This window comes from Lissotriton helveticus, chromosome 2_1, assembly GCF_964261635.1.
Source record: "Lissotriton helveticus chromosome 2_1, aLisHel1.1, whole genome shotgun sequence".
In the NCBI taxonomy this organism is placed as follows: domain Eukaryota; kingdom Metazoa; phylum Chordata; class Amphibia; order Caudata; family Salamandridae; genus Lissotriton; species Lissotriton helveticus.
Genome location: NC_136059.1, coordinates 1,471,166,532 through 1,471,238,620, shown reverse-complemented (window position 1 = coordinate 1,471,238,620; position 72,089 = coordinate 1,471,166,532).

The window sequence follows — 72,089 nt, the reverse complement described above, 5'->3', positions numbered from 1 at the left end:
TTTTATATTGCTTTGCCGAACACACATACACAACAGTTGATGCGGTTCACATGAAGAGAGAGCTGGTGTATGCTGATGTCATTCCTTCAAATCTAAGACACTAAAGTATGGGCACGCCCTAAACCAACACAAAGAGACCTTCTTAGCAAATAATATAATATGTGTATTAGGGAGGGTGAGATATAAGCAGCCGCGGGCCGTGGAGGGAGTTACGGTGAGGCAGGGAGGCGGGGAGGGGGAGAAGCAGGGTGGAGCCCTCTCTACCTTGCCCCTCCCCCTCCCCGCCTCCCTGCCCCACCGTAACTCCCTCCACGGCCCGCGGCTGCTTATAAGTGTTGCTAACTCTTATTCATTTACAGCATGTTAACATACTGTCACCATTCGCTTTTTATGTACTAGTAACTATGCTGGTAATTTTGCTACTGATAATATGTGTACTTGTATTCTCCACCCTGCTTCTCCCCCTCCCCGCCTCCCTGCCTCACCGTAACTCCCTCCACGGCCCGCGGCTGCTTATAAGTGTTGCTAACTCTTATTCATTTACAGCATGTTAACATACTATCACCATTCGCTTTTTATGTACTAGTAACTATGCTGGTAATTTTGCTACTGATAATATGTGTACTTGTATTATCTAAGATACTACGCCTGAGAAGACGGCATTAGTAAATAAACATTTCAAATACACATGTGTTCTTCTTAACTCCATGTTCTGGTTTCTAAGAAATATATAACGACCGACTGTTCATGAGTTCCACGTATCCTGAGGTACTATAAGTTCATATTCTGGATTGTCTAAACATTGAGAGTTTGTTATATCCAATGTGACACTGTACCTAGCTTGCTAAGGAGTTTTTGATTACTAACGTGAGTTTTGGGACACCCTAATTCGCCGAGGTTCCAATCCTCTGTCCACAGTTCTGTGTGAGAACAGAAACCCTGCGACAGGGGCACCCCCGACCCTTGCTGGAGCTTCATCACACTTGCGATACAACTCCAGCAATGCGCCACCTTTACGGCACAGATACATCACGCATCTGTGCTGTTTTTGCCCCATGATGCGCCGCATTGTAAATGCAGCACACCATAGGTGACGGAACAGCGGCACAGAATGACTAACACATCCCTGGTGATGCGCCAGTCATCATAAATGTATCCCTATGCTTCTTATCTTGTTAGAGATGAACCGCCATATGTATCATCAAAGTTTTTTGCATTTCCTAAATAGCGAACTTTAAGGAATAAATAGCGATTCTTTACCATTCCTAGTTTGCGATTAGCTATTTGCTAATTACAAATTACCCATTCATTTCCTTCATTTCCATAGGGCGGTTGGACTCACTTTTAGCTCGAACGGCTGAATGGATTTCCACGAAACTTGGCAAAATTGTAGGGACTGGTAGCCCGATGTGCCTTTGCTATGTCTCAAGATATATGCTCCAGTGGTTTTTACGAAAATTAACTTTGAAAAATATATATTGGGCTACATTGGCCTATATATATGTTGGAGCCCAAATGTAGCCCAATGTAGCCCAATGAAGCCCAATGTAGCCCAATGTAGCCCAAAGATGGCCGCCAGACACACAAAAAAACAAATGTAGCCCAAATATCAGCCAGATGTAGCCCAACTATAGCCCAGTGACAGAATGACCAATCAGCTTCGCAAACCTCCGTTACGCGAAGCGGAGCGCTGTTACAGATATATATCTTTTTTTGAACGTTAATTTCTCAAAATCCACTGGAGCACATATATTGAGACCTAGCAAAGACACATCGGGCTACCAGTCCCTAATATTTTGCCAAGTTTCGTGCAAATCCATTCAGCCGTTCGATTATTATTATTATTTTTTTTTTTTTGCCCCGCGGGGCCCTTTTAAAACCTCCACATCAAACCTAGGGGGTCAGCGAGGATCTACTATGCCCCCTTATAGTTATTTCCCCCTTTGTTTTGACCTCCTCTTGTCTCTCGATCCTACCGAGAGACAAGATGGCGGCCGCTACGGACTTTTTGGAATGTTGACAGACGCCGGAGAACCAATCAGCTTCGCTTCACAAAGCTCCGTTGCGCGTAAAGTACGCGTCCTGGACGCTGCCAGGTCCGCTGTTACAGAAATATATCTTTTTTTAAACGTTAATTTCTCAAAATCCACTGGAGCACATATATTGAGACCTACAAAAGGCACATCGGGCTACCAGTCCCTACAATTTTGCCAAGTTTCGTGCAAATCCATTCAGCCGTTCGGGCTAAAAGTGAGGCCAACCGCCCTATGGAAAACTCAATGTTAAAAACACGTTTTGGGACCCCCCTTTTTTCTCGGCCCCCCCTTGACGAACCCCCCCCCAAATTTTCAGGGGCTGCTCAGAAACAAAATGTGCCATTTTCCTGAAAATTTCAGCCAATTCCGTCCACAAACGCCAAAGTTATTAGACATAGAATTTTCAAAAATCCCATAGAGAAAAAATCCTAACTATATATACCTACTGGCGACCGCCAGTAGGTAATATATAAAAATATATATATATATATATATATTCACTGAAAAAACCATAGGTTATAGACCATATATAGTTAGGAATTAGCATTTACAAAACCTTGAAAATTCACTGAAAAAACCATAGGTTATAGACCATATATAGTTAGGAATTAGCATTTACAAAACCTTATTTTACTCACACAAAACCATTGAAATTCCATATATAGTTAGTTGCACTAACTATATATCGCGCACCCGCAATCCACTGCTGATGATGTCACATATTACATCATTCATGACATGGTCAGTGACATCACTTATGACATCACTGATGACATCTCAAATGACATCACTGATGACATCACTGATGACATCTCAAATGACATCACTGATGACATCACTGATGACATCTCAAATGACATCACTGATGACATCACTGATGACAACATCCAGTAACTGTATTTTTCTGTAAAGTTAAAATATGTCTTACATATTTAAGAATGAGTGGATGTATAAGTGTCTGGATGAAGGATTTAGTAGGTGCATGACTGACTGTATGAGTGATTGATTAAATGTGTCTCACTGAGTGCATGGGTTAGTGACTAAACTGTGTTAATTTGTGCATCATTATGTCTGTTGTTCTGAAAACTGCTGCATGTGTTCTTCAGTAGCTATATGAGTAACTATATGGGTTATTGATTGGTTGCCCAAGTATTTGTATGGGAGACTGATTGTGTGTGTGGGTGGCTGGCTGGCTGGGAGGTGTATGACTCTGTGCATAGATGTGTGAGCAGTTGATTCACTAGATGTATGGGTTCAAATGTGCATGTGGAAACAGCTGTATGGGCGGTTGACTGTGTGCATCAGTGTATTGGTGAGTGAATAGATATCTCAGTGCTACATGTCAAAGTAAGTACATATGTAAAACACAGTACTTGTGAGACTTGACATATATAAGTAACTGTGCATAAGAGCCAGTGAATGTGTGAGTGGCTGTATGCATCATTGTGAACTTGTATCTAGGATTGTATAAGAGAGTAAATATGTTTTAGTATATGTTTGAATAAGTAAGGTGTGTATAACTGTATAGTTGAAAAAATGGAGGTGTGATTGATTGTTTGCATGACTGACTAGGTGTGTTGTAACTTCATGGATGAGTAACAATCTGTGAGTCTGTGTTTACACTGAGTGTATCTAAGGTTATATTAGAGTCTGAAGAGGTTCATCGTATTATCACATGAATGATGTCATCAGTGATGTGATCAGTAATGTCAAATGAGATGTCATCAGTGATGTCATCAGTGATGTCATTTGAGATGTCATCAGTGATGTCATCAGTGATGTCATTTGAGATGTCATCAGTGATGTCATCAGTGATGTCATTTGAGATGTCATCAGTGATGTCATAACTGATGTCACTGACCATGTCATGAATGATGTAATATGTGACATCATCAGCAGTGGATTGCGGGTGCGCGATATATAGTTAGTGCAACTAACTATATATGGAATTTCAATGGTTTTGTGTGAGTAAAATAAGGTTTTGTAAATGCTAATTCCTAACTATATATGGTCTATAACCTATGGTTTTTTCAGTGAATTTTCAAGGTTTTGTAAATGCTAATTCCTAACTATATATGGTCTATAACCTATGGTTTTTTCAGTGAATTTTCAAGGTTTTGTAAATGCTAATTCCTAACTATATATGGTCTATAACCTATTGTTTTTTCAGTGAATTTCAATGGTTTTTTAATAGCAAATATCATAGGCTGTCGAATGTCAGGTACATAGTAAGAAAAAACATTTTTGTGTTCATGCACACTGATCTGCTTTGAATGCTGCCCCCCCCCTCATTTCTATTAGGAGTACTCTCTCTTTGCAGATAGTGAAAGGTAGTTAACGCAGCCCTTTGCCCCCGTTGTAATACGTCGTGCCTGCTTCTCTCTCCATTTGATTGATTGTTATCCAAGCATTTACTGTTTTAGAATTGGTTCTCTTTGGTTCATTCTCTATTTACAAACAAACACAGAGTCGCAATACTCTGTTTAGTCTTTGCAGATAACGAAAAATCGTGTAAAAAAACAAAAGGAATCGAGCAAAATCAGTAGGCCACTAATGGGATCTCTTTTTGACCTCGCTAAAATAGAAACATTAGGAACAACCCCTCATGACAAATACGAAACTAGTGAGATGAACTGAACTCCACACCATGATGGCTGCAATACAGCTCGGCTCCGCCACCCACCCCGCTCAAAATAACGATAAACTCTATACAAATATTACAAATATATACTACACACCAGCAAAGTAACAGGGTAAAACATTTTATTAAACAACTATTTACATAACTATTTTTTACTTTTTGTTGCCCGATCCGGCTAGCTCAATCGATTGAGCATGAAACTCATGCACTCTGATGGTTCAAAGTTTTGAGGAGTGCTTGTAACACTGTCTGAAGCCTATTTGCACTTGCTTCAGCTTCACTATTCTCAAAGTAAAGTGGGGGCTGCTTGAGGACGTGACTGCATTTGAAAACAATGTGATGCGGTGCCACCCTGAACCGCTTGACGGAGGCCCCCGAGGGACGGTGTGATGGCGCGGACTCGGAGGGGGCGCTTGGCTCCGGCCCCCTCCCCAAGTCGTGTTCTCCTGGTGTGGCCTGAGATTGCCCCCGACATAAGTGGCCGGCTCCCGGGATCAAGCGGAACTTTTTGCCTTTTGGTAACTCTTCCATTCTTGACCTTGTCCCACAATCCGTTTCACCTAAAGACACGCTGTAGTGGGGCGCCCCTTTACCGTTTCAGTTGCCATTCCGCCCGCTTTTGCTACACTGTGCCTCTTCCGCTATTCAGCTTTTTAGCGCCCGCTCTTTCGACTACAGCGTCTCGCTCACCATGTAGTTGAGTTACTCCCGCTCTTGCGGTGCAGCGATAGGCGGCTGCCACAGGACTCTCAAAATGGTGGCCGGCTCTTCAGATTTGGGCGTGGTCCACTAAAATTGCCCTGCGACACCTTGGAACTCGGACGCTTGTCTGCTAGAGATTGGGCTCCATTCTCGAAAGCGTCCCCTCAGCCTTGAAGATTCTACAAAACTCTTGGGGGCCCCCGACTCCCGCAGGCTTCTGGTGGGGAGCGGCTAGCATTATTGCTCATGGATTGGCCACGACGGAGCTACGAAATGGTGGTGCTCTCATGCTAACGCCAGCTTCAGTCTGAAACATCCAGAAACACTGTAGACTACCAATTCGATCAGTTCCGGTAGCGCCCCAACGTGACCCGGTAGAGAAGAACTAGCCCTCCCCTCTTTGACTGATGGTTCTTGTTGCCTGTCCCTTCTGTTGTCATTTAACAGAACTATTTAGCCTGCTGAAAGGGGTTGTGTTCCGACCGCTGGTTGGTGGAGACATTTTGACTATATTCTGGACCTGCGTTGTCGCGTAATGCGTCATATGACGCGCCGCGTTAGCGCATCCGGAAGTGATCTGGGGCGCGACGCGCAGCGCGTAACGTAAGCATAACAGGTCATGTGACTTATTAATAAAACTTTTCATTGGTTCATTTTACTTTTCTTATTCTAATGATGAAAGGCTTGGTCATATGACCTAAAGATTACGCTTTTTATTACTTCCGAACATTATTTTTTCTTAAATATATGTTATAATGTTCCAGGCTAATGTACTTTCCCGGAAAATTTACAACTGTCCTGCAAGTAAAATATATTCTTTTTTCGAGAAAAAGGGCGTTTCTTCGTCCCATGACGGAGCCGTTGAGCAAAAGAGGGTCGACCTGCTGTCTTAGTCGCCGATACGCCTGAATATGAGATTCTTATCGATCACTTTATGTTGCAGGAGTAGAAAACACAACAGCCCTTGACCATTTATCTTTACTGCGTTCCTGCGTATTATACCTTTTACCCTTCATGTAATTGGTCTGCTTTATTTCACTTGCCTTTTACTGATTCTAAAACAGTGACTATTATTAAAAACTTTACCAATGTATATACTACTACCATGTTTTCTTTTAAAAACCTTTATTGTCAAAATGTCATTATACAAATACGAGCCTATAACCACGTGGGCCGGCCACGGAGCAAACTGTAATCGTATATGATGAGTAGACATTTACACTGTAGAGGAACGTAACGGGCGGGCCATTAGGTTACAAGAACTAAGGTGTGTAACAGTTGCGGAATCGGTAGACGTACATTTTATAATTAAAATACGACAGGGCCAGTTACAATAAAATTATCTAGATATACATTTGCGGGCAAGTACCATGGGTGACGTTAATTCGAACTTTCAATAGTACAGTAATCAATAACACATCAGAACTTAATATCAATAGGGATGTCGAAATATTCAATCTATTCTCGTCCCCGCCAGCCATGTGCTTCAAAACTACATACGTATCTCGTGATATCAAGGTTGTGCAACCAGTACACAACAAGGAGTTACGAGTCCCATTTATTCCGGCGCCATTTTGGGCGAGGACGGGCAGGTCCACGATATAGTCAAAATGTCTCTACCAACCATCGACTATGATGATGTTCATATGCTGTATTTATTAGAGTAACACTCATCTGTCCATATGAAATTAATTTGCCACAATCTAAACATGTCATTTTAATCTTTCCAAAGTTCTTCTAAATATTTGGGACCGTGTCCCTTGCCTCTGATGCTGTCAGTGCCACTTCTTTGATGAATGTACTGGCAGGTCGGGGGTTCTCCTCCAAATCTCTCTTTTATGCAGCACTATAATTAATCGGTTCCACCTCTCCATATGACGATGCATGGTATAGTTACCATAACTATATTTTTTTTCGGTTCCTCTGGAGAGTACATCGTGGCAGATGAAGCGTGTAACGTACTGGGCATTTACCTTTTTTTGCGTGTAGAGGAAAGGAAAAAAAAATTTGAGCGTCCGAGTTCTAAGGTGTCCCAGGGCCATTTTAGTGGACCAGGCCCAAATCCAAAGAACAGGCCGCCATTTTGAGAGTCCTGTTGCAGCCGCCTGTCGCTGTAGCATCAAGAGCGGCCGAAACTCAGCTAAATGGCAACTGAAACGGTAAAGGGGCGCCCCACTACAGCAGACGAGCCTCCACCTAGGAAGGCCCGTTCACGCCGCCTCCCCCCCCCCCCTTCGGGCACCCCACGCCGTTATTCGGAGCAGTATTGTAGGATGGCCACACCAGTGCGGCAACTTGCTAGACACCACCTCGGTGGTAACCGAATCTCAGCGCCTTGTGGTGTCTTCTATTCAGAAAATATTGTTGCGCTGCCTTTGGCCCCATTCGCACATCGGTCCGCTACTGACGCCACCTCACAGGCCAACGGGGCGCCCCACGCCTACTTTCAGCATTGTAGGATGGCCACACCAGTACGGCAACTTGCTAGACACCACCTCGGTGCCATCCGGATCTTGGCATCTCAGCGCCTTGTGGTGTCTTCTATTCAGAAAATATTGTTGCGCTGCCTTTGGCCCCATTCGCACATCGGTCCGCTACTGACGCCATCTCACAGGCTAATGGGGCGCCCCACGCCGACTTTCAGCATTGTAGGATGGCCACACCAGTGCGGCAACTTGCTAGACACCATCTCGGTGCCATCCGGATCTTGGCATCTCAGCGCCTAGTGGTGTCTTCTATTCGGAAAATATTGTTGCGCTGCCTTTGGCCCCATTCGCACATCGGTCCGCTACTGACGCCATCTCACAGGCCAACGGGGCGCCCCACGCCGACTTTCAGCATTGTAGGATGGCCACACCAGTGCGGCAACTTGCTAGACACCACCTCGGTGCCATCCGGATCTTGGCATCTCAGCGCCTTGTGGTGTCTTCTATTCAGAAAATATTGTTGCGCTGCCTTTGGCCCCATTCGCACATCGGTCCGCTACTGACGCCATCTCACAGGCCAACGGGGCGCCCCACGCCGACTTTCAGCATTGTAGGATGGCCACACCAGTGCGGCAACTTGCTAGACACCACCTCGGTGCCATCCGGATCTTGGCATCTCAGCGCCTTGTGGTGTCTTCTAATCAGAAAATATTGTTGCGCTGCCTTTGGCCCCATTCGCACATCGGTCCGCTACTGCCGCCATCTCACAGGCCAACGGGGCTCCCCACGCCGACTTTTACCATTGTAGGATGGCCACACCAGTGCGGCAACTTGCTGGACACCACCTCGGTGCCATCCGGATCTTGGCGCGTTGTGCTGCCTTTGGACTATTCGCACATCGGTCCGCTACTGACGCCGCCTCACGTGCCAACGTATTTTCTCCGCATTTTATACCCTATGCCGCATAACAGGTCATGTGACTTGTTTATAAAACTTTTCATTGGGTCATTTTACTTTTGGTTTCCTAATGATGGAAGGCTTGATCATATGACCTAAAAATAACACTTTTCATTGGATGAAAACTTTTTTTTTTTTCCCAAACGATGAAAGCCCCACCTTGTTTCTGGATGTTTCAGACTGAAGCTGGCGTCAGCATGAAAGCACCACCATCTCGTGGCTCCGTCGTGGTCATTCCACGAGCAATCATGGCAGCCGCTCCCCACCAGAAGCCTGCAGTAGTCGGGGGCCCCCAAAACTTTTGTAGAATCCTCAAGGCGGAGGGGACGCTTTCGAGAATGGGGTCCAAGACCTAGCAGACAAGCGTCCGATTTCCAAGGTGTCCCAGGGCCATTTCAGTGGACCAGGCACAAAAAGGAAAGAGCCTGCCGCCATTTTGAGAGTCCTGTGACAGCCGCCTATCGCTGCACCGCAAGAGTGGGCGCAACTCAGCTGAATTGCGGCTTTTGACACAGTGGACCAAAAGCGGACGGAATGGCAACTGAAACGGTAAAGGGGCGCCCCACTACAGCAGACGAGACTCCACCTGGAGAAGCCCGTTCACGCCGCCTCCCCCCCCCCCGGGGCGCCCCACGCCGTTATTTGGAGGGCGGCAACTTACTGGACATCACCTTGGTGCCATCGTTCTGCTGCCTTGGAACTATTCGCACAACAGACCGCTACTGATGACCCACCCCCCGCGACGCCTCATGCCGGATACCGAAATCAGTGCGGCACCCAGGCAACATCACCTGGGTGCCGTCCAGAAATCTGGACGTTGTGCTGCGTTGGGACTATTCGCACAACCGACCGCTACTTCCTTCTTTTTCCCTAAAAATTTTTAAATGTTTTTACTGTTTTTGTTTTGTTGTATATATTTATAAGTTATTAAAGTTTTATAATCCTACTACTTTGTTGGAGTGCTATATATTTTTAATGTGACACATAATTGTAAAAACTTTGATGTACAAAGAGTCATCCCTGGAATCTTCCGCTTCAGGCTCGGTCCCCTCCCCAATCACAATACAGGATGGTTTTCAGATAGTAGGAACGTGTGTGCTGTGACGGATCTCATCGGGTGTGGGCCTTGATCTACTATAACTCCTTTAAAGAGGGGTGATTCTTAACAGCTGGGGCCATAAACTACATCTGCAGGGCTAGCTGATAGCCTAGGACCGGCCTGGACAATCGGACACAGAGGAAAAGGAGTGTCAGAGGGTGCGGTAGTGAATAGGGCGAAAGGGAGGTGTCGGGCGGGCACAGGGTGTGATTCTCAGGGAAGAGCAGCGCAGATGGGGGGAGGTTTATTGCCCATGTATAAGACAGAGAGCGGGGGTGACCAGTGCCTGGGGGAGATGCTTGCGAGGGTGGGGAGCCATGCTAAGGATCGACAGCGTGCAGAGAGTGGGTCTGGTCAAGGCATCTAAAATGGCTGCCGTGCACGACAAAAGTGTGGCATTTGAAAAAAGGCAAGATGGCGCAGACAATGTTTTTCAACACTTCCTGATTTCCTTCGAATCGAACGTTAACAGACGTTGGGGCATATTACCAAAGTTAAGCGATATTTATCCCTAACGATGCTTAGCAACAAATTTTTTACCGCTAAGCATCGTCAGAAATTATCGCAGATAAACCTTGCTATTATCAAGGTTTATCGCAAATGCGATAAAAAACGGCCGCAATGCATTAATATCGCTGAAAAGTCAGCGATATTCATGCATTACCGAGCTAATGCTCTTAGCCATGTTATCCACCTCCCATTGGATAACATGGCTAAGAACTGCTCAGGGCAGGTGTTACTTTTTGGAGATATTCGCCCTTAGCGCGAATATCTCCAAAAGTTGGTAATAGGAGATAGCGATGTTAGCGACTGTTTCCAGTCGCTAACATCTTGGCATGCCCACTTTGCATATCATTAGTGATAAATATCACTGACATGCAAAGTGGAGCCCAAGATGGTCGCTATCTCCTACTAGCGGTCGCTAACTGGTGTTAGCAACAGCTAGGTAATACAGAGATAATTTTATCTCCGCTTTCTTGGCTTTTAAAGCCAAAAAAGCGGAGATAAACCCCCTTGATAATATGCCCCGTTATCTCTCCCACACTACCGGTCCCCCTGGGCTTAAACGCCGAGATGGTAGGGACTGCATCCCGTGGAGATAGGCCGAGACGTCACTCAGCAGAAAAACAAGTCTATAAACATACAATAAGTTAAAAGTCAATCATTCTTCTTTCCTTGTAGTACGCTCCCCAGTCCGCTTCCCGTTACGCTAACCGGGCGCACCCCACCAAAAAAACGTTTTTTTTTGGGGTTTTTTTGCCCCTCCAAAAAGAACCAATTTTTGCACTCTATACTATAACTCTTTTTTTATACAACAATCACTTCGCTACAACCTCATAAATTAAAAATAAAAATGAATAATGTCTCAAAGAGGTCAGGGAGGATCTACTATGCCCCCTTATGGTCATTTGCCCCTTCGCTTTGTCCTCCTCTTGTCTCTAGATCCTACTGAGAGACAAGATGGCAGCCGCTACGGACTGTTTGGGATGTTTACAGACGCCGGAGAACCAATCAGCTTCGCAAAGCTCCGTAACGCGAAAAGTACGCGAAGCGGAGCGCTGTTACAGATATATATCTTTTTTTGAACGTTAATTTCTCAAAATCCACTGGAGCACATATATTGAGACCTAGCAAAGGCACATCGGGCTACCAGTCCCTACAATTTTGCCAAGTTTCGTGCAAATCCATTCAGCCGTTCGATTATTATTATTATTTTTTGTTTTTGCCCCGTGGGGCCCTTTTAAAACCTCCACATCAAACCTAGGGGGTCAGGGAGGATCTACTATGCCCCTTTATGGTCATTTGCCCCTTCGCTTTGGCCTCCTCTTGTCTCTCGATCCTACCGAGAGACAAGATGGCGGCCGCTACGGACTGTTTGGAACGTTTACAGACGCCGGAGAACCAATCAGCTTCGCTTCACAAAGCTCCGTAACGCGAAAAGTACGCGAACTGGAGCGCTGCCTGGTCCGCTGTTACAGATATATATCTTTTTTTGAACGTTAATTTCTCAAAATCCACTGGAGCACATATATTGAGACCTAGCAAAGGCACATCGGGCTACCAGTCCCTACAATTTTGCCAAGTTTCGTGCAAATCCATTCAGCCGTTCGGGCTAAAAGTGAGGCCAACCGCCCTATGGAAAACTCAATGTTAAAAACACGTTTTTGGACCCCCCTTTTTTCTCGCCCCCCCCTTGACGAAACCCCCCCAAATTTTCAGGGGCTGCTCAGAAACAAAATGTTCCATTTTCCTGAAAATTTCAGCCAATTCCGTCCACAAACGCCAAAGTTACTAGACATAGAATTTTCAAAAATCCCATAGAGAAAAAATCCTAACTATATATACCTACTGGCGACCGCCAGTAGGTAATATATATATATATATATATATGTACATACATAAATGTGTCACCTACTGGCGGTCGCCAGTAGGTAGTTATAGTTAGTACCTATTTTCCATAGAAAATCCGCACAATTCTATCGTGCGGATTGTACTTCTTTTGCTACTAATGTCCCTAGTGTTCTGTTGTCTCAGTTTGCTTTCCCCCCTGTCTTGTAGAGGATCCTGGGTAAATATAACAGCTTCTGTACAGCCAGTACCTTTCAACCCTACGCCCAAACTCCTTACTGCCTGTTACCATAGTAACAGTTCATGGAACACTAAACTGAGCACACAGGTCACAAGTTCACCACACAATGTTGCTAATCCAAACAACAAGTGTGCTGGACTTTTAATTTTTTTCAATAGGAACCGTTAATCACAGCTACAGACTCTGGTAAAGAGCTGGTAAAGAGTTACCCTCTGTATTATACTTCTAGTTATAAACATCATTTCTATTTTTTATTTTTAAAACTTCTCTAAGCAGATGATTATCACACTAAATAATAGTGAAATGTTGTCGGAAAAAGAAGACGTATACACCACTCATTTTTGTTTAACTCATTATTATTAAAACAGAAATAAATAAATAGAAACATAACTTTAACATAACAGTATAATAAACAAAATGTGAGATGGACTCAAGTAGTAGCAGTGTAGGTATCCTGCAAAACAAAAATGAAACATATGTTCTTAAAATTAGATCGATATGATTGAATGAGGTGAAAGATTACATCGTTACGAAAGGCAAGATTGTTTTTTCTCACATGCACACTCAGGGTATTGCACCCCACCCCTCCCACAGAATCACCACTTGGCAATATTGCTTATTTGCACGTGTGCAGTGTGCCTGACACATCCGACCCATCTCATAGGCCCGCCTTGAAGAGGTATCTGTAGGGAAGTGCCTGCTGGGTCAGATCTACAGATGGTCCAGCAGGTCTTTAAAATAATTCAGAGATGTGACAGATTTAGGTGAGATATCTTGTCATTATGCTGGACAATATTGTTTATTTGCAGCGTGTTTAATTGGATGCATTGTGTATCTAGGCCGCTCTGCTTACCTTTTGCAAACACTGCTTTTAGCAGAGCTCACAACTTAAATTCTGCATTGGTTCTGTACTGCAGACTGTATTAAATTCAGCCTTGTTTTGTTTATCTGCAGAGTGGACAGCAGTACGTACCCTGCGATGATGGGTGGTGGGGGGAGGCAGAGTAATTTGAGTAATGTCTTTTGCCGATTGAAATTTGCATCCATTCGATTTAAAAGTGATAGTATGCCTCATTGCTGACATAAAACTTTTCACTTTTCTTTGTGATGATTTATGGTGCACTGAGTTAGTAGTATCTTTGGCGCTGAGCTTGTAAGTACCCTGCGATCATGCGTGGTCCAGGGGGGCCGCATTCGGACCCATTTCTTTTGTCTTTTTGAATTCTCCCTGAAAACAACCATGTGGCAATGAATTATGGTGAACGGACTTAGTTGTACCTTTGGCACTGAGCCTGTACGTAACCTGTGATGATGCGTGGTCCGGGCTGGCCGCAATGGGAGCAATGTTTTTTGCCTAGTGATGTCTGCCTTAATAACGCCATGGGGAGATGACTTATGGTGCAGTGAGTTAGTGGTACCTAAAGAACTCAGCGTGTGCGCATCCCTGCGATGATTTGTGGTTTGGGTTGGTCGCACTGGTACAATGTCTCTTTCTTACTGGAATGCGTCATGTGCAATTGCCATTCCACCTGAATAGTGAGCCATCACAATGTAGATCGAAGGCAGTAGACTGTACAGACATTGAGGAATGTTTTTTGTTGCATCCTTTAACAAAATCTGAGGACATAGAGTACAATTGTCTTTTCCTTAAATACATCAAGGCTAAATTTCACACAGTCTGTAGTGTAGATCCAAGGCTGAATTCAAATTGTGAACCCTGCTGTCCTCACTGTAGAGCGAAGGCAGTAGTCTGCACAGAGCTCAACAAAATATTTTTGTCACTTATTTTAACAAAATCTGAACACATACAGTACAATTGTCTCTGCATTAAAAAAATCAAGGCTGCATTCCCTACTTTCCGTAGTGTAGATGCAAAGCGGAATTCAAGTTGTGAACCCTGCTGTCCGTAGTGTAGAACGAAGGCAGTAGTCGACACAAACATCGAGGAATGCTTTTTGTAACATCCTTTAACAAAATCTGAACACATACAGTACAATTGTCTCTGCATTAAATAAATCAAGGCTGAATTTCCTACTGTCCATACTGTAGATTAAAAGCTGAATTCAAGTTGTGTATCCTGCTGTCCGCAGTGTAGATAGAAGGCAGTAGTTGACACAAACATCGAGGAATGCTTTTTGTCACATCCTTCAACAAAAACTGAAGACATAAAGTACAATTGTCTCTGCCTTATATAAACCAAGGTTCAATTCAATGCTGTCCGTAGAGTAGATCCAAGGCTGAATTCAAGTTGTGAACCCTGCTGTCCGCAGTGTAGATTGAAGGCAGTAGTTGACACAGACATACGTCTGCGGTGCTCTGGTGCTGAGTTCGCAAGGCCTGTATCGAGGAGGCACGTGGTCATGGCAGCAGCCACGTGGCAGGGTGAGGACCTTCGCTGTGGCAGAGTCTTTAATCTTTGCACAAGTGAACCACGCCCAAGGTGTAGCTTAATTATTTATAATCTTATGCTGGAGTTGCATACGTTGGACCAGCCCACTCCGCTTCTGCTTCAAGGGGGGGGACAACACAGCTACATGACCGAGTTATATTCCCCAGTGTCTAAGGTAATATGGTTTCGTCCACTCTGCAGTACACTACACGTATCAATAGTATATCTACACATGGAAACATTTTTGGTTTGTATAGTGAGTTGTGTATAGCATATCACCGGTAGTATTAGCATTGTGTACATTATTGTTGATGTGCGAGTTCCCTCCCTTACACATAGTTGCTTGTCACATCTCTGAACATTGAGCTAGTGTGCTGTTTAGGGGATGTATTATTTTAGGAAGGTCCATTGTCCTGTTTTGCGCTGCCTCTGAGGTAGTAGAGGGGGAGGAGTCAGGAGGGGTAGTTGTAGTGGTGGTGGTGCTTGATGTTGTGATTGTGTTGGGTGTTGGAAGTGCATAATTAGTACCTCTATCACATATTCGTCTTTTAATTTGGGTGTGAGTTGGATGTAATTCACACAGTACATAGTCAACGTCCTTACTCTAGTTAAATGTTGATATTAATTTGTTAGTGGTAAATGGAACTATTGTCTGTATTTTTTAGGTAGCATTGTAGATTTGGTTTGTTGTTGAAAGTCTGGGTATGTGGTGTTTTTTGGGGGGGTTTCTACGGGAACGCCTAGTTTGTATATTATTAACATTAGTTGTGGATCTGCTTTGTAGTAATTTTCTTGGAGGAAGGAATACATTGAAAAGTGGTAATATTTTCAGTTTTTACTAGGTTGAAAACGGATGATAAGTTAAAAAGATAGGTTTCAGGCATGTCATAGTTAGGAATCATCATTTAAAAAACCTTAGAAATTCACTGAAAAAACTATAGGTTTCAGGGGTGTTATAGTTAGCTGGACATTTCACTCATACAAAACCATTGAAATTCCCCTGTTATAGTTAGTTGTACTAACTGTAACTCTCACGCCCGCAATACACTAGTGATGATATCACATATTACATAATTCATTGCATGGTCAGTGACATCACTATATATTTATCCAAATACAATCCATTTTAACGCGCATTCAGGCCAAAGATGAAGGAGATGGTTCAAGAAATACAGGGATTTATTTGTGCCATAAATCTTCCGTCTGAATAAATCCCGTTGTTTGTTGAACCGTCTCTTTCATCCTTTCATCCTTGGCCTGAGTGCGTGTTAAAGTGGATGAAAGGTCATCAGCCATCAGCCAAGAATGGCAATTTCCCTCCTCCTCTGGATGATGGCTGCCTTCAGAGGGGAATCTGGTCTCTGGGTAAACGCTCAGAAGAATGCTGTCTTCCCACTTGCGGCACTGGAAAATATTGCCAGAGAAACCCTCTCGGATGTGGGTGCTCCCTGGTGAACAAATGCCTTTTGCTACTTGGTGATCCAGGTGGCTGACATCCCAGAGCTACAGAATGATCTTAATATGGGGAGGGTGAGGAAGGGACTAGAGACTTCAATAGCATTTTGAAACACCTTGCCACTCGCTATCATGGGGCTGGTGGCTATCACTAAAATTATGCTGCTTCCTCTGTGCCTACATGTGTTGCCGAACACTTTATGCAACATTTCCCAAGTCACATTTGCTACTCTTAACTGCCTCCTGGTTTCCCTAGTTAGGGTGGGAGTAAGGAGCCGGCTAAAAATCATTGTCCTGCAACTGGACCTGGATTGGGGTGGACTGGGGCGCTGGAACTCCACCTTTATTACCTAACGGGACACCTACAATATGCGGCCTTCAAGTGTGATAAGGGAATGAACTGGGACAAATGACTATTGGGCAGTCTGATCAATTGTCTCGAACTCCCAATGAGAGTTTTGGGCAATGTAGGGGACTCCATGGACTGTCCGACAGATGGTGGCATCCTGGAACACATCGGTGTAGGGTTTCTTCTGGCGTCAGCCCTACATTAGACAGCTGTCTCTCTAGGTGATAGACTAGTTCCGGCAGATTCACACGGTAAAGAACATCACCTGCTGGACAGAGAAAGGAGGCTGAATGCTACGGGATCTCTACCAGGGTGATTCCTTTATCTCTTTTGTAGAGGCTGGCGACTACTTCAGACTTGACGCAGGGCAGTTCTTACAGTATGCAAAGATATCCTGCATGATCTGGGACCTATGGCCTGTGTTTCCCACAGAGCCACAGGAGCCACAGGTATTGAGCCCCATACTATACATGGAATATAGCAGGGGTCTGATCTGATGGCTGTACACGGCCCTTAAATCGGACTGGCATATGTATCCAATACGTGTGCACCATTTATGGGTCTTGGACCTTGATAGCCCTCTGACCAACTGAGAATGGGATAGAGCATGTACACCAGTGAGGGAAGTAGTGAGCAATGCTCTGTTTAAACTCACTCAATTCCACTACCTATACTGCACGTATCTCGCACCCCAGAGACTACTTTTAATCTTCCCTGTGCGTAGTGATGGATGCACGTGGCATGCTGGCAGCCCAGCAGTGTTCTTCTACATGCCATGGGTCTGCCTGCCACTGGGAGAATTTTGGAGTCTGGTCCTTGAGGAGCTCCGGGGGGCAATTGACTTGCAGCTGGAAGCCTCTTCCAGATACTACTTATTTTGTCTCATCCCAACCCCACAAGCTTAGGCGAAGTTTTTCGCATGCTTCATGGCCAAGAGACTAGAGCTGGCCAGGTGCCAAATAAACATCTATTGGATGGTGGCCACGCCACCCCTAGTGGGCAAATGGCAGGGCTACTTGAGAGAATGGGCCTTGGTGGAGGTGATTTGCCTGTGCCTGGTCAGAACTGATAAGAATGCATAAACAGACCTTGAGTAGTGGAGGGAGATGGCCAACCAGTTGACAGCAATGGAGCCAGTTGATGTCCCGTGACAGTTTATGCTGTTTTCCCTAGTGCAGCAACTTGCAAATTGCTGAAGACACCTGTTGAGGAAGGGAGGAGCCTGAGAGAGAAAGTGCTGGGGATGGATGTGTGCCACAGACGGGGATCCAGTGTGGATGCTAGCCTCACTCCTTGTCTGGACCGGAGGTGGGGGCCCCTGAGGCTGTGATGTTCAGGGAATGTGTACATTGCCCCATCTGAGCCTCCAACCCCTTGTTGTTGTAGCTACAGCGTGTTCCAGCACCCCATTGCACTAACCAGACTCCCTTTTTATTGCAAGAGAAATTGTTCTTATAGCATACTGTTGTTTATTGTTTCACTGCAATCCTCAATGTTTGTTTTCATCTGACTGGCAAACAGTGCCCTCCTCAACATGTGGATTGTTGGAGACACTTAATTGACTTTTGTATTTTACTATAGATGTATTTGTTAAATACACTGGCCCCCTTCCTCTTCACAGGTTGCCATAATATGAGTACTGTGACCATTGTATAATATCAGATGCCTGTCATGATATACGTAAAAATCAGGGGTCCCACAAGAAGAAAGAGGGAGGATAAACATTTGAAAAATATGGAGTTTTCAGAAGGCCTCCAAAATAATTCCCAAGGAGCAGTGGTAACAGTCCAAGTCTAAACCTAAAAAGAAGGGGTTCCATTATAAACAGACTGGGAGGTTTGTACCCAAATGTACAGAGTGCTACAAGTATGAGCACTCCAAGGAATGTGAGATGGTGGCAAAACCCAATATTACTACAGATACTTCTGAGTAATGGCCAACCGGTCATGGCTACTGGCTGAGGGACACAGTTGCCATCATGACTACTGTGAAGTGTCAGCTGGTGTTCTCGGAACAGGTCTTCCCTAGCACATTCCACAAAGTCATAGACTGACAATTGTGGAAGTCATCTTCCAGTGGCTCTGGTTCCCTTTGAGTGGAGGTGGGGGTCTCAGGTTCTCTAAATGAATCTGTGAGGCATGCTATGCCTGTAGATTTTCTGTTTTGCAATGTACTGGAGCACACTACCTGGAGGGAGGTAGAGCTCAGGTCACACTTGGAGATGTTGGGATTGCTTGAATAGGTATGTATGACCACGGGGCTGACTGGGAAAGGAGTTAAGAGCATCTGCAGACTGGAACAATGGCCCAGACAGCTGTCAAGAAGGAGCGTTGCAAGGGGCATGGAAATCCAGTCCCTGAAGATCCCACAAAATGAGGTGTAGGCCCCTGAGCCATTTAGGGAGGACATTGGCACCCTGGAAGACCTGTCTGAGCTTGCTGGTTGGCAAGGTGAGGGGGGGCACCAGGGAGGAGTTCTACAAGGCGCAGAAGGAGTGCTCCACTCTGGAGGGCTTGAGGCAACAAGCTGAGGCCCAGGCAGCAGGTGACACCTATGGAGGTCAGCTGGACTATTGGGAGAATTTCTTCCTGTGCATCAACTCTAAGGTTCCTAGATCTAGAACAGCCTGTGTGGTCCCCTAGCATTACAGGACCTTTCTACTGGGTTTGGCTCATGACATACCCCAGGCAGGAAATCTGTGGTAAGACTAGACCTTTGACAGGCTTGATGCTCACTTCTATTGGTCCCGGAAGAAGGTGGTCTCAGATGCATTCAACAGGTCCTGTTCCACCTGCCAGTCTATTGGAAAGTCAGGGGAAAAGCTCAGTACTCCCCTAACCTCATTACCTGTCATTGGCACCCTTTGAAAGTGTACACACCACATGGTTGGACCCTTGGACCCATGACAGCTTTAGTCAATAGGTTAATCCTGGTGTTGTTGGTGAAGACACTGGCAACGCAGATGCCATCCCTCTCAGGTTGGTGACTACACCTTCGGTGGCCAAGCCCCGGATAGGGTTTTTTATCCTAATGGAGTTCCCTAAAGAGGTGGTGTCTGACAGAGGCACTAATGTCATGTCAGGGTACATGAAGTCCATGTAGGATGGGATAACCTATAAGTTCTCTACGCTCTATCAGCCCCAAACCAATAGTCTTGTGGAGAGATTCAACAAGGCTTTGAACGGCCTGACAATGGGCCTACCTGACCCCATGAGGTGGTAGTGGGACGTCCTCCTATTACGCCTTCCACTGTGGCCATCCTATTAGGGAACCTCTTGTGAGATAGGGGTGAGAACAAGTTCCCAGGCTCCCCTCCAAGATTGTGGTTAGCTACATGCTGGCCCTCCGCAATCAGATGCACTGCTTTTGGAAGAAGGGAAAAAGTAATCTTGATGCCAGTTAAGAAGTTATGAAGCTCTGGTATGACCAGTAGGTCACCCCGGCCAGAAGGTGTGGTGTGGGGAGCCCAGAGCTCTCGAGGTTCTCTGGACAGCCCCATATGATATTAAAGCATGGAAGGGGGTGTCTACCTACTTTGTGGATCTCAAGACCCCTAGTTAAGGGTGTTCCACATGAACCGCCTCAAACCACACATTGAGAGTTCCAAACTAAGGGGTCAATTAGGATGGCGGACGGAACGCCACCACCATGCAGGCGGTGGCAATCCGTCCGCCATCCTTGCCCGTCCGCACCTATTCCCCCCCGCCATATTACAAAGCTCTAATAGGCTGGCGGTGTCTATCAGACACAGCCAGCCATATTAGGATGTGCTGGGGGCTATAACTTTACGTGGCGGCAATGCCCCCACGAACAGGCATGCGGTCTTTGCTATGGGGGCATGTTGTGGGCCCCCATGGTGAAGGGGGGGTGGGGGTGCACATGGGGGGTACCTATGGGACCCCCCCTGCGTTTCAAAATACAACATGTCAGGCACCGCACGGGGCCTGTCATGTTGTGCTTTGAAACGCACAACATGCATTTTTAACACTGCGCGGGACGTGCTTTCTGCACCGCTTGCCGCAATGTTAAAAATGCAGGATGCACCCGCCACTGTGGCGGGTGCATCCTAATTCCACAGATGGAACCTCTGCCCCTGTGGCTGACGGTCTTGTCCTCAGACAGGATGGCAGACGGACTTTGTCCGTCCGCCTTCTTAATGGAGTGAAAAAGGAGAGCAAGCTTCTCCATGACCTCCTGTCATTCTCTTTTTATCATCTTTGAGTACGCAGTACGCAGTGGAGTCAGAGCTTGCTGAGGAGAGAAGAGAGGAGTGTATGTTCATGCCCCGAGCCCTGCCTCCTGACCCTGTGCCGGCTGCAAGGACTGAGACAGAGGTGACGTGCTAACCACTGTGCTTGGGCCATTTGTGCATCTGTGTGCAGCATTAGTACTCACCTGCTGCAGAGTTTGAGCCCAGGCCCATACAGAACCAGCCCAGATAGTTCTGGGTGCTGCTTGCTGGTATCTTGGTGAGCTCAAACAGAAAAAAAGGCAGGGTTTCAGGTGTGAGGCACTAAAAGGGCGCACTGCTAGGATGGCGCACAGTTGGTTGTATGAAGGCAAAAAGGTGCATGCAGAAGAGAGGAAAAGCCCTGTAACCCCTCACGATGTGTTATTGGGACACACCAAGTACATGAAAAACAAATTCTGCAGCACACTTATGGGGAAAGTAAAGTTAAGGCGATGTCTCAATGGACATAAGATGCAAAGTTCAAAGGCGAAGAAGTTGTCCACCAAATTAAAGAATCTTCTTTTATTGTTCGCACATGAGCCAGCCGACACGTGTTTCGTCGCAAGAAACCACACTGTTTCTGCGACTCCTCAGGGCTGGGGAGGATACAAAATAACGGATGGAGTATACAATGATACAGCATGAAACAACTTATAATGGTGACTGTATATGGTGTGGAGTTGTGATGTGAGCGATAGAAGTGAGAAGTTTAATATTCACATTTCAGTGTGGATGCACACAGTAACACCTAATCACCGGATGAGAGTCAGCGAGTACAGTGTAGTAGAATAGGTGGAACGGTAGTGCCTACAAAAGTGATGTCTAGCACAGTTCTATACGTTACATATGCAAGCGTAACTAACAGTGACGCACCAAGAAGAAAAAAGGTGAGTAAGGTACCATAAATGGGGAAGTGAGTGGGGTTACAGCTCACAAATAGAGAACAGGGTGTGCATCCTACCTGTAGGGGAGAGGTGTGAGAACAGCAGGTCTGTAGTGCCAGGAAGGAAAAAATATATGGGGGGGGGGGGAAAAAGAGAAAAAAATATATATGTTCCGTCACAGGGTGTTCTGACGTAGATCAAAGTTGTGATCAAATTACGTAAGAACGGGTGTCCCGGGCAGGGGCACATACAAAGCAAGGAAAAAGAATGGAGAGAATTCTCACCGCGGTGCCGGTGATAATTCCGACCCGGCTCGGCTCGAGACCGGGTGATGTTGAAAACACGGGTTGCGTACAATGGAAAGATGTTTCTCGCGCAGTGCTGTGGTGGCCCTGTGGACAGGTGAAAAAGTCTCATAAGTGGTGGACCTGAGTGAGTATCACAGAGTGAGCACCTTACTAAGAAGTGTCCCGGAAAAACTGGGTATTTAGCTCACCTTAGTAGGAAGACCTGGTTTCTCGAAGTGTGCGTATTAAGGCTGAACAGGACCTCCGTGTCTTCAGAGTTTAAGGCAAGGGGCCTTATAGGACAGTAAGTCCCTGTAGGGATCCAAATTCGTCAGAAAGGGGACAATCCACAAAGAAGCCGAAATGGAGGAATCCAAGTTGAAAGAGGGACAAAAAAGATAGAGAAATTCACATGAAGATCCTTGTGTCAGGAACTCCCTAGGGCACTAGTGACAAGAAATAGATCAATTAATACGTCAAAACCCGATATAGGTGTCGCTCTAAAAGACGGTCGGTTGACAGTAGTAGAACCGATGTAACAATGCCAAAACAAATAATATAAAACACGCCCAAGTTAAATCTAATGGTCGCAGGCTACTGTTAATATCTGATGCACTGTCAGACACTATCAGAGAAATGCCTCCGAGGCTCACGTTGATAAAGCGAGTTCGCTTACACGGAGGCGTCCGTGTCCCTCTTTAAGATACAAGACCCGTTTGCCCAAAAAAGGGTGGCGGCTATGCTCTGCGTTCAGAAGTTGAGATAGCGTTTTTGGTAGGTTAAAAAGTAGAAAGGAAACCCTGAATGTAGCTGTAAAGGAGCAATAGCTCCAAAAACGTAACTCACCCGAAGTGCGGGGATGCTTCAGGCGTGACTTCTCCGAGTCTGTGTTTCTGTTCCGGGTGCGGTCACGTGTCCCCGCACCCGGAAGTGAATTTAAAGCCTTCTGCCTACCAGGTCCCGGATGTTGGAAACTAGAGCGCCGGCTCTGTTAATCCAACATTAATTCGTGCGTGCACCTTAAATAACCCAAAACCGATCTGGTAGCGAGACAGAGATTAGGAGTATCTGATCGGGAATTAATGTGAATAAAAATAATAATTAATTGTGAAATCAATCTTGAGGAAAGAAAAAAGAGAAAAAAGGGTGCATATCTTGACGCATGCAAAGTGTTCAAAGAGACAAGTCCAAAACTGTGACTATTATTGAAACAGTCTAAAGAAAATTCACATATCGCGGCAGAGCAGGTAATCAAAAATCATTAAATGTGATGGTGCTGGATGACATTCACGTGACATTATATATGGAGGGTGCACCATCATGGGGCAAAATCGCACAATACAAATTGTGATTATACTAGATAGAATTCTCGTGACATATATGTACAGAATGCATTAGTGATAGATCCACATACTTAGTGGTTCACATTCCTCCTCCTTTGTGTAAAGTCTTTTCTAAATGTAGTGTGGAGCGGAGAGTTTGAGGGAGCATCCCCTCAACAAAAATGCATGAATAACTGGGCCCTCATGTAAGTCTCAAAGGGAGTATAGGGATTTGTTACAATATTAGGTTGATATGTCTAGTCACCGCTCACCTACGGTGAGATGAATTGCAGGAATTGTGTACCTGGAATGGTTAAGTGAGATAATGCTTGATTCAAGGGGATATAATCTCATAAGAGATAAATTACTTCTAATCACCCAAGAAATATTGCATCTCGTGATCAAAATTTAATCCGTGGTCGACGCTCCGTAAGCGGAGAATCCACGTGGCTTCTAAGCGTCTAAGTCTGAGTTCCCGGTTACCACCCCTTGCTCCTAGAGGTACAGTGTCTATCCCATAGAAGGATACCGTTTTATCAAGGTTCTGGTCCGAGCATGCAGCCGCATGCAAGGCCACGGGATATCTCGGATCCTGTTTCTGAATAGCCCTAATGTGCTCTGCTATTCTGTCTTTAAGAGGACGGATGGTACTGCCCACATACATTTTCTTGCAAGCACATTCAATAATGTAAACTACAAAACGTGTAGTGCAGTTAATGTTCGTTCTGATGTTGAATTTAGTTCCTTTTGTGTCGTAAAATTCTTTAGTCTTGTGTTTTGCCCAACGGCACATGGAACAAAATCCACATTTGTAAAATCCAGTGTTTTGTACTGTGAGCCAAATATTAGTTGTTGAGTCTCTTGGGATGGTAGGACTTAGTCTGTTACGTAGCGTTCTTCCCCTTCTGTATGTGATCAGAGGGTATTCACCTATGTATTCCTGAATGCTTTTATCACCTTTTAGAATACCCCAATGTCTGACTAGACTTCTGCGTAGTGATCTGTTTTGGCTGGTGTAATCTGTGATCAAACGGATCTTGGATGTGTCAGATGCTTTATCAGTCCGTTTATTCATTAATGTATCCCCTCTTTTAATGTTTTTCACACGAGTGGTCGCTTTTTGTAGTAGCTCATCTGTGTACCCTCTTCTTTGGAAGCGGGTGGTCATTTCTCTTAGATTGTGCATGAAGTCCTTGTCATCACTGCAATTTCTGCGTGCTCTTAGAAATTCACCATAAGGAATGGTGTTGATTTGGTGTGGTGGATGGGCGCTGTCTGCACGTAGGGTTGAATTACAGGCCGTGCTTTTTCTAAAAAGTCTGCTATTAATTTTGTTGTTAGCAATGTAAATCTCAAGGTCCAGAAATTCTACTCTGTCTCGACTAGACACAATAGTAAAGCTCATATCCCACGTGTTATGATTCAAGTAAGCATGGAAGTCATTCAAATGTTCTTGTGTGCCTGACCAGATTAAAAAGCAGTCATCAATATATCTTCCCCAAAATACTATTGAGTCTACAAAAGAAACACCCTTAGGTCCCCAAATCAGGTCCTTTTCCAATGCCCCCATGAAGAGATTGGCAAAGGAAGGGGAAAACTTAGAACCCATGGCCACACCTCTTGTCTGTTTGTACCATGAGTTGTTGAACATAAAGACATTGTTCCTGAGGATGAGTTCCATCATTGCAATCAACATGTTTGTGTGTTGCCACATGGTGGCCGGTCGATTGTGTAGGACTTTGGTGATTGTCTCCAACCCTAATTCTGGTTTGATGCTTGTGTATAGTGACACCACATCCATAGTGACTAGAATGTTACCTTGTTGCCACTGTAGATCAGAAAGAAGGCTCAGAATGTGTTTTGTGTCCTGAATATATGAGGGAAGATTACGTACTAAGGGTCCTAAAAATAGGTCGACATATTCTGATAGTTTTTCAGTAGGGCCCCCTATGCCAGAGATGATAGGTCTGCCAGGGGGGAAAGGGAGGTTTTTGTGAACTTTGGGCAGTGTGTAAAGCCATGGGTACGAAGGTTTGAAAACTTTTAGATAAAGGTATTCGTCCTCATTTAGAAGACCCTCCTCCTTCCATTTTAGTAAAGCTTTGTTGATCAAGGTAGTAAGGGAGGCAATCGGGTTGTGGTTCAGAGGTTCATAGCATGAGATATCCTGTAACTGGCTAAGAATTTCAGAATTGTAGTCTTTTTTGTTCATAACCACTATATTCCCGCCCTTATCAGCCTCTCTAATGACGATGTCATGATCTTGGATTAGAGTGTTAAGGGCTGCCCGCTCCTCTAATGTTAAATTGTCTTTGTATCTAAATGTATGTCGATCTTTGAAATTGTCCATTCTGTCAATATCTTCCAAAACCCTTTTGTGGAAATTGTCAATTGAATTCCCACCCGGTAAAGTGGGGATCCACTTAGATTTAGATTTGAGCCCACTAACAATGCTGAAATCAGACTCAATATTGAGTTCCTCTAGTAGTTTTTCGGTGTCATAAGGAGATTCTTCATGGTCCGTTAAAGAGAGAAGAAGCTGGGTAGTGTGAATGTCATTTATAGTAAGTACACCTGGTTCAAACTCAGTTGGAATGTTTGTAGTTGTTTTATTGGCAGTGACACGATTAGAGAAATGTTTTTTAAGCTTTAGGTTGCGTACAAATTTAAACACATCGATTTTCAATTTACAAACATCAGTGTTAGTGTAAGGGTTAAAGTTAAGGCCCTTGCTTAATAGGGAAATCATAGTAGGGGATAGTGTTCTCGTAGACAAGTTGATTACTTGGACTTCTCCCTGGTCTTTGTCTATTGTTTCCGGTTGTTCCCAGATCGGAGTTTCTTTCTGTAATCTTCTACGCTTCCCCCTCCTACCCCTCCGGGATTTGGATCTAATATGCGGTTGCCTCTTCTGATTCGTTGTATCTCGCATAAAAAAGGGGTAGTTTCACTATCTGTGCGGGTGGCATCGTCCTCACTGACGCTGACTATGCTGAGAGATGTGGTGCTCGAAGAAGCTGAGCTGGCATCGGTTTCATGGGTTATATCTCTTCTTTTCTGAGTTTTGTTCTTGATCATGAAGTCATACTTTCTATCATAAGTAAATATTCTGCCGTCGGTGTAATCGGCCTCGTCTCTTTTTAACTGTCTCGCTTTGCGGCTTTTGATCTCATTCTGGTGTTTCAATAAGATTTCATCTAACTTGTTATAGTTTTTAACTGTAGATTCAGGACGATTAAGATCTTTAATCTCTTGTTCTAGAGTGGCAATTTCGGCTTGTAATTTAGCTACTTTTCGGTCGGAACTCTCGATGAGAATATCCATGAGGGTGTGAGAGTTGTTAGTGAGAGCCTCTTCCCATTTCCCTAGAAGATCGCTGTCAAGATCGTCATAGGTGGGGAAGATCTGTGCCCTTAAACCCCTTGGTACGCGTCTGAGTCTAGCGTATTGTTTAAGGGTTGTGCCATCCCACCATTTGGAATTTTCTTGTTTTTTCAGTCTTTCTAATCTAATAAATTTATCTCTAAGACCCTCCTCCTTGGTGACACTGGGAGTGCCACTGGTGGTTGCTCTATAAGTGGACATGCCCTTGGCAAGATTTTCGAAAAGTTCTTCAGCAGCTTTATCTCGATTCATATTGTGGATGAGTGACTCTCCTCAAAGTAGTGATGTGCGGCGGCAGCCCACCTCACCTAAGTGGTTTAAACAGAAAAAAAGGCAGGGTTTCAGGTGTGAGGCACTAAAAGGGCGCACTGCTAGGATGGCGCACAGTTGGTTGTATGAAGGCAAAAAGGTGCATGCAGAAGAGAGGAAAAGCCCTGTAACCCCTCACGATGTGTTATTGGGACACACCAAGTACATGAAAAACAAATTCTGCAGCACACTTATGGGGAAAGTAAAGTTAAGGCGATGTCTCAATGGACATAAGATGCAAAGTTCAAAGGCGAAGAAGTTGTCCACCAAATTAAAGAATCTTCTTTTATTGTTCGCACATGAGCCAGCCGACACGTGTTTCGTCGCAAGAAACCACACTGTTTCTGCGACTCCTCAGGGCTGGGGAGGATACAAAATAACGGATGGAGTATACAATGATACAGCATGAAACAACTTATAATGGTGACTGTATATGGTGTGGAGTTGTGATGTGAGCGATAGAAGTGAGAAGTTTAATATTCACATTTCAGTGTGGATGCACACAGTAACACCTAATCACCGGATGAGAGTCAGCGAGTACAGTGTAGTAGAATAGGTGGAACGGTAGTGCCTACAAAAGTGATGTCTAGCACAGTTCTATACGTTACATATGCAAGCGTAACTAACAGTGACGCACCAAGAAGAAAAAAGGTGAGTAAGGTACCATAAATGGGGAAGTGAGTGGGGTTACAGCTCACAAATAGAGAACAGGGTGTGCATCCTACCTGTAGGGGAGAGGTGTGAGAACAGCAGGTCTGTAGTGCCAGGAAGGAAAAAATATATGGGGGGGGGGGGAAAAAGAGAAAAAAATATATATGTTCCGTCACAGGGTGTTCTGACGTAGATCAAAGTTGTGATCAAATTACGTAAGAACGGGTGTCCCGGGCAGGGGCACATACAAAGCAAGGAAAAAGAATGGAGAGAATTCTCACCGCGGTGCCGGTGATAATTCCGACCCGGCTCCGCTCGAGACCGGGTGATGTTGAAAACACGGGTTGCGTACAATGGAAAGATGTTTCTCGCGCAGTGCTGTGGTGGCCCTGTGGACAGGTGAAAAAGTCTCATAAGTGGTGGACCTGAGTGAGTATCACAGAGTGAGCACCTTACTAAGAAGTGTCCCGGAAAAACTGGGTATTTAGCTCACCTTAGTAGGAAGACCTGGTTTCTCGAAGTGTGCGTATTAAGGCTGAACAGGACCTCCGTGTCTTCAGAGTTTAAGGCAAGGGGCCTTATAGGACAGTAAGTCCCTGTAGGGATCCAAATTCGTCAGAAAGGGGACAATCCACAAAGAAGCCGAAATGGAGGAATCCAAGTTGAAAGAGGGACAAAAAAGATAGAGAAATTCACATGAAGATCCTTGTGTCAGGAACTCCCTAGGGCACTAGTGACAAGAAATAGATCAATTAATACGTCAAAACCCGATATAGGTGTCGCTCTAAAAGACGGTCGGTTGACAGTAGTAGAACCGATGTAACAATGCCAAAACAAATAATATAAAACACGCCCAAGTTAAATCTAATGGTCGCAGGCTACTGTTAATATCTGATGCACTGTCAGACACTATCAGAGAAATGCCTCCGAGGCTCACGTTGATAAAGCGAGTTCGCTTACACGGAGGCGTCCGTGTCCCTCTTTAAGATACAAGACCCGTTTGCCCAAAAAAGGGTGGCGGCTATGCTCTGCGTTCAGAAGTTGAGATAGCGTTTTTGGTAGGTTAAAAAGTAGAAAGGAAACCCTGAATGTAGCTGTAAAGGAGCAATAGCTCCAAAAACGTAACTCACCCGAAGTGCGGGGATGCTTCAGGCGTGACTTCTCCGAGTCTGTGTTTCTGTTCCGGGTGCGGTCACGTGTCCCCGCACCCGGAAGTGAATTTAAAGCCTTCTGCCTACCAGGTCCCGGATGTTGGAAACTAGAGCGCCGGCTCTGTTAATCCAACATTAATTCGTGCGTGCACCTTAAATAACCCAAAACCGATCTGGTAGCGAGACAGAGATTAGGAGTATCTGATCGGGAATTAATGTGAATAAAAATAATAATTAATTGTGAAATCAATCTTGAGGAAAGAAAAAAGAGAAAAAAGGGTGCATATCTTGACGCATGCAAAGTGTTCAAAGAGACAAGTCCAAAACTGTGACTATTATTGAAACAGTCTAAAGAAAATTCACATATCGCGGCAGAGCAGGTAATCAAAAATCATTAAATGACATATCAACCTAATATTGTAACAAATCCCTATACTCCCTTTGAGACTTACATGAGGGCCCAGTTATTCATGCATTTTTGTTGAGGGGATGCTCCCTCAAACTCTCCGCTCCACACTACATTTAGAAAAGACTTTACACAAAGGAGGAGGAATGTGAACCACTAAGTATGTGGATCTATCACTAATGCATTCTGTACATATATGTCACGAGAATTCTATCTAGTATAATCACAATTTGTATTGTGCGATTTTGCCCCATGATGGTGCACCCTCCATATATAATGTCACGTGAATGTCATCCAGCACCATCACATTTAATGATTTTTTATTACCTGCTCTGCCGCGATATGTGAATTTTCTTTAGACTGTTTCAATAATAGTCACAGTTTTGGACTTGTCTCTTTGAACACTTTGCATGCGTCAAGATATGCACCCTTTTTTCTCTTTTTTCTTTCCTCAAGATTGATTTCACAATTAATTATTATTTTTATTCACATTAATTCCCGATCAGATACTCCTAATCTCTGTCTCGCTACCAGATCGGTTTTGGGTTATTTAAGGTGCACGCACGAATTAATGTTGGATTAACAGAGCCGGCGCTCTAGTTTCCAACATCCGGGACCTGGTAGGCAGAAGGCTTTAAATTCACTTCCGGGTGCGGGGACACGTGACCGCACCCGGAACAGAAACACAGACTCGGAGAAGTCACGCCTGAAGCATCCCCGCACTTCGGGTGAGTTACGTTTTTGGAGCTATTGCTCCTTTACAGCTACATTCAGGGTTTCCTTTCTACTTTTTAACCTACCAAAAACGCTATCTCAACTTCTGAACGCAGAGCATAGCCGCCACCCTTTTTTGGGCAAACGGGTCTTGTATCTTAAAGAGGGACACGGACGCCTCCGTGTAAGCGAACTCGCTTTATCAACGTGAGCCTCGGAGGCATTTCTCTGATAGTGTCTGACAGTGCATCAGATATTAACAGTAGCCTGCGACCATTAGATTTAACTTGGGCGTGTTTTATATTATTTGTTTTGGCATTGTTACATCGGTTCTACTACTGTCAACCGACCGTCTTTTAGAGCGACACCTATATCGGGTTTTGACGTATTAATTGATCTATTTCTTGTCACTAGTGCCCTAGGGAGTTCCTGACACAAGGATCTTCATGTGAATTTCTCTATCTTTTTTGTCCCTCTTTCAACTTGGATTCCTCCATTTCGGCTTCTTTGTGGATTGTCCCCTTTCTGACGAATTTGGATCCCTACAGGGACTTACTGTCCTATAAGGCCCCTTGCCTTAAACTCTGAAGACACGGAGGTCCTGTTCAGCCTTAATACGCACACTTCGAGAAACCAGGTCTTCCTACTAAGGTGAGCTAAATACCCAGTTTTTCCGGGACACTTCTTAGTAAGGTGCTCACTCTGTGATACTCACTCAGGTCCACCACTTATGAGACTTTTTCACCTGTCCACAGGGCCACCACAGCACTGCGCGAGAAACATCTTTCCATTGTACGCAACCCGTGTTTTCAACATCACCCGGTCTCGAGCGGAGCCGGGTCGGAATTATCACCGGCACCGCGGTGAGAATTCTCTCCATTCTTTTTCCTTGCTTTGTATGTGCCCCTGCCCGGGACACCCGTTCTTACGTAATTTGATCACAACTTTGATCTACGTCAGAACACCCTGTGACGGAACATATATATTTTTTTCTCTTTTTCCCCCCCCCCCATATATTTTTTCCTTCCTGGCACTACAGACCTGCTGTTCTCACACCTCTCCCCTACAGGTAGGATGCACACCCTGTTCTCTATTTGTGAGCTGTAACCCCACTCACTTCCCCATTTATGGTACCTTACTCACCTTTTTTCTTCTTGGTGCGTCACTGTTAGTTACGCTTGCATATGTAACGTATAGAACTGTGCTAGACATCACTTTTGTAGGCACTACCGTTCCACCTATTCTACTACACTGTACTCGCTGACTCTCATCCGGTGATTAGGTGTTACTGTGTGCATCCACACTGAAATGTGAATATTAAACTTCTCACTTCTATCGCTCACATCACAACTCCACACCATATACAGTCACCATTATAAGTTGTTTCATGCTGTATCATTGTATACTCCATCCGTTATTTTGTATCCTCCCCAGCCCTGAGGAGTCGCAGAAACAGTGTGGTTTCTTGCGACGAAACACGTGTCGGCTGGCTCATGTGCGAACAATAAAAGAAGATTCTTTAATTTGGTGGACAACTTCTTCGCCTTTGAACTTTGCATCTTATGTCCATTGAGACATCGCCTTAACTTTACTTTCCCCATAAGTGTGCTGCAGAATTTGTTTTTCATCTTGGTGAGCTCACACTCGGATCCACCTGCACTCTACAGCCCCTGCTGCAGGCCCATACTGCGACCTCTGCTACTACACTACTACACCTCTACTCCACTACTTCACCACTCCATTGCTCCAAATAAAGAGAACAAAAATCTGCAGCAACTAGCTAAGTGAAGTGACGCACCCTTCAGCTGCTCTGTTTTGGCTGAGGCAACAGTCAGCTTAGTCTTGTGCTCTGTGCTCCTTCTCGCCTGCTGCCTGGCTACCATTCGGGAGGAGGTTGCAGACTGCAAGAAGAGCTACAAAGCCAGCAATTCAGAGAGGGAAGCCGAGGTTATACAGTACTGCAAACAGAAATCGCTCTGGGCCTAATGTGAGATAGTGACGCCATATATGTCATTGTCCTTGGGCTCCTGTAAATCCAGACTAGCGAGGTAAGAGTTCGCAAACGCCGTTGGTCTGCTTATGCCCCCCAGCTTTAATTGCAGACTGCTCTAGAACATTAAGTGTGTGGAAGCCCAGAATCCAGTGAGCAGTGAGGCAGCAAGATCTCAGGCAAGAACGACAGGGGGGGAATGGCACCAACGCAACGTGCAATCACAGAGCTGGTTCATCTGCTGTTACACAGGCCCGAGATTTTCATACTTTTGGATAAAAGGCTATTACACATCTTATTATCAAGGTGTACTTGGAGAGAACTCATAAAGGCTAACGTTCTTATCCGGTAGGGGATGCAGGCATTCAGCAGCTGGGGAACAGACAAAGGCAGTGAACGCTAGGGTGGCTGCATTTAGCTCATTTTTTTGCCCTCCCCTTCTGTGGCTCTCCTGAGAGGCTGCTAACATGTGGTCAGAAAAACCTGAGTCTCCTCAACCACCCATGAGAATAAAAAGTAATCGCAATCCTGTGCAGCAACAATACATGGCATGGCTTAATACCTCTGGGAGAATCAGTCTTTATTAGATCCCATCTCTCGCATGTTTAAAACATCTGTAAACATACCACATACATGTGACTTCTTAAAAGATCATGTTGGGGCTATTCATACCATCACAGATGACTCCAGTGCCCTTCTAGTACCTATTTATCCGACCACAAGCATTAAGAGCATAGTACAGCATTTAACTTTCACCTCTGAATTAAGCACTAAGGTTGAAGCGAGGAGCGCACAGAGTGACGATAAGGAGCCCCTGTGGGGTCCAATCTCTGACTAGAAACTACTCTCCGCAAGGCGGCTGTCACCTCAACCTGCCCTTCGTCCATCCATATTGCTTTTACCAGCACGTTCTCGCCTGCGGAACGGCACACCAATCCCAATCGTGGTCAATATAAAAGTCAACAACTGGGAATGTAGTCAGATAACATCTCCACAACCAGCAGGCCAGAGCTCTTTCAATTATACAGTACCCAGGCAGTCAGGATCAGAGTTACTACAGCAGGTTTGTGATCTTGAGCCAGTTGCATCTCCTTCCATGCTTAAATCACAAGCGGCCCTACACAAGGGCAAATTCATCTTTCTTAGTGCACCATCACCTAGCCCCAGTCGGTAAGCAAATGATCGGTGTCCCCAAAAAGGAGATGAAAGCTGCAACAGAGCTTACCTGAGTCTATTTAATAACCCAGTCCCTGAGGCCCACACTAAGCAATTCAAAGGGAGTATAGATACCCATGCAGGATCACCAACAGGAAGTAGTTGCCAAGCTTCAACTCCCGTTGAAAAGTCTGTCAATGATGGCTCCACTGAAGCAGGGGAAATCCTGAATCTCCCATTCAGAACCTTGCAGTTGACATTAGAAGCTTTGACATACAAGTCAAATAAAACTAATGTTCAAGTGGATCTGCTAAATGTTAGGGCAAATTCAGTTGCCATAATCAACCAAACGCTGTCAGATATAAATAATCCTATAACCCAAGTACAAACTTTTGCTGCCGCAACTTACATAGACTGTACCTGTGCTCCCCTAATTAATACATTTGCAGGAATCTCAGATGTGTTTCCACCCCAATAGATGACTTAAACTCAAACTTGAAAGGCTCCAACACCTCAGGCTCAGCAGCACATCTGGTTCTCGTTCCTAGCACCATCAGTGCCTTCTGTAGTATGACTATTGCAAAAGCTGGAGGAAACAAGGACTGCCAGCCCCTATCATCAGAAGAAGGCACCACAGATATATCTGGTAGTAGCATCTTCCTAGTGAGGAGGTTAATAATATTCTTTCTCCTGTAACACAACCAGCAAAATCCATGACAAAAAGACAGAGGAAAAAACAACATTAGGCAAGAAGTAAATCAAGGAACTGATTGATAACCATTTCCTGCACCAGCACAAGCAATAGGATCGAGAATGTAACAACAATTAGAGAAGTACCAATGCAAGAGCATGATCCAAGTAGAATGGGCAGGTTAACAAAAAGGAAGCTTTTTCCTGTTTTTGACAAACCCACCACTGTCTTTACTCATAGCAACAACTCCTTGGAGGTCCTAGAGCCTTCACCAGCAATCACTGTCTTGGCCCCTATTTCACAACCCAACAGTACCAAAGGGGAGGCCAGGCTATTGTGCAACAATACAATTACTTGCAGGGACACTTAAGAAGCCATTCAGACCTATCAGAATAATCCATTACAATCAAAGTCGATGAACTATAAGACTCACAAACTTGAGCCACCACGTCAACACATTTCAATAGCAACTAAACCTTTACTAAGATCACTTCACCTCACTCTCCCCCAAGAGCGAGTTAGAACATGTTCTGCAACCAAGCATTGCTCTCCCCTGGTAAAACACATGTCAACACAGATGCAAAACAACTGGTTCTTACCCCAGAATCTCAGTCCAGTGGAAGACATGAGACTCTGAACCAGGGTAACATTTTTAAACTATGGAACGCAATTCAATCTCTCAAGGAGATAGGATTGGCAGACATCAAGTCAGTTGAATTTCTCCCACCTGGGGGGGACAGGTCCTATAACCTCTTAACTTATGAAGTTCTTCATGAGAAAGTTTATTTTATAGGCTGGGGGATTAAGATAAGTAAGCCTTTCCATAAGCCTATCCAGTCCCTCTTACATGTCAGAAAGAGCCCTTGAGTAGGCAGACCTTGGATGGCAACAAACAAAGTCACTCAGTTCTCAGGAGCCCCATTAGCAGAATGTCATCCACCTCGCCCTCCCTTTTGCGTTAACCATAGGTTGGCTGTCAGCAGCCCTACATGGTGGCAGTCGCCATTGACTTTCAACAACAACAGTTGTCCCAATCACCTGCACCGCCTACAACAACCTTAGTACCCAAACCGAAGGAAGTCATGAAAATCTGCACATGGAATATAAATAGGGTACATACTAAAGATTACCCCAAGCAAGTAACAAATATCCTAGGGGAATTTCAAATAATTCTTCTTCAAGAAACCTGGGGCATGCATCTATTTGCATTGGAAGATTTTGCGGGTTACTTTAACCAAGCACAGAAGTCAAACAAGGCTGCCCGTCAGTCTATTTTTATAGCAGTGGCATCAAAGATGATCAGCGAACTGGTACAAAAGGATGATAATAATTTCCTGATAGTTAAACTTCGGAAATGGCATGCTGCAGCCTCACGGCCTTTGCTGCTAATTAATGTCTACATCCACCCTGACTCATATTCCTGAAAAAAGATGTCCTCCAAGCTGGTAAATATCATATCTACAAGTTTAAAAGAACCAACGCCCTTGGATTTTTTCATCACAGGGGATTTCAATATGAACCTATTGGGGCCCTCTCTATGTGAAGAGATTGCAATTCAACAGGTCCTCTATATGTGAAGAGATTGCAATTCAACAGGACCTTGCCTGGGACAGTCCATACAGTCCAATGACCCTGTATCCATGTGACCAATGGATCCTACGGATGGGTCACTGTTACAATATCTCTAATCCCTTGGACTAAGAACCCTGAATGGCAGGTATCAGAAAGATAAACCACAAGCATGCTCCTTTTACTCAAGCATCTCCAACTCCACCATTGATTACACTATAGCAGTATTTCCTCTATTCTGCTGATCATGGCCAACAAACAACAACTATCAAGGTCCATAGCTGCTAGAGGCTATTTCTCTGCCAGGGGGCCTTGTCACAACACATTATAAGAAATCATGTTGGATGGAAGAAACAATAGGGTTATTGGAACTACTGTTGTAGACCCAATGTGTTAACAACTACAAGCTTTCTCCAGTAGTAAAGTGGACAGTATTTACCTTTAAACCACTCAATGCATATTCCTCAAAAGCCAGCTCAAGTAGTAGCCATGTAATTCTTCAATGGAAGGCTTTAGAAAAGATCACCATATAAGTTTCCTGTCGTATTTTAGGGAGAAATTGAACAGAGCCCTAAGTTAGGCCAAAAGGCTCCCGCTATTCTCAAAGAAATATATAAAATATATTGGAGTGAGTTCTGGAATTAGACAATTAAATCAAGGCAAAAGCTCTGGGCAAAAGCTCCATACCTGAGCAAAAAGAAGAACTCAAGGGATATTTGGAGGCTGGTGAATAACTGAAACGCAGCCTCAATGGTCGTTTCAAGCTCAAACCTGTCAGAAGCAACCTGGATCAGATTTTATCTAAGAATTTTACTCAGCCCTCTGTGAATACAGTGCCCACTACTCAAGAGAAGGTAAATGAAACTGTTGCTTTGCCAACTTTAGGCTCAGTCGCCTCGTCGCTGCAGTTTGCTTCAGAGCAGAACAGAATTCGGCAAGCGTTGAATAAGACAAATCTTGCCTTCTGGGCATCCAACTTGTCCATAGTCTTTAATAGCACCCTTCAATTAGAGGTAATTCCGGACTCACGGAAAGTATCTATCATTAACCCCATTTTTAAAGGGGGCGACCGCTATTGCCCGGAAAATTATCATCTTATAACATTATTAGATATTAGGGCCAAACACTTTGCAGGCCTACTCTTATCAGAACTACAGTATTGGGTGAGACAAATCATCACCCCTAACCAAACTGGGTTTATGCGGGTTGTGGGCACTGCAAAAAATCTTTTATCACTCTCTGTTATCATAGATAAACATAAGCTGAACAAACAAGCCATCTTCTTGTGCTTTATAGTTTTAAAATCTGCCTTTGACAATGTGAGGCGTAACATTCTCCGGTAAAAGTTGGCCCATTGGGGTATTTCTGGATTACCTCCTTAAAGCAATACAGAAGCTATATTCATGAACCTGGGCCAGGATAGAAATAGTTGATGGCTCCACCTTTTCCAGCACATAATAAATACCACAGAGGGGTTGAAAAAGAAAGCATGTTGGCTCAGTATGTGTTTAACCCATTCTTATCCGAGCTTTTGGTAGTATTGAATAATATTTAACGCTCAAACCCCAAGAATAGGTGCCACTCACCTCTCAAATCTTTTACATGCAGACAATGTGATATCATTGGTCTGCAAAACTTATCTACCAATGGGCTGACCATAAATGAGAAAAAAAAAACAAAAGGCCATGGAGGTGAGCAACAGGAGAAGGAAACCCTACATTTGGTTTTTACAAGGTCATCAATTGGAAAAAGTTAAAATTTACATATATTGTGGGGTCCTCTTTGATGATAAGCCCTCCTTCCTCCAACATAAGCAGGACCAGCAGAGGAAGGGTAACAATTTACTTTTAGCATTTTGCACCTTGCAGAGATCTCTTGGAGGTCCTGATTATATTCCTCTACTAAAAGTAATTGCAGCCAAAGCTTCTGCCAACTATCTCCCATGGGTGCGTGGTTTCACAAGGCAGAGATGCATCCACCTTAAACATCATCATTGCTGAAACATTCAGGACTGCCTTTCGACTCCCGCATAATGCTTAATCAGCCCAGATTAGACTGGAATTTGAGTTATGAAACTAAACAGTAGCAAGAAAGGGATCCTTGTTAAGGTCTGGAAGAGAATTAAACCACTGTCAAATAATCAACTATGCCAAGCCTGGTGGTATGAAGTGCAGACAAATAAACGCTTGCCTGCAGAGCAGTACCTGGACCAGGCAACTAACAAAATGGTTCTCCATTAGTTGTGGGAAAGTACATTGCTGTTAAAAACAATCAAAAAGTTGTTAGCAGTGTCTAGTAAAAAATTTTCTCCGGTAAGAGATAAAGGGCCACATGTATCAAGAGTTTTTACATTCGCAAACAGGCTGATTCTCAGAGTCAGCCCGTTTGTAAATGAAAAAATGCTCTTGCCATGTATCAAACTCTAATTTGCAATTCGGTAACTGTTACCGAATCGCAAAATGGTTCTACGATTCTGTATTTTGAAGGGGCGTGTTTAGGGCGTCCCTTCCAAATGCCGAATCCTAACAGTATGTATTATTGTTTTGTGACATGAATGCGGTCACAGAGCTTTGGCATATTACCACCTACTTTAAGTAGGTGGTAATCCATTTACAATTAAAAGCATTTTTAAGAGCAGGCAGTGGTCCCACGGACCACTGCCTGGTCTTAAAAAATGAAAACAAAACTTTGTTTAAAAGCAATCACTGACCCCAGCAGGCCACCATCCCTATGATTTTTGCTATTCCCAGGGGGTCGTAAATTGCGATCTACCTCATTAGTTTTAATGAGATAAAGCGATTTGAGACCCCCAGGAATCGCTATCTTAAACTCTTTGAGTTTCATACATTGTAAATTGCGATTACCTAATTGCGATTCTCAGAAATTCGCAACTCGGTATTCACAATTTACAATTCTCATACATGTAGCCTAAAGAGCTCCTCACAGCTAGATCTCGCGCATGGACAATCTTAGGTGAATGCAAAGTTCTTAAATCTCAGTCTTACATGGAAGATGGGTGGGTAATGCATCTAAAAGTACTCTTTATTGAGACATAATTTTTGGTGTACGCCCAGGCCTTATTCATGCCCTGCCTAGGCTCAGAACCCCAAGCGATGTATCCTGCAGACTGAGTACGGCTGACTAGGAGGATATTATTCACATAACATGCCTGTGCCCTGGATTATTGTCAGAAAGAAGGACACTTTTAAGACCTTTGTTTATTCACCATGGCATAGGATAATGTAGGCAGGCAGATATTGCCTACCTCATGGCATCAGACCCTATCTGGAACTCTGATTTTACAACAACAAAAAAAATCTGCTTCAGTAAAGTTTGTCCTATGATGTAATTCTTTTTACCTGTCTATCACAAACCTACCGGAAATTGCGGCTTCTGATACTTGATGGCAGCTGATGTCTTCTTGTACTGGAGTTTTTAATTGAGTTTTTTGTTGTCTGGCAAACAAAAGTTGTGCTGTTTAATAGTTACTTCGAAATAATAACCTTAGAAGGACACTTTATGGAAAGTTCTAATGGTCTTTAAACTAAAACCTACTAGAACAGTACGTACCTTGACTCAAGGCCGCAGAGACCCCTCCATACAAACCCCCACCTACATCTTAACTTGTACTTTAGTTAAACCTTACTCCTGTGTCTTAGAGAGCAGCTCACCTCACCTTAACATTCATCTGCATTTTAATTCATTCATTAGCACCCTTATGATTCTGTGAAGTACTATAGTGATACATTTGTATGTATTGTTCTTGGCAGCCACTGATATTTTTAAGATCATTCTTAGCCTATGGCCTTTCACAGCAGATGTATCTTAATTCATATGATCTGAATAATCCTGGAGCCTTAATGCCTTGTGCATTGATATTATGTGACTAATTTTGATGCGGCCTGTAAAGGCTCAGGGCCATATCATAATGGGCGGCTCTGTTTACTTTTGGACTGCATAATTATGATCTACGTGGTTGAAAAAGTAAACCGGCTGGTCATTCTGGCTGGCTTCCGATGGGACCTAGAAGCCCTTCGTCTAGTTGGAGGCGGCCAGTAATCTCAAGGGTGGAGAAGTGTGGCTCAGGGGTTAGAGGCAGCAGACCCGGAAGCTGAGATCGGTCCTGGACCAGGGTTCAATTCCCTGCCTCGGCGGGTCTTGGGCTAAAAATTCCACAGACTCGATAATTCTCGCCCCGGTGCCTCCTCGACTCACGGGTTCACACTCTGCGACTCTGGGCAATAGCTTGCTTAATCTCCACAACGGCCCCTCGCGGCGGGATGCCTGACTTTCACCTTGTGGATACCCTGCTATCTCACAGGGGAATACCAGGAAGGGTTCCCTAAGCAAGCGCCGGGAAACCCACTGCGGGTAGCTGTGCGCTATATAAGCTCAACTACATTTACATTTACATTTACAAGGGCAGGCCTTTTCACCCTTGAGATTATGATGCATGGTTTCCAGCATGGTTTCCATACTGGCCTGTCTGGCATAGAAACCATGCCGGAAAGCATGCTTGGTGGGCCACATCAAGGCCCCCTTGTGCTTGCGGCCTCTAGTTGAAGGCAGAGGGGCACCAATGGTGCCCCTGTTTATCACTGCACCCTGTGGCAGGCACTTCAAGGGGAAGGGATGAACTTAACTACCATGAGACCGGAAGAGTCGGCACATAAATGTAGCTAAATACTGTATATAGCAGAATGTCCAAAGAAAGAATAATTTCTTCCATTCCTGTTTTACTTCTGCTTTTCTTACCCAGTGCATATATATATTATTTACCTAATCAAGAGCTGTATACAATTGTTCCCTTGCTTATGATTCCTTCCCTCTATTGTGCATTGTTCCTTTTTCCTTTCTACAGACTACATTATATGCATTTTTACCATGAAAATATGTTGCAAAAGATTCACTGTACCTAAATCGAAGGAAATTGCATACTGCTGTTGTGTTTAACTAATATGGTACATCAAAATGTTACTCTTGTATAATTGGTCGATTGACTGTTCTCTCACAAAGCATGTGGATGCATATATAAGTGCACCACCACAGGATCTAGTCCTATTACTTATCTCACTAATCTATTAAACTTGAAATGAAACCAAATTTTGTATTTTTCTTTGCAGGATCAACAGATTAAATATGCATCTAGTTAATAGGATTTATTGCATTCAGCAAAATCTCTTTTCTCAATAGCACAACCGGGTACTTTAAAAAAACTTTTACTTTTTCTTTTGTCAGCATCCTAGTACGTAGTCCCTTGTTTCCCCATTTTTTAAACAATATTTAAGCACACTTCTTTTGCAGCATATTGCTTGTTACTAAACTTCAGAGCACTTTATCATCCATTATCTTTTGGACGGTTTTTAGAAATCTCTAGCCATGTTAACTGTGGCAATCTCACTTTATATCCCAGTTCTTCTCATCACTCTTTCTTTTATATTTCCACCATCAGGCACTTATAAACAGATTAGATTGCGCACCTGTTGGCAGTTCACAAATGGATTCCTTGGTAATCAGTTTTTACTCATATTGTTTTGATTACATCTCTTTGCAACCTTGAGAAAGCCCTGGTCCAATAGACCAAGAAGGGCGAAACACATGTCGGCTGTTTCTGCACATTCAACAAAAACTTTGAAATAAGACAAAAAAAACAAGAATACAACTAATAAAAGACTCTTTAAAAAAAGAACATACAAAACTTGCCTTTCTTTAAAATTATACATCAAAACCAAACAAGATACTTTTTGGGAGAAGTGATTCTTAAAGAAACGAGGAGACAATGCTCACATTTTCTTTGTTCAGTTCCATAAAAGAGGCTGGAAGGGTCCAGTGCCTTGAGCTAATCTCCTCCCTTATTATAGGCATTACCACCCAGGACCAGGAACCCTGGAACTTCTTCTCACACCTACGGGCAGGGATGAACTGCACCTCCCATTTTCCTATGGGAGCATGGATTACAGCTGGTTTGCAGCCCTAATGCATGCTCCCATAGGGAAATGCAGGAATGGGACCCAAACAGCGTTCAGTCACACCCTAACGACCAATATCAAAATCGGTGCCTAAGTGTGATAAGTGTTTTTTCAAGGATGTGTTTTTTAAGCATGATCTTAACAAAAAAAATTCTATTTCGCTCTTTAATGGACTTAAGCAAAACAACAACGGATCCTGCACAATGGCAATGAGGGTGGTGAGTAGGACGTCAAATAAAGGAGCTGCATACACCTTTGGTCAGTTTGTTAAGGCATTTCCGTAGTTTATACCCATATAGACAATAAAAGTTTCTTACACATAGTATATGAACCATTTACATACGTAATATATCAAGTGACAGTGTGTGCCAGGTGAATACATTGAAGAACCTATACTTCTATAGTGAAAATTACATAACATAAAGAAAAAAGGTTTCTGTTTTGCATTTAGTTTTCATCAGAAAGAGGCGACTAAATCTAATGTCTATAATAAATATGCAATAGTAGGCAATGTTGGCAACTATTGTGCAAGGTCTGTCTCTTTTTAACTGTCGACAACGTTTCGATCCTTGGTGGATGTCGGGTCTCTTCAGGACTTGTCAATGTGGGGACACCTGAAGAGGGTTTGCGCTGCTTGGGAACAAGTAATTGGTAGAAGTGGCACTGTGTCGTGGAAGTGAATAAAAAATACTCACAGGGATCCCGTCCGGGAGCCCTTAGAAGGGTGTGGTTGGCAGGCAAACCAGTGTACTAGGTAGGTTGATACGATCCTCAGTCACCACGATGGTGGTGTGGCAGAAGAGGCAGGCGGCGAAATGCACATGATGGCGCTCTTTCTTCAGGAATGGATTTTTGTGATGGATGACAGGGCTAACATCCTCAGGGGGTGTAGCTCAAAGTTCTGTCATTGCAGGTGCTGGTATTAGCGCTGTATTCAATCTCGGCCTCCGTGATACGGCCTCTCTCACTGGTACAGTGACCTTTAATGGACTTAAGCATCTAAATAAAGCATTTATAACACCTCCTGTCTGCCCAGGAACATGGTGTGTCAATAGTGGGTGTCAATCTCTCCCCTACACTGACCCAAGATTGTCACCAGTTATTGGGGTGGTTCTCCTTTCCCTTATCCCTCAACCCTGGACTCACTCACCTCTGCTCCACTGAAATAGACACTGGGGATAGTCCATCCATTAAAAATTTAATTTGAAGGTTGTCAGACAAAATGAGGGCCGGCATCATGGAGGCGGTTTTCAAGGTGCTGATGATAGGGGTAATTTATCCCTGCAACAGTCCCTGGTCCAGCCCTGTAGCGCTGGTACCCAATGCTGCCCCACTGGGTAGACCCCAGAACGTAGGTTCTGTGTGGACTACCAGGGTCTCAATTACATTACAAAGACTGACGGACACCCCATCCACTGAGCTGATGAGCTCATAGCTGACAATTTTCTTTGACCTTACATCAGGGTACTAGCTGATTGCTCTCACTGAAGAGGCAAAAGAGAGGTTCTCATTGACGACCCCAGAGGGCCATGTCCAGTTCAGGGTGATTCCCTTTAACTTAAAGAATGCTTATGCCACCTTTCAGAGGTTGGTCAATAGAGTCCTGGGTGGGAAGGAGTTATTATGTGCTGCCTACCTGGATGACAGTGCTGTCTACAGCAGCTTCAGCTGGGAGGAACACCTGTACCATGTCTAAAAGGTGTTTCAGGCCGTGCAGAAGGCAGGCCTGACCATCAAGGGCAGTAAGTGCTAGATAGGGCAGGGTTCTGTGGTTTATCTGGGCCACATAGTGGGCGGGGGCAAGATGAAGTCCCTACAGGCCAAGATTGAGACTATCCTGGCCCGGCAACCCCCTGAAACACAGACTGGGGTGAAAACCTTCCTGGGATTCACAAGGTAGTATAGAAACAAACCAGACAGGTGATCTGGATAGAGGCCTGCTAGAAAGCCTTTGATTCACTCCAGGAGGCCATGTGCACAGCACCCATACTCATGGCTCCTGACTTCTCTAAGGAGTTCATAATGCAGACAAATGCTCCAGCCTTTTACATTTGAGTTTGCAAGAAATAAGGAACAGTCCAGGAGACGCTAGAGTTCCGGTGAAAATTGGACCACCCGATCCTTGTTAACCATCTCTGACGGTGTGGAAACCATAGCTCCTGTGGTTCTAACAAGTTAAAAGCATGAAACAGCGCTATTAAGGAGGAGAAAGTCCCCAACACAATTTTCTTCGTGCAGCAATATAATTTTTAACAGACGGAAACATATCAGCAGCTGTGTGGAAGCTGAATAAACAGGCATTTGACGATGTACCTTGAAGTACATGAATGGGTGCTTGTACTTTTCTTTTCTTATGCTTCATCATGGCTGTAAGTGAACCTTGACTTTTTAGGCGCTTTAAGGCATCCCATATATACACTTTACTTTTCAATGGCGTAAGTCAGGGCAATGGAAACAGTTTATTACATTTATCCTCAGTATAATATTTATTGATGCACCTCTATCAATAATGAAAGGTATTGTATGACTATTGACTTTTAGAGTGATTTTCGGACAATGCTTGAATGACGACTGGTGCTCGGTCGTGTTGATTTCTCTTGGACCAGTGTTTTTAATAGGCATATGCGAATTTTGCGAATTGGCAATCCGAGAAATTGCGTATTTTGGTTTCGCATGTGTTTCTGCCATTTCGCGAGGGTTTTTTACCAGTTCGCAAACGCGAACTTACTTGTCGGGTAGCAACGGTCGCGACCATGTTGTTTCTATGTCTGGTTCATCACAGCACCCTCTTTTTCACCACTGCCACCCTCTGTTTCACCACTGCCACCCTCTGGCTCACCCATGCCACCCTGTGTTTCATCACTGTAGATTATGGGGGGAAAAGCACACCTGCCCTGCCTCAAGTGACATGAATGAATTAGGGGCTGATTGATTAATGTGTCACTGAATTTGAACGTCCAGTCTGGCACCTGCTTCCTTGTCTGTAATTGCTTTCTGTTGCAGTCTACTTTTTTTAGCAGGATCTTTGGCATACTTGTAGCTATTATCTGAGCCTGCTGTGAGGGTCAGAGCAGGGTCATAGAATAGTTGCAAGTAGGCAACTGAACTCTGGAGGGGCCCCTCAGGAAGCACTAGAGGGAATGGTTACTAATGTTAAGATTGAACTTTTGCACCTGCTGAGTGCTTTCAGTTTTGCAAAAATCGTTTTTCTGCAATTTTGCGCGATTTGCGGGGCGCAAATTTGTGCGAGATCGATTTCGGAAGCCGCTAATTCGTGCGAATACACAATTTGTTTTTTTTGCAGCGTGTTTGTTCGCGTGATTTTTTGCGTGTTCGCAAGCCGCTTGTAGCGCAACGTTTGCGAAGTTACCGTAGCGGTTGTACATGGGCGCGGCCATCTTGTTTGCGTGACGTAATTCCATTTCCGGGCGCTATGTGTAATCTCGCAAAGTGTGTGGCTCGCTAGTACATGTTCGCGTGTGATTGCGGGGAAAATCTCGCGCGAACTTACCCACGCGATCGTCAACGGGCGCGGCCATCTTGTTTTTCATTCATTGCTATGGTTCTGGGCATGCTTTCTTTATCCTCTGTCAATCTCTGCCATCCTTTCCTTGTTTGAAGTTTTTTTTGTTCTATTTTACTTATTATCTATCCCTCTATTTTTCTAGCTCTATATTTTTGTGTTTTCTGCTACTTTGGGTTACTTTTAAACTTCTTTTTTTAACTCTTTTCTTCTTCCCTATTCTATTTCTTCTTTATTATTTACCTTCCTTTCTGCCCAGACCATGGTAAATGGAGCCGGGAAGCAGCCCGCGAAGGGGAAGGGTCCCGCACCCCGTGCCCGGCTCCCGTGCGGGCGTTTGAGGGGGGAGGAAGTTATAGCTCGGGAGATTTTTAGTTCGGAGGAGGTGGCCGCACTAGTCTTTCATGTCCAGCACCACCTCCCCAAGACCATCATGGGAGGCGGCAAGATCGCTACCAGCTATGGGATCCGGGAGCACCGGAAGCGGGGGGAAAAGGTGTGCCGGGCCATGTTTGAACACTCTGGGGTCCGACGCACCTACAACCAGGCCACCAAACCGCTGGACGGATCTCATGGACCGGGAACGCGACTTGCTGGACGTGCTCGGCATCGAGATCCCCGGGCTTGGTGAGTAGTAGTAGCTATTTCTAGCTATTTCATCACTACTCTGTTTTCTCCCGCTCTGTGTGTTATTATATTGCAAATTTTGGTTTTTTTACCATGAGCAATAATGCTGCCGATTACATTGTAGGTAAATAATCTTTAAAAAATCTTCAGTGCTTTTCAGGTGCACTGCTCTGCTTCTCAGTAGCCTTGCTACTATGCTTATTTGTTTTCTATTTTGTGTTCATTTCATTGGCCTGGGAAATTATGTATGAGTGTAGTGTAAAGAACAGCGTAGTGCTAGACACTAAGGGTCAGATTTTCAATTACCGGCGCATCCCTGCAAAGTAGCAGGGATGCGCCAGTAATTGTGCGCCACGCCACCCCCACCCATGGTGCGCCGTATTTACAATGCGGCGCACCATGGGCCCAAAACGTCACAGAAGCCTTACGCATCTGTGCCGTAAAGGCGGCGCATTGCTGGAGTTGCGTCACAACGATGGCGCAGCTCCAGCAATGCTCTGGGGTGCCCCATCTCCCCAATGCTGCGTCAAGCCGTACGTCTGCTTCAAGCAGGCGCAGGGTTTGAGTCACGAATCATTGTCCTAAAAGTGACTGATTGACATCTTGTAGATTTCCCTCAGCCACTTTTAGGATGCGTTCCTGCGCAGGAACGCCCTCCCTTGCGCCAGAACGCCCCCTGATGACGCAGGGCTTTACAACGTGATGCATCTCCCATATGTGTCACATTTGTTATGCCTCTCCATCACAAAAGTCACACAACAATGGAGCAAAAGAGCCGCAAGGGGCTTGTAAATCTGCCCCTACAGACTCAAGTCCAGTCCTTCCTTTGTACACCTGGCAATAAAAAGAAATAGTGGTGATGGATTGATAGTTTGAGAATTTTAATGACTGGTTAATGTAGTAGGAAACTTTTTAGTGTTGTCGCTGATCTGCAATCACGATGGAGTTTGTCTGTCACTTCGCGTGCTGCGGACTGCCGCCTGCCAGTCCTAGGCGAACCTTTTTAGTAGTTTGTTTAGTGAGTTGCATAACTTTCCAAGTCGACGGTCCACAAATCAAGCAATATTAATATCGTAGTAGACCACATGAGATAGGTCAATTTATCCCGTTGAATAGTTGTCTATTTGCTAGTTCGCCAAAAGATTTTGTCATTGTTCTTTTGAAATGTTTGATTTGGTTGACAACAATCATCCATGTTTTTGGGTCTTTCTTTCTTTCATGTTGTACATCAGCTCCCCCCAAGGGCAAGAGGACATTGGAGGAGGCTGCTGCTGCTGAACAAGGCCTGGATCGGTCAGGCGAGGTCTCTTTTGCTGGCCCCGGTACGTTTTATTTTTAATATAGAGTACCTATTTTTTCCTAGCGTTCCTCATTCGATTTTTTCTAAATCGTTTTTGATCTTCTTGTAGACTGTATCTAAATTCTTATCCTGCCTCGACTATGACTCCCTGTGGTATTACTAGATTATTCTTATTTGTCTGTCTGTTTAGCTAACTAAGATTGAACATTTGGCAAAAGGTGTAAAACGAAACTCCCATTCTAGTCAGCAATAGCTCTATGCACTAAGTGCAGTCCTCTGGGATTGTCCATAATGTCTTTTCAAGTCTTCTAAATGTTTATGCTTTGACAATTCCCAACAATAAAAAGGTGAATGACCACCAAGAAAGAATAAGATACTACTTTACTTTTGGTTTGGATAGGAGGACAATCCATACTACTACTGTTGCAGGGACAAATCTGTACAAACAGAATTATGGACACTAAATAGTGCATTGTTTATCAATTATAATAGGTGCAGGTAGACTTTCCACATACCTCAGTGATATCAGACTTTGAAGAACCCCCAATCTCCTTACTGACTAGATAGTGTGGCAGAGTCATTTAGCTCCCGAATTCATCGATGATTGATCCTCAATGATGATTATCCAACGCAGGACAAGAGTACGGAGTCAGAGTCCAGAAGTGTCAGAGGCACGGGCTCATCAATTGCAAATTGCAAAACCTTTTGCTCATTCACTCATGACCAAAAACCACAGAGTCTATTTAAGTTTTAAAGTTTTATTAAAAGTAAAAATATTTATTAAAATCAAGCTTGTCATAAAACATAAACGGTTGATTAAAAATGGAAAAGTGCTTATAGTGATTTATTTCACACATTTATTGTGGGCGAGCCGAGACCTCACCTGGTTTGAACTTTAATTTTTCTTTTTGGTGCTGAATCGTTGGTCCCTCCGTCCTAGTGATGATGATTTGTTCTTAGAAGTGAAGCTTCTGTCTGTTATGAGACAAATGGTGCGTGTTAAAAAGTAAGCATTCATCAATTGTGCCAAAAAGTGCAGCAAGACAACACCCTTCCCTGGAAAAAGGGACATTTTTACTTTTGAATAGACAGTCACAAATTATTACATTGTTTTCTGTATTCACATTTCTTCATTCCTAGACAAAATACTAGTGATTGGTGTATGTCTATGACATCTAACATTCTTAAATTTACTTTGTAGGTGGAACATCTGGTGTTGGGCCCAGCGCGGAGGTGGAGGAGGAAAGTTCTGGGGAGGAGGCGGTACAAGTGCCGGACCAAACTGCTGTGCGGGTTGCCATGGTAGTGACGGGCAGTGGTAAGCTCTTATATTCCTTACTTATTGAGATTGCAGACTGCATAGTGTACTCCCTGTGAGAAAATGTAAGGTTTGTCCAGATGAGAGACATGAAGAAGAATAATTGACATATAGTTTGAATGGATGGATGCCTGGATCATGGTAATATCTGACTCTTAGATAGCATATGTGTATCTCGAGAGAGTAGACGGTCACTGGATGAACTAAGTGTTACTTTGAAGAGCATGTAACACCGCACCCGCACGTCTGTCCCAGTGTAGGAAAGGCAAGGAAAATACGTTGTAATTTTGTCCGAATACTACCATGAATAGTAGCAGTAGTTTGTATTGCAAGCACAGCATATATCCGGCTATTACGATGGCCACTCACTACCTCTGTTAATAAGTTTAGTAGAACTCGGTCATTCTTGTGTGGATATATCACTGTTCACTCAATAAAAAGCAAAGCACCTAAAGTCATCCCAAATGTAAGCAAATACATACCATGTGCAGTGATAGATAATCAGATTATTTATCTTCTTCATTTTCCTTTTCTAGTATCTATTCATTGGCACTGTAGGGTGAAAGTTAAATTAATTAAGCAGTAGCCCTTGTAACAGAGTTTTCTCAGTGACACCCGTAATAGAAAAGTAAGAGCATCACCACCTGCATGTACTGGACTGGTACAATAACGCAAGTCTGTCTCACTCATCATGGCGGGTGTCTGTTTTTCTCTGGTGCAAGTTGACTGCGCTGGCATTATGCCGGCTTGCAGAAGTTAACGTACCAATTTTGCTAAACAAGAGAGAAGAAGAAGAATAAGACTGGTGGACTGTCATAGTCGACTCTAATGGAGTGAGTCTATAGTGCTCGTAGAATTGATTCCATAAACTCCCACTAATGTTAGAGCAAGGATGAAGAAGTGGGAGGTTAGATAGATACTGGACACAATAGTTATGTACTGCGCTTGCAAGTTGCTACTTCTACTGTGACACAACTTTCTGCTGAATAATTTTGTGTTAATCTTAAAGAGCATTGGTTACAGACTATGTCTTTCTTTCTTCATATAGATGCTCCTTCCAAACCAACAAGGAAGGAGCTGGCTGAAAGGGCCCGGCAACGGAGGCTGGAGGCCACTGTCGCCGAATAACGGTGGCTGGTGGCCCAGGAGGAGGAGGACATGCAGAGTACGTCAACAACATCCATGGCGACACCTGCATCCTCCTCCGCGCTCCCTGGGTCAGCCAGTCAGCGCAGCAGGTCTCCAGCGGTACGGAGCCGGGGTACCGCAGCCACCCGCCACCGCCGAGCAGCAAAGACATCAGCTGCCACCCACAGCAGTTGCAAAAAAGGATGCACCGCCTTTCCCTGAGGGTTTCCTACCTCGAGCAGGAGCTCCTCAACACCAAAACACTGCTCGAGACCCTCCGCAAGGAGCATGCTGACCTGGCCCGAAAATTTAACAGCAGTCAGTAGGAGGAGACTGTCCCTTGCCCCTTTTTTAAAGACTTCTGGGAGGTGGGAATTGGGAGTTGGGTTTTCTACTTTTTTGGACTTCGTTTTCAGGGACATTCGTTGGGGTTCGGGATGGGGGGTGGGTTGGGATCTTGCTGGAGATTTTTTTATGTTACTGTATATATAAATATACTTTAAACGTAATCTTAGCATACGTTTTTTTTACTGCTTTTGAGGCTGGTTGGTGGGGGTTTAACAGTCCTGAAACTTAAGTGGCATCTTGATTCAAGTTGTGTAAGTACTAATGGCACAAATGTTTTCAAAACTAAGTGCCTCTCACAGAGTAAGTGAATTCAATAGTCCTAGGACCGTCAGTCTCTCGTCTCTCCTAATACTCCATTATACTACCTCCTCCCAAACGCTTATCTTACCTGTAATTTGTGTTTGGAAATAGGGCTAGGCACAGGGCTGGCTGCACGCGAAATGGCGATTAAGGTTGGCAATCCTGGGCGGATGAAATGTCATCATTGCGGTGGTACTTGTGGTGTTACACAGTGGCAGTTGCAGCATCTGAAAAAAAAGAAAATGAAACCTTGTTTGTCCTTACCGTAGCATTAGATCGGTACGATAGAGAATATAGCAGGTGACAGTACACTAGAACAGTGCCACAATGTAGCCTAACAAATGGTAAAGTATTTAAAGTATAACTACTACTTGCGTTGAATTTCTTTGACATTGGCTACTATTACAAGAAATAGTACTGAAGGTGATGGACACAGCAGCGTAATAATTTCATTTGCCACGTCTAGGAGGAGGATGTTCTTGATGACCAATCAAGTTTGTGGTGCACATGAAAATCTGCTTTCATTTGCCAATAGTAACTCGGTCTCAAGCTGAGTAAGAATATATCCTCGGATTCCTTCACCATCCAGTTGCTATGACCTTATCCTCCCCAGCAAGTGTGTGGAATTATTGCTGTCATTTAGTCACACATCAATCAAAACCACACAGCCCAGGGGAAGAGGGTTAGGGTTTGGAAAATGGATGGGAGTGGGGGTTTTTGGGAAAGTTTTGTTGAGAGAAGAAAAAAAAAGCACAGCATGGACAAACAATGATTGAAGATAAACAAATCTTTGGGTACAAAGCTAACCATAAATCTTTTACGTGTCATAAAGGAAGTGCATGCACCACTGCATGCATGGTTACTGAAAAGTAAGTAGTACTTTCGACAACCGTGAATGAAAGAATGCGACAGTACAGGGCTGCAGTAATAATTATGCGTTTTCACTTGCCTATCTCTGCACTCAGAGAAACACTTCGTACATTAAATTAGGTTAGAAAAATAGCAGAAGTAAAACCTATCCAATGGCTGTAGGGATGCATTTAGAAGCAGAGATCAAAGAAATGCAGAGTCACACTCATAGAAGTTCACAGCAATAACATTACTTAAAAGATAATTAGAAAAGAACGGATACTGTATCTTTATTTTGTTGTAGTTGTCCTGTTGAATTTGGGAAGTTGTAAGATGCATCCAACCATTCCTCTTATTAGCGGGACTCCTCCATTCCATCTTACGCTCCGTCCATCAATGTTGGTGACCAGAAGACACCCTGTCAACTGCCTGCCTTGCGGATGCTGAATTGCGGCTCACTAATGTGAAGCCTGACTTCATCCTTTTCCCATTGCACAGGCTGAAACCCGGGCTGTAATTATTGATGAAAAAACAGGAACTGATATTAGAACACCACTGACAAATAAATATAAGGTATGTATGCTGTGTAGTGCAAAAAGTCACACTTTGAGTTTCCTAATAGACAGTACAATATTTTTGAAAGTGCGTACTCTGTCTGAGTCTCCTTTTGAATGATAAATAAGTATGGGCGAATTAATTTAGCAGATCTTTCCCCTCAAGCTAGGTGTACTGTAAACGGTGTTGTAGAACAAAATTAGACCGTCCCAGCAGTGCTCCCAGACCCTTACTAAACCCAGTCGCAAAAATGTAGAAGACCCCCAATCAGATCTCAAAAAACGAGGCCTAGTAGAAAATGGTGACAAAACGTACTTTGAAAGTAAAGTAGGCCCAAATACCCCCTTACCCACCGTGGATTGTATTCAAACCACTTGCAAGCAAGCAAAAGTATCCATACCCAGCATCGCTCCAAGACTTGCAAACCCCCCCCACAAACAACCCCCCGCCCAAACACATGCAATACAATACTGCTAACCCTAACGAGCCCAAAGTTAAGAATAGTGGCAAACGCTTTCTTTAACTAGGCCAAATCCCCCCTTTCCCACAATGGATTTTCTTCAAACCACTTGCAACCAAAATTACACATTCCAACGAGTGCTCTAAGACCCCAGAACTCAGTTGCAAAAATCTAGAACACCCCGAAACACATGCAATCCTGCTGCTAGTGCTAACCCTAACGAGCCCTAAGTTAATGTTCCAAAACGATTTTCCTCATGGATTTTCTCCAAACCACTTTTATCCGGTATTAGACTTTCCCAGCAATGGCCCCAGATCCGTCAACCCAGGTGGAAACAAGTAGAAGACCCCCAAACAGCCAAAAAGCAAAACTACAAAAATGGGGACTTAGTAATTTTCCAGGCAAATTTCCAACATCACTCCACGCGCGCTCTGCAGCTAGGCCCTAACTTCCCTTTGCCACCATGGATTTTCTTAAAACCACTTGCAATCAAAAGTATCCATACCCAGCATTGCTCCCAGACCCCAAAAGCCACCCACAAACACCAGGAACCCCCCCAAACAGGCCACCAAAAACATGATAGTGAGCAAAAAGGCTAAAACTTTTTTGGCTCCGATTTTCTCCAAACCACTTTTATCCGGTATTAGACCTTCCCACCAATGGCCCCAGAGCCGTCAACCCAGGCGGAAACAAGTAGAAGACCCCCAAACAGCCAAAAATCAAAAACTACAAAAATGGGGACTTAGTAATTTTCCAGGCAAATTTCCAACATCACTCCACGGCGCGCTCTGCAGCTAGGCCCTAACTCCCCTTTGCCATCATGGCTTTTGTTCAAACCACTTGCAATCAAAAGTATCAATACCCAGCGTTGCTCAAAGACCCCCAAACCCCACCCACAAACACCAGAAAGCCCCCCAAACAGGCCCCCGAAAACGCTGTAGTGAGCGAAATGTCAGAAAATGCAAAAATGTTTTCCTCATGGATTTTCTCCAAAACACTTTTATCCGGTATTAGACCTTCCCAGCAATGCCCCAAGACCCGCCAACCCACCCGCAAAAAAGCACAACACCCCAAACAGGCAAAAAGCAAAAATGTAATATCTCATACTTACAAAACTTTTCGGCCTTCTTTCAATTCTGTCCAAACGCGCTGTGCAGCAAGGTCATAACTCGACTTTTCCACCATGGATGTCCTGGAAAACAAATGCAATCAAAATTAGACTGTACCAGCGTTGCTCCCAGACCCCAAAACCCACCCACAAACACCAGGAACCCCCCCAAACAGGCCACAGAAAACATGATAGTGAGCAAAAAGGCAAAAACTTTTTGGGCTCCGATTTTCTCCAAACCACTTTTATCCGGTATTAGACCTTCCCAGCAATCGCCCCAGAGCCGTCTACTCACCCGCAAAGAAGTATAACACCCCCACAAGTGCAGAGTCTTTCTTCATTGGGCGTAATCCAGCCATCTGCTTTGAGGGAAATAGGAGTCTGGAGGAGGAGGGTAGAGGAGCATGTTCTTGTGAACTTGTGAACCTGAGGAATGCAGACTGCGGCACCTTCAAATCAATAAGCAAATAAGTGAAGACAGTTCTGCTGATGGGCTTGTTTTTGTGATTAGGTGATTAAAGTTTTTGTTATATAGATTTTGCAAAACAAAGAAAGAGACACACAGGAATAAAAGTGAATAAGGACGAAAAAGAAAGTGATTTATTGACTCATTTATTTTCAAGGCTCGGTGTCAGGGAAGAAGAGCTCATCCTCAAACTCTGCGAATTCATACGGGAGTAGGTCACTTAACAGAGAAGAACTTCCCTCATCTAAGTTGGTGTCCTCCTCGTCTTCCTCCTGCGTGCATTCTCGTATTTTGTAATCTGGTGGTATGAGGTGCTGATTCATCTTGATCATTGTTAACCTCTCCACATTTTTGGGCGAGAGGCGGGTCCTTTTAGAAGTTACAATGCCACTGAAAACACGTTCAGAAGACACGCTTGCAAGTGGGCAAGACAAGTAATTTATAGCCAGGTTGGTGATCTCTGGCCAAGCAACTGTTTTCCCATGCCAATACGCCAATGGGTCATGAGAAAGATGGACCTCTGTTGAGTCATTCAGATAGGCCTGCACCATCAACTCAAGGTTCTCCCGGGTTCCTCCACTTTGCTTACTTTTTTCTGAGACCATTTCAGAAGCAAACCCAAGCAGAGTTATCCAATCCTCTTCATCACCCGATATTACTGTTGTGTCTGGTGCAGATGATACGGTTGCTGGTGTCGTTAACGGCTGAGAGGGAAAATCACTCACTTCTGCCACAGCCACAAATGCAGAAAGGGATTTTTTTGACTGCAGACGGCCTGCTGATGCTGATGTACTGCCGTTTCCTTCAATTTCCTGCCGTTCTCTTTCAAACCGAGTGGCTGACACAGCTAGCCAATGTTTGTACTTTGTAACATCTGCGTCATCAAAAGGAAAGAATACTCTGCCTGCCACTGCCTTTTTGTACCGTGGATCCAGAATAGTAGCACAAATGTAATGCTGTTCTGTCTTGATCATTTCAAGACGATCATCGCCAAGTAGGCGGTGTAATAACTTCTCCGCCAACTCTAATGCTTCTTCCTTTCCATCTTTTTCAAACTTAGAAAACACCGCCTTCAGTCGGTGCTCTAGCATGCTCAACAATGGGATAGCTTTTCCCAAATTACAGTCCTCCCTGCTGACTGCACGCGGGAAGACCTCAAAAGGACAAAGCATGTCTGTCTAGGTGCCATTGCTCCACCTGTATCCTCATGTCCATCATAGGTGTACCCAGTTTAAAGAAATACTGATCGACTACCGCATACTGCTTATACAGACGCTCAAGCATGTAGAAGGTTGAGTTCCAACGTGTTGCCACCTCCTGGATGAGTGCTTTCACTGGCTATTTATGTTCATATTGCAGGCACCTCAGCTGCTTCCGGGCCTTAAAAGAATGGTTGAAATGTGTGCACATTCTTCGGCAGGTGGTCAGTAACTCGGAGACTGGACTTTCTTCACTCAAGAATTTTTTAACAACCAGGTTAATACAGTGCGCCAGACACGGCACTCTGAAATAGTTACCCATATCCATGGCCTTAACTACATTGGCACCATTATCCGTGGAAACATAACCAATCATGCGTTTTCTTGGGGACAGCCATTGAAAGACCTTTGTGTTAAACTCATGCAAAATGTTTTCTGCTGTATGAGTTTTCTCCATGGTAAACATGGCTATTGTTGCATGTTTCCGAGCAGCTTTATAAACTTTGTCCTCGTCAACACCTGCGTTTATCTTGCCTTTAACCCCTGAAAAAGAGACCCAGTGTGCAGTGATGCACATGTAATCAGTGGCTGCACAACTGCTCCACTTGTCTGTTGTCAGATGTATAGTGTGAACAGCACTCCTCTGCAAAGCTGCCCCAATCACCTTCAGCACATCTTCATGTAGTGCTGGAATCGCAATTCTGACAAAATAGAACCGGCTAGGAACCTTCCATTTAGGGCAGAGCGTTGCCCCCATTTCAAGAAAACCCACCCCTTCCGCAAAAGAAAAAGGGAGAAGGTCCAGCGCTTGCATTTTAGCCAGCTTACTGTTATACAGACGCACCATTGGGTGGTTGCGTTCATATGGCGCTTCTGAAAACAACATGTTTGTAATGGTGGGCTGGACCATTTTACGGGATGATGATGACTTCTGCGATCCAGTTATGCTCCGTGATGAACTTTTTCGAGTTGGTGTCTCACTCTCTCCCACACTCTTAGTGTGGCTCATAGATCTGCTGCTGACAGGGGTACTGGGTGTAAGTGAAGAAATGTTTGACGCTTCTTCTTCCTCCTCGTCATCAGCAGATGAAACATCAATGGATACAATTGGTTGACTTGCAATTCGGGCCTCTTTGATATCCCTTAGGTGCGCAAGCCATTTGACAGTGTGCTGTCTCTCAAGATGACCTCTCTGGCCTCCGGTACCTTAGTTGGTACCAAACTTACCACGACTAACTCGAACCTTACAAATGGTACAAATGGCTATGTTTTCCCTTGTTGGGCCAACACTAAAGAAGTCCCAAACTGCGGACTTCAAATGTCTGTGGGGAGCGGAGGAGGCGATACTGGGAATGCTGCTAATGCCAGATGAACTGGAGGATGTGTGTTGCCGAAATTTAGTACGTTGTGCACTTACAGCACCACTAATTGAGGAAATGGAGTTCGAGGTGGATGGAGGTCCCTTCTGGCGAGAAAATATGGAAGCTGTAGGTGGTGGTGTACTAGTTAACTGCATTGGTGGTGGTCCCATTGACACATAGCCATCATCACGCTCAGCAGCATTTCGGGATAGGGTAAAAATTTCTGTTTGCTGCATGCCCGCTGAGGCAGGAGTGACGCCTATGATGACTGCGTCGTCGTCGTGAAAGTCTTCATCAGCAGGAGTATACACCACTTCTTGTTCAGCGTCATCATCACACTCCATAACTCTGAGACTTTCGGGGACCTTCCTTTTACGCTTAGCTACCTTTGTCAGATCATGGTGTGCCTCACTCTCAGACTGCCGTGGTGGTTCCCAAGTTTCATCCATATCATCAGAAGGAAGGGGGCTTGAAGAAGAAGTAGACACCATCCTTGATCTTTTCCTTGCTGGGGATCTGGAAGACAATGAATCATCAGGAGGAGTGGCTTCCTCATGTGATACCTCGGCTTGAATGTCGATTTCCTGATGTGCCCCAACTTCAGGAGGAACAACTATTATGGGCACTTGTGCCGCTCCATGCACCTCTGCTTGCTCCTCTCCTTGCACTGCCTCTCCTTCCACAAGTACTTGGGCTTGTACTTGCACATGTGGTTGTTGTTGCAGCTGTGGTTGTTCAACACTCGTCAGATGAGTTAGAACAACCTGTGTTGATTGAGGGATGCTGCTACTTTCTTGCGATGAGCCAACATCACTGGTCGATGGTGATTGAACAACTATACTGGCTGCCTCTGCAGCACTCAAGGGCTTGGACCTAAGTTGGCGTGGTGGTGGTGGCACTGAGCCGAATGGAGCGGAAGTGCTGCTCCCAGCTTGGTCTCCAGCAGACCCCGCTGCTGCTGCAGGCGTACTTTTTTTATCCCAAAAAATGTGGCGGTCGTCACACCAGTCTCCTTGGTAAGTGGCGCCAGTTGCTTCTTCTGCTCCTTACTGGCAACTTTCTTGCTAGAGGAGCTACGGGCAATTTTTTTGGGGGACATCTTCTTCAGATTTCAGAACAGCAGGCCGCAGTTTCACAAGTTGCAGAGTTGTCTGTGGCCACACGTGACGTTGTGCTGCACACACCGCAGCAGGACTTCTTCCTGGCACTGATGAGGAACGATGAGGCTGATGATTCGTCTTTCTGCACCTAAAAGCAAACGAAGCCAGAGGAACATCAGTTAAATAAATGTTGCATATATAGCTCTTCAATTAATAGTTTGCAAGTAAGCATTTTTATTATACCTATCCCCCAAAATGGAAAGACCAATACAATGCACCACTGACAGAGTACCCCTGGGCATAATGGATGAAAGCTAGGCAAAATGGGTGCAGGCCTGAGAACACTGCCTGCCTTCAAAATTGCCCCTTGCACCCCAAGCACATGGCCAGGGCCTGCCTGTACCGGCACTCAAAATGGCCCCCACCCACATGGCCAGTCCCCATCAACAGTACACCCCAAAAACACGAAAAACACAAAAATCACCACAATCCAATGCCATCCATGCCCTCCATGATGTTTTCATTAAAGAGACCCCACAGAAAGACTAGGCCCATGCACCACTAAGTACCCCTGGGCAAAAGGCCCCAACAACAGCCAAAAAATCGAAAAACACACAAAAATCAGCACAATCCCATGCCATCCATGCCCTCAATGATGTTTAAATTCAAGACACCCCACAGAAAGACTAGGATCATGCACCACTCACTACCCCTGGGCATAATGGATGAAAGCTAGGCAAAGTGGGTGCAGGCCTGAGAACACTGCTTGCCTTCAAAATGGCCCCTTGCACCCCAAGTACATGGCCAGGGCCTGCCTGTACCGGCACTCAAAATGCCCCCCATCCACATGGCCAGTCCCCATCAACAGTACACCCCAAAAAAACATAAAACACACAAAAATCACCACAATCCAATGCCATCCATGCCCTCCATGATGTTTACATTAAAGAGACCCCACAGAAAGACTAGGCCCATGCACCACTGAGTACCCCTGGGCAAAAGGCCCCAACAACAGCCAAAAAATCGAAAAACACACAAAAATCAGCACAATCCCATGCCATCCATGCCCTTAATGATGTTTAAATTCAAGACACCCCACAGAAAGACTAGGCCCATGAACCACTCACTACCCCTGGGCATAATGGATGAAAGCTAGGCAAAATGGGTGCAGGCCTGAGAACACTGCCTGCCTTCAAAATGGCCCCTTGCACCCCAAGCACATGGCCAGGGCCTGCCTGTACCGGCACTCAAAATGGCCCCCACCCACATGGCCAGTCCCCATCACCAGTACACCCCAAAAAAACGAAAAACACACAAAAATCACCACAATCCAATGCCATCCATGCCCTCCATGATGTTTACATTAAAGAGACCCCACAGAAAGACTAGGCCCATGCACCACTGAGTACCCCTGGGCAAAAGGCCCCAACAACAGCCAAAAAAATCGAAAAACACACAAAAATCAGCACAATCCCATGCCATCCATGCCCTCAATGATGTTTAAATTCAAGACACCCCACAGAAAGACTAGGCCCATGCACCACTCACTACCACTGGGCATAATGGATGAAAGCTAGGCAAAATGGGTGCAGGCCTGAGAACACTGCCTGCCTTCAAAATGGCCCCTTGCACCCCAAGCACATGGCCAGGGCCTGCCTGTACCGGCACTCAAAATGGCCCCCACCCACATGGCCAGTCCCCATCAACAGTACACCCCAAAAAAGCGAAAAACACACAAAAATCACCACAATCCAATGCCATCCATGCTCTCCATGATGCTTACATTAAAGAGACCGCACAGAAAGACTAGGCCCATGCACCACTGAGTACCCCTGGGCAAAAGGGCCCAACAACAGCCAAAAAATCGAAAAACACACAAAAATCAGCACAATCCCATGCCATCCATGCCCTCAATGATGTTTAAATTCAAGACACCCCACAGAAAGACTAGGCCCATGCACCACTCACTACCCCTGGGCATAATGGATGAAAGCTAGGAAAAATGGGTGCAGGCCTGAGAACACTGCCTGCCTTCAAAATGGCCTCTTGCACCCCAAGCACATGGCCAGGGCCTGCCTGTACCGGCAGTCAAAATGGCCCCCCACCCACATGGCCAGTCCCCATCAACAGTACACCCCAAAAAAACGAAAAACACACACAAATCACCACAATCCAATGCCATCCATGCCCTCCATGATGTTTACATTAAAGAGACCCCACAGAAAGACTAGGCCCATGCACCACTGAGTACCCCTGAGCAAAAGGCCCCAACAACAGCCAAAAATCGAAAAACACACAAAAATCAGCAAAATCCCATGCCATCCATGCCCTCAAAGATGTTTAAATTCAACAAAACAGTTGTATCATGCACCCATAACTAACCCTGGTCCTACTGGATACCTACCCACAATATCTTTTATTTAATGTTCTGAAAAAGTTCCAAAATGGTAGTTGCAGCAACTGTAATGCCCCAAACAAACTTACTTGTGAAAGTTGATTTCTAAAACAAAAGTGATCCAAAGAAAGTCAAAAAGGCCTCAAACCCAAATAACCAGCAGCATCCACAAAAAGTAATCCTTCCAGGTCAAGATCCAAATGAAAGTGACCAGCACATGAAGAAAGCACTGGGAGGAGCCTGCTGGACAGGAACAGGAAGTTGGAGACTGTGGGGCACTTCCTTGCTATTGAGTGTTCGGATCCCTCCTGAGGCGGAAGCCGGGAGGTCTGGGTGCCTACTCGTTTTTAATACTGTATACTTCTCACTAACTGGCTTGACTGCAAAGCTGGTTTGCTGTGCTAACTCATATATTAAAAATGTTATATTCGTTTGCCTAAATAGCTTGACTGCTAAGCTTGTCTCACCTTTCTCCTGCACCTCGCTGCCCGACCCACTCTTCAGCCGATCATTTGGCTGTTCGGTCTCGGCAGGGCGCTCTGATTAGTAGCGGCCATATTGCAGCAGAATTCGCGCCTTGACGCGCTCTAGTTTTTCTTTAAAAGGGCTCCCTCAGCGCACATCACGCATTGCTATTGAGTGTTCGGATCCCTCCTGAGGCGGAAGCCGGGAGGTCTGGGTGCCTACTCGTTTTTAAAACTGTATACTTCTTACTAACTGGCTTGACTGCAAAGCTGGTTTGCTGTGCTCACTCATATTTTAAATGTTTTATATTCGTTTGCCTAAATAGCTTGACTGCTAAGCTTGTCTCACCTTTCTCCTGCACCTCGCTGCCCGTCCCTCGCTTCAGCCGATCATTTGGCTGTTCGGTCTCGGCAGGGCGCTCTGATTAGTAGCGGCCATATTGCAACAGAATTTGTGCCGCGACGCGCTCTAGTTTTTCTTTAAAAGGGAATGACCTTGTCTCCGCGCAGCGGACGCGAGCAGCGGACGCGCCGGTCGCATGCCGGAGTCATGCCAGAGTCCTGCCCGTCTGCGCCCGTCAGCGCTAAGGAAGCACCAGATACAAGTCAGGCTGTTGCCTTCACTCCCTCTTCTAGTCTACTCACCGCATACTCCTTCAGAGCCATGAAAGCTCTCCAACCAACTAGGTTACCATGTCACCATACACTCCGGCCAGAGGAACTTCTGAAAGGATGTAACTGTCTGTGTTTTGAGAATGACCAGCTGCATATTACCACTCACGTACCTGGGACCATTATCACCGATCCACTTACCCCCTCTCTCCAATTCAACGAGACGAGCTTTCTTGTCAACGCCCGTTCTCTGGCGAAAAATAATATTGCCTTTCATGATTACGTTTCTGACAGGAAACCCTCTTGGGTTTTTATCACAGAAACATGGGGCTCAGACACTGCTGGTCCTGATCTGGTCAATGCCATTCCTGACGGTTACGCCCTCGTAAGACAGGACAGGGTCAGCCGGAAAGGCGGCGGTATAGGCATATTGCATAAAACTACTTTTCGCTGCCGCATTGATTGCCTTCCCACCCTCCAGAACTCCTTCCAAGCCGCCCATTTTACTCTCAGCCCTTCCCCTACTGTTTCCTTCATGGGCGTTCTTATTTACAGACCCCCTGGTCCAAGGTCGGGCTTTTCCATCAGCCTCTAGGAAATCCTTGAACCTTTCATTGATGTCCCCAATTTCACAATCCTTGGGGATTTCAATTTCCATCTGGAAAACCTTAACTCATCTGACACGGGTTCGCTTGTTGACTCCCTGGCCTTCTGTGGCCTTCTTCAAAGGGTAAACTGCCCCACCCACTCTGCAGGCCACATTCTAGACGGGATCTTCTCCAATGACACCAGATTGGAAGTGAGCTCTCCCATCTCCCTCTCGTGGTCTGACCATAAGGCAGTTCCCTTGGACTTTGACCCCGGTCCTCGGGTTCTGCCTCTCAAGGACAATAGTGTCTGGACTCTTAAAAGGAATTTCAGATGCATCAATAAAGTAGCCTTCATCCCCTTTATCACTAAACTCGTCTCCTCCCCCTTACCCGACATTGATGCAGCCGCTCTGGAGCTGACTAAAACTATCTCTGAAGCAGTTAATACTTTAGCCCCTATGAAACACCACTACTGCGCCAGGAAGCGCCCCTCGGCCCCCTGGTTCTCTGACTCCCTCAGATTACATAGGCAGGAATGCAGGAGACAGGAAAGACTCTGGAGAACTCATCTTGAGCCTGAGGAAAAGACTAAACATAAAAATCTCATCACAAGTTATAAGGCCGCAATTCTTGCAGTCAAACAATCCTATTTCACTGATTTGACCACCTCCCTCAGCTCTCCTAAAGATCTTTTTAAAATTGTGGACTCCCTCTCTTTCACCCCGTCTCCAGATCCCACTGTTCCGAGACAAGAACTCTGTGACCATATTTCCACGTTTTTTCACAACAAAATAGACGATATTCAGTCTGCTCTAGAATCCTTTAATTCCACTCAAGCTCTCGTCCCATCCCCAGATCCTGTGGCTAACCCCACTTTGCCTCTAGTATCTCTAGAACGCCTGTCCAACTTTCCACCCATCTCCTATGAAGGCTTAAATGCTCTTCTAGATAAGCTTAAATCTGGCTCCCCCCTCGACCCCTGCCCTCTTAAAATTCTGAAAGACTGCAGAGAAGTCCTTCTCCCTCTATACCTGGAGGTCATGAATCTGGCAATTTCAAATGGTGTCTTCCCTGAATCTTGGAAGCTGGCTATCGTAAAGCCCTTACTGAAAAAGCCCACTTTAGACCCTGGCACTCTTAAAAACTTTCGTCCCATATCCCTTTTGCCTGCCCCTGCCAAAATGCTTGAGGCTCACCTCAACCACCATCTCAGCGCCTTTCTGGACAAAGCTAGCCTGATGGATTCCTCACAGCACGGCTTTCGAAAGGCGCACAGCACCGAGTCAGCCCTTACAGTGGTAGTCAATAACATCCGCACTAAGGTCGACAGAGGTCATCCTACCATTCTGATCGTGCTCGACCTTACAGCCGCCTTTGACACCCTGTCCCCAAACATCTTGTCTAGGTGGCTCGGTGAAATGGGAGTGGAAGGACCAGCCCTTAGTCTTTTGACTTCTTTTCTTAACCAACGTTCCCAAAGAGTCAAACTGGGTGACTTCCTTTCCTCTGCCAAGCTTTTGCACTGTGGGGTCCCGCAGGGCTCATCTTTGAGCCCTACGTTGTTCAACATATATGTGGCTCCTCTTGCAAAGCTTGTGAGATCTTTCGGACTGGAAGTCCTGTCGTACGCCGACGACACCCAGATAATGGTCTCCCTATCCCATTCTGTGAAGTCCATGGCCCTCAACTTCAAGAACTGCATGGAAGCCGTGGCAGGCTGGATGTCCACGAACTTCCTTAAGCTAAACGGTGAAAAAAACGAGATCCTCATCTTTGGTGGCAAACAAGATCTCTAGTCCTCGGATTGGTGGCCACCCTCCCTCGGAACCTGCCCCCTGCCGTCCTTAGTTGACAGAAACCTGGGGATCACCTTTGACACCACACTGGCATTTGATAAACAAGTAGGCAAAACCGTGTCAACTTGTTGTGGGGTCCTGAGGATCCTCAGGAAGCTAGTACACTATCTCTCCCCCGATGCCCGGAAAGAGGTGGTCATTGCTCTCATCTCACCCCGCCTGGACTATTGCAATGCCCTCTATCTTGGTATCTGCAAAAAACTCGTCCACCGCTTACAGACTATTCAGAACGCTGCAGCCAGGTTTGTGGTGAATGCCCCCAGACGTGCTTCTGTTACAGAAATCAGAAAAGGCCTCCACTGGCTACCTGTTCAGGCAAGGATCACCTTTAAGGTTCTGGTTTTGACTTATCAGGCCCTACATGGCCTGGATGCCGAGGACATAGGGTCTCTCGTTTCCTTCTACACCCCGGGTACAGCCCTGAGATCTGCTCACAAAAATCTTCTTGCGACCCCCCTGGTCGCCAAGGCCAGATGGGGCGGGAGGGCCTTTTTCTCCCTCGCCCCCAAGCTATGGAATTCGCTTTCAACCATCCTTGAAACTCAGCAATCGCTTGCCCTTTTCCGGAAAAATCTAAAAACCTGGCTATTCGCTCAATCATATCCTTAAGTGCTGCCTTCTTCTGATGCCTCCGATCACTCAGTTGTGTTCTTTCCATCTTCTGCGCCTTGATGCCTCCGGGTTAAGTTGCGCTTTCATAAATCGCGAATTCATTCATTAATTCATTCATTCATTCCTTCCTCCCACCTCCCCCAAAATGGACTCCTTGCAAAAAAAGCGAAGGCAAATGTCAACCTTAGGAGTTATTCTGATAAAAATCATAATTTTTAGAAGGTTTGTGCTGCTTGCTGGTGGATTTTTGTGCAAAAATGCAAATTTAGAAATTTCGTGAGTGCGAGATTGTTGCTGCTCGCCGCATCTACGTGTTCGCAATTGCAACTCTCGCGATGCGTGCTGTGCAAGGTGGCAAGCCGCGATGACGTAATCGTGTTCGCCAAACTCCCGCGGGATCCCGCAGCAGGATCCAAAATGGCGCAGCACACGCAAAATATGGAAAAAAACAACTCTGCAAACGCTGAATGATGGTAAGTGAACGCCGCGCGCTGCAAAATTGTATCCCCAAGCAAAAAAATCCGCTGTGTGCGAATTTGCGGATTGCAAATTTGCCAAAAATCCGCAAATTCCGCAAACGGAACGGATTTTACGCCCACACTTAATTTTTAACTCAATCATCTTCTTCATTTTCAGTGGATATTGATACAGAAGATCTGTTTGTTGAAGATTTTGATGTCAATCTACTTTATTTGGTGTCAATTTGCCTCAGCTGATGTGGTCACTGGGCCTTGTGGGTATGCACTGAATATCGCTTCTGTAACACGGGCAGTCATTTTGTCTTAGCGCCATGACGCACTTGCTTTTTCCTTCGCCTTGCATGCCATCACAAAAAATGGTTCTAATTTCCACAGCTTTTGCAGATCTGCCAAATGGCAGGACATTCACCTTTGTGTGGAAATGAAAGTCCACATCTGTAGCACGACTTCTTTTTCTGTGGAGAATTTACTCGATGTCCCTCGGCTTTGTGCTTTGACTTATTTGTCACATTCATGACTGACTCCATGTCAGCAGTTTATCGATCAGCATTCTCCTCAGCTCTGGCAGCCATGAGATCTCGCTCCAGACTAACAGCCTGATTCATGTACATGCCGTTTTGCGTGTCCCTAATAGCGAATCATAGCGATTCGCTATTGAGGACACGCAAAACGGCATTCATGTAGGAATTGCTACTTAAATAGCGATTCCTACATGTTCTTTATTTGCGAGTAGCAATTTGCTACTCGCAAATACTCCCCATTCATTCCTATGGGCCAAGAGGCCCATAGGAATGAATGGGGATTTGCGAGTAGCAAATTGCTACTCGCAACTAAGATAGCGATTTTAAGGGTGCCAGGGGTGTCCAAAGGACGCCCTGTAGCACCCCTAAAATGCACTTTTGGACAGGTGTTGCGCACACACATGTCCAAAGGACATGTGTGTGTGCTACATGCAACTTTGAAAAATGCTTTTAAAAGCATTTTTCTGAGTTTTTGCTATTTACCGACAGGTCTGACCTGTCGGTAAATAGCGGCCCCAAAAGTCCAAAATCGCTATTTTGTTTTGTGTCATGAATAGCATTTGAGGAATCTCTATTAGAGATTCCTTAAATGCCATTCCACGCAAATATGCGAATTCTTACATAGCGATTTTTGCATTTGGTATCATGAATACCAAATGCAAAAATCGCACTCGCAAAGGGCCAGATTCTCAGAATCTGGCCCTTTGCGAGTGCAATTTACCTACATGAATCAGGCTGTAAGAGTTTCTCTCAGGATTCGTCTTCTGAACGAATCTGACAAGCATCTATTAATCACTCAGTGGTATATGGCTTCCTCATTAAATATATTGAACTTACCATGTTTGATGAGTGTATGCAGTCTCTCTACAAATTTGTCTTTGGTTTCACCGACTTTTTGTCATTCTTGACTGATGATGTACTCTTTGTTATCTACTTTTGGCATTGGATTGAACTTGAGATTCAAGATTTCTTTCATTTGACAGTATGTGATTTCGTCGGGCCACTGTGTTATGTTTATGACTTCTTTTACACCTTTACCCACAAGATTCTTAAGGCATTTGATAATCTTTTGTTATCAGCTTCTTCAATCGCATCAATGAAATTATCAAATGCCTCTATCAAGGCAGTCTATCTTTCGCCAATATTCAATTTTGAACAGCTCCTGGAACCATGACATCCCACTTGGTCTCCATGGGAGCCTTTTGCTTTTAAGAGACTATAGGAGTTGTTCTGAGCCTTTACCCAGTAGCTTTGGTGGTTGTCCCTTTATGGTACAACAGCTCCGCAATCCTGTTGGGTACTTTCTCTGGGGTTGCTTCCCCCAGTGCAGAGGCACAATGGCTTTCTTCACTCAGCTCTGGTTAGCAAATTACTGGTTTAGTACTTGAATTTCGTTGCTTGTAACCTTCTCTTTGTGCAGTCTGACACCTGGTTGATCCCAGTGCTTCTGTTTGAAGTGATATCTTGCACTTTGCTGCTCTTTAAAATCCTGGTTGCATCCGCTTATAGCAGTGTCACTCTGAATGAATATATTGCTTTGAGTTGTGTAGCAGCGCAGTACCTCTTTGTGTTGCCTTCCAAGCAGGTTCTCAGCCACCGATGTGTAGATTTCTTAGTGAATCATTCATTAAATTGACATTTTTTACATGGAACTAGGGCTGAGCTGTGACCTCACATACAACACGTATTAATTCCTCACTTCGACAGAGGCACATGTGACACGTCCGAGCATTTTGCTGGGCCACGTTAAATGCGCTGGGAGAGCACTGTCAATCATCAGGTTACTTATTCCCTATCTCGTTGCCAGTTGTAATGTGATCCTGATCCCGGGTACAAGCCAATGACTGCACCACACATGGTGCTTGGTTTAACACATCTTTATTCTTCAGTGTGGAATTGCAAACTCAACATTCTAAACCTGTTTTCACTTCACTATGCTATAACACAAGTCAAAGTTCCAAGGAATCTATCATGAGCCATAGGCTCACATGGCACTACAAAAGGCATATTCCTCTATGCAGCACACATAGAAAGAGGAAGGAACAAGGAGAAATAAAGGGATTTCTCCTTGTTACGCTGCGCCTGGGAAAACATTGCTTTTTGGCACATTCCCAGGCCTGCCAGTTCTGGTAAATCTGTGAATACGTAAAAACCATGGGATTTGCATGGGAACACCCACACAATGCCCATGGAATGCCTTCCCAGGACAGAGTAAGGCTATGCAGCAATTTGTGCATTGTTGCCTTACTCCAGAGGTTTGCAGCCACTCTGTCATGCTGGAGGGCTTTGCATGGTTCACAAATCTGACTTATGGTTTGCATCGCTCTTGCACCACGTTGCATTGGTGAAAGAGTGAAACAAACCAGCTTGAAAAAAGCCCCCGTATGTTTCAGGATTCCCCTTCAAAGTGAGTAAAGAAGTGTGGTTGCAGTAGGATATTGACAAGGCCTCTAGAGTTATGCAGCATGAAAGAGGATCCACTTACACTACACAATGCAACTATTAAGGGGTATTATTACCTCTTGTAGTGTCATTTCATACAGTAACTGTCAAAATTAATGCGTTGTCTCAATGGTGTCAGTGTAATACCTCAATGCAGCAATTGGGGATGAAAGGTAATCAGTTGACCTTTGCAACTGGCATGCAGCCATGTGAGGTTGCACCATTCGAAATTATTGGTCTTGAGCACTGCAAATAAAGCAGAGTATGATGGATTATGTTGCAGGTGTTTAAATGCATTATTATATGGAACACACCGGGAGTAACTCGCAAAATTCCCTTGGTCATGGATATGGAGTCTTCTTGTGCAATCTTTCAATGTACAACCCTACGACTATACATATAAAGCAAGAGGGACTCTCTTATGCCGGCAATGCTGTCTATGATGCATTTCGAGCATTTATTGGGCATTAATTCCTTGGAGGTTTGCATGATTCCCATGTTGAAGTGAAATTCATCATTTATCTTGATTGAGACTGGGCAATTATCTGGAATTTTATGTTCTCCTCAGAATTGAGGATTGGGTCAACAGCCACTTTCTCATCATTACGACAGAGGTGAAAGTTTGCTGCACCTGTTCATTCCTTTTGCTCTCTCCAATGTCACCCCTTTCCGCCCATTGCTTGCTTTGATACTCACTGACCAATCCCATAACTGGATTTTGCATGTTTTGGTGTGGGTTATGACCGAGGGAGGCAGTTGGCTTCTTGGTGCCATCCTGCCCCCACTCCCCATACAACTCTTTTGTTGCTCGGAAGCTTGTTTCCGGACCAGGGAAGACATGGCTTGGCAGTTCAGGCTGGACTGTTCCCATGAGGCACAGGGTCAGACTGATTTGCATTAGCCATGTCAGAACCGGGGTGGCAGAGTGGGCTAAAGAACGGTGATGGATTAAACCCAGATCTTTTGACTGGGTGTGAGTGTTTGATTGATTCAGATGCTCCGTCCATCACCACCCCCTTTTGTACCGCTTTTGGCCGCCATAAGTGTGGCAGGATATGCTCAGACGTGAGTCCCTTGCTTACTTTGCCACTGGATTCAAGCAAGCCGGACTGAAGACGGCTGGAATGCCAGAAACCGGTCCTCGGAAGCTTGTTTCCGGTCCAGGGAACACATGGCTTCGCAGTTCGGGCTGGGCTGTTCCCATGAGGCACAGGGTCAGACTGATTTGCATATAGCCATCTCAGAACTGGTTGTATGGTTAAACAACTACCCCATGAATCACGAGTGCCTAAACCACGAAGGCTAAACAACGACCAAATCCTAACCACTAAGTATTGAACCACGACTTACTGAACCACGAAAAAAAGTATTCACATAAAAACCGAATCTTGAAGCAGGAATCTTGTTATTGTTTACTGTGCCTTTATGAACGGTCGCTTTCAGTAAACCATACTTTTAAACTGTTGCAAATAAAAACCTGATATCTTTGAAAACGCCACTCTTACAGTGTTTTCCTTTTCTAACTATGCTAATATTTACACGTAGAGGCTTGCCTCTGATTTTAAAACTGTTGGAACATTTTCTACACTGCTCCAGACTTCAATTTATTAAAAATGTTGTTGATTTTGATGTTTGATTATGGAAAATCGATTTTCACTTTGTGAAGTTGGCCGAGCTGTTTCAGGATGGTTTCTTCGAACATGAAAATACTCGCAGCGGAGGCATTCCTAGAGCTGCAGATAAGAGAAAAGAATTGAGTAAAAGAAATTATGTACACTCGCGAAAAGCGCGATCCTAGTGATGGAAAAGAACCTGCTAGAATCAGATAAAGAAAGAGAAAGTGCCGGGTGGTCTGTTCCTAAATTTATAATATATATTTCATTAGCTCCTTGATGCAGCATACCACATCAATTTACTTTTTTACTGATCACTTGAGTTGTATAATCTGAATAAACATGGGCAAAATGACAGAGATCATACAGAATGACACAGGGAAGATGGGATGTGAAACTGTTCATAACTAGAATGCTTACTTTTGCGGCTTATCAAAATAAAAATTAAAACCAAATGCACTATTTAAAGCGATGTAAAAAACACATCGGCATAAAAACTTCATTTGCAAACAATCCTAGGGTGCCATCTACTGGCCGCACAAGGTAAATTTAAACTTTGTCTGTACAAGATTGTTTATTAAAAATAATTTTCATTCAAAGTGATCTTTAAATTAATTACATTTTTGTTCATGTTTAAAGGTGGAAGTCGTTGTTAAGGCCACTCGTTGTTTAATAAAGTAGTTGTTGATGAGGTCATTTTTCAGTTCCAGATCGTTGTTTATGAGTCGTTGTTAAGGATACTCGTTGTTGAAAAATCGTTGTTCAGGCCGTTTCCCGTCAGAACTGGGGTGGCAGAGTAGGCTAAAGAACGGTGATGGATTAAACCCAGATATTTTGACTGGGTGTGAGTGTTTGATTGATTCAGATGCTCCGTCCATCACCACCCCCTTTTGTACCGCTTTTGGCCGCCATAAGTGTGGCAGGGTATGCTCAAACGTGAGTCCCTTGCTCACTTTGCCACTGGATTCAAGCAAGCCGGGCTGAAGACGGCTGGAATGCCAGAAACCGGTCCTCTGAAGCTTGTTTCCGGTCCAGGGAAGACATGGATTGGCAGTTCGGGCTGGACTGTTCCCATGAGGCACAGGGTCAGACTGATTTGCATATAGCCATGTCAGAACTGGGGTGGCAGAGTGGGCTAAAGAACGGTGATGGATTAAACCCAGATCTTTTGACTGGGTGTGAGTGTTTGATTGATTCAGATGCTCCGTCCATCACCACCCCCTTTTGTACCGCTTTTGGCCGCCATAAATGTGGCAGGGTATGCTCAGACGTGAGTCCCTTGCTCACTTTGCCACTGGATTCAAGCAAGCCGGGCTGAAGACGGCTGGAATGCCAGAAACCAGTCCTCGGAAGCTTGTTTCCGGTCCAGGGAAGACATGGCTTGGCAGTTCGGGCTGGACTGTTCCCATGAGGCACAGGGTCAGACTGATTTACATATAGCCAAGTCAGAACTGGGGTGGCAGAGTGGGCTAAAGAACGTTGATGGATTAAACCCAGATCTTTTGACTGGGTGTGAGTGTTTGATTGATTCAGATGCTCCGTCCATCACCACCCCCTTTTGTACCGCTTTTGGCCGCCATAAGTGTGGCAGGGTATGCTCAGACGTGAGTCCCTTGCTCACTTTGCCACTGGATTCAAGCAAGCCGGGCTGAAGACGGCTGGAATGCCAGAAACCGGTCCTCGGAAGCTTGTTTCCGGTCCAGGGAAGACATGACTTGGCAGTTCGGGCTGGACTGTTCCCATGAGGCACAGGGTCAGACTGATTTGCATATATCCATGTCAGAACTGGGGTGGCACAGTGGGCTAAAGAACGGTGATGGATTAAACCCAGATCTTTTGACTGGGTGTCTGTGTTTGATTGATTCAGATGCTCCATCCATCACCACCCCCTTTTGTACTGCCTTTGGCCTCCCTAGCCTTGTGTCCTCCTTGCCAAGATAGGGGTTTGGAGTCACCATCCTTGGACTTTTGCTAGTCCTGTGGACCTTGCTCGGCTGCCCCATGCCACTGGATACCTCAGAATCAGCTTCTGAGATCCTGCGCCACTGGGCATGCCTGTGCTCATACTGAGTACAATGTTGGCCCTGATTCTATTACTGTACGATCGCAGTGTTACCCCGTGCACTTGATTGTAAGGTTGCCATTAGGGCATTGAAAATGACATGGATTTTTGTTTTTACTGCCTTCCAAAACTGCCCATTTTCCTACTTTTTCCGCTGTTTTCTCCTCAAACATTCCTGCAGGTAATACCTCGAGGAAATATTGTGGTGAAAAGAAGAAGCATCTGTACGCAACTTGTAATGTTAAACCAGGCACAAACACTGTTAACGACAGGACTCAAACTCCCGCCATAGATGCTTACCTATACTTTTAAGGCTGGTTCTGAGAGTCCCCTCACCCTTATGATTTCTTTTGTTCCCCTGTACCTCCCAAAATTTGTCGCTTTTCTTTGTCTGCCAGGACTTTTTATGTGTTGTTTCATGGGGTTAGATGTTCCTTGAAGCCCAGTTGCTCACCAGGTTTGTGGCACCTATTTACAAGACATGGTGAAACCGGTGGCATTACAAACTGGGGTTGTCAACCCAAAGATATGGCCCGAAAATGGTAGACACCCTTTTCCCTCATGTGAGTGACTCCCATTGGAGCCTTCATGAACTTTGACCTTTGGAGGTTTTGGCGCCCTTTGTTTAGCGCGCTTTTCTGACAGGAATTTCGTATTTTCTCTCAGGTCCACAAAATGGCTGCTCTAGAACCACAGTACGGTGGCTCAGAATGGCCTAAATACACCTCCAAAGGGGCATGTCATTGTCACAGCCAGAGAAGGTTCTGGAACCTTCTGGCTCGTGCCAGCACCCCAGGGCACTGGCTATATAAGGCTCAGTCCCTGGCGGCCATTTTAGATTAATTCTAGATTCCAGACTTGACACCAGATTGGCACCTGCCCTGTTGACCCCTGAGGCGGCTGGTAGCGCGGGCAGTAGAGTGGCAAAGGTCATTGGCATTGACCCTGACTGGTGTTCCAGTTATCCGCATTTGTGGCGACCTTGCGCCCACAGCGCCTGCCCAGCGAGTGCCTCATCACCCCCAAAGACTGGGGCCAATATTGTGTGCCTCCGCCCCCCCCGGTTGTGAATTGCGACAGATTTCACGAGTCGCGTGGGGAGAGCAAGTTCGCCGTGACCGCGATCGTCGACTGTGCCCCCCTTCGCGACAGGCACCTCTAGAGGGGAGCTCGGACGTCTCCGAGCCCCACCAGCGTAGAGCGCTTCCTGCGTGGACTGAAGGTGAGGTGGTGCGCCGGGGCGGGGAGCGCCAGCCTTTGTTGGGCGGGACTAGCGTCCCTGCCACTCCCCAGTGACCCAGAAGTTGTGGCCGTGGGCGGGAACCACCCTGAATGCGGAAGTCAGAGGGAGGTCCGGTGAGCCCCTAGGAACCCCGTCGGTGGTGTGAGGAGTGCTGTGCCCTGACTGAATCGCTTTTCGATCACAGCCAACGTGAGGTGGGCC